The sequence below is a fragment of the Streptopelia decaocto genome (genome assembly GCF_964273445.1).
Source record: "Streptopelia decaocto genome assembly, chromosome: 10".
Classification (NCBI taxonomy): domain Eukaryota; kingdom Metazoa; phylum Chordata; class Aves; order Columbiformes; family Columbidae; genus Streptopelia; species Streptopelia decaocto.
Genome location: NC_138665.1, coordinates 1653884 through 1714067, shown reverse-complemented (window position 1 = coordinate 1714067; position 60184 = coordinate 1653884). Strand labels below are relative to the sequence as shown.

Genomic DNA, 60184 nt, shown 5'->3' with positions numbered 1-60184 from the left:
TAACTATACACTGAAACATCCGAGGAGTGAGATGAGGTTTATCACCTCCTTTAGTCTAGTGGCATCTCTCTCTGATTGCGCTGGGTGTCCAAGGCAGCAGGACTCACCCACAGGACACACCTGCGTCCCCACCAAGGGCAGATGCTTTATCCACCAGGCCATGTACGCAGCCTCTGCTGTCAGAGCCAGATGTGCTGTCCCCTGTGAATCCTCCGGATGTGAAGTTCACTGCTGACAAAGCTCTGACATCAGCTTCCCTCCTCTGTGGAGCTGAACCATGGGGAGCTGTGCTTGCCCTCCTGCACAGGCAGGGAGCAAAGGGGGGTGTGAGTGTCACAGCTTTGTCCCAAAGGTGGTTCCTACCTTTAAACCTCATAGCGTGCTTCAGTGGATGAATCTTAGTGCCTGGTTTTCCATAGTGCAGATCCTCTCTGCAAGCCTGGGTACAGGAGATGGTAAAGAATGTAGAGCCTCTCCGAGCCCAAGCCCAATCTCTGCTTAAATTCACTCTTTTCCCATCCAAATATTAGCTTACCTCCCATAGCAAAATGCCACTTAAGAGCCGTTTCACAAGTGCATTTAACTAGACCTGAAAAAACCCCAAAGCAATCCACTGAAAGCATGAAAGCATTTGTTCCCTGACATCTCCTGACTACTTGCTGTCGTGTTTCCATAGAGAACACAGTGACAGTGATGGTCATGCTACCACTAGAATAGGTGACTCAGACTTTGCCCTCTCATTACCTGCTTGAAATGCTCAGCTGTCAGCCCTGCCATGTGTTTAGCTTAAATTATTGCCAGAAGCGATGCCATGGCAATGCTAGGCAACCTGCACACTAGCGGTGCTGGAAATTAAGCTACAAATAATGATGATGCTTAACGTTTTCCATCAAAAAAGTGCTAAAGTGTTTTCAAAACAGGTCAGTGACCCCTTTTGCCCTTGCAAACAAGAAAATGGGGTCACTATTTACAGACCAAGCAACTTCTCAAAGACCCCATAGGCAGTCTACAGGATGGGTGAGAGGACTCAGGACATGGACACCAAGGTACCAGTGTCTCTCTTGCATCTGCAACATGCCCATTCCACAGCTCTGGCTGGAAATAATATTTGGTCTTTCTCTTATTACTTCCCTCCTTCTGAGCAACAAAAATGTCATTCAGGCAGAAGCAAGTTGATGCTCTCAATATTTAAGGGAGTTTGAAGAGAAACATGCTTGATTGCACCCCCCCCCCAGAGGAATGCATCAGGCACTGAGCCAAAAGCACAACAGCTGTTAAGGCCACAAAAGTGTGGCTAAGGAAGCATGAAAAAATGCTGAATGGACATAAATTGGAGGCAGGAATTTAAAGAAGATCGCTGTAATTACCCTGCAACACATCTGGGTGTAACATACAGCTTTACCCTCCATCAGCATTTTGCTGGTGTTCTCACTCCTGACTTACCCTTGCTGTCCCCATTCTGTGAAGTCTTGTCTCCTCTCTCCCATCTCAAAGCGATGCTCGCCTCCCTCACAAACATTAATCTCTGATAGGGAGTGACTACAACCTAAATGGACAATCGGGATCATGGTCCTCATCCTAAAAATGAGGACCCAGGTCACAAACAGGTGAGCGGTTTCCCCGCGGTCACACAAGGAGTGGCAGTGATGAGGAAGGAAATCATAGAATGTCCTGAGCTGGAAGGACCCACAAGGATCATGGGTTCCAGCTCCTGTCCCTGCACAGGACACCCCACAGGTCACCCCGTGTGTCTGAGCACGGTGTCCAGTCTCTTCTTGAACACTGTCAGGTTGGGGCTGTGACACCTCCCTGGGGAGCCTGTTCAGTGTCCAGCCCCTCTGGGTGAAGAACCTTTTCCTCATGTCCCACTGACCCCCCCAGCACATCTTCTGCCATTCCCTGGGCTCTGTCACTGTCACAGAGCAGAGCTCAGCCTGCCCCTCCTGCTCCTGCTGAACCTGCAGCCCATGAGCTCTGCCCTCAGTCTGCTCTGCTCCAGCTGAACAAACATAGTGAATTTAGCAGCTCCTCATACGACTTCCCCTCCAAACCCTTCACTGACTTCGTAGCCTCTTCTGGACACTCTCTAATAGCTTTATATCCTTTTTATATTGTGGTGCCCAGACCTGCACACAGTGCTCCAGGTGAGGCCGCACCAGCACAGACCAGAGCAAAGGCCGTAAATGAGGACTCAGAAATGTTGCAGTTCAGCGCTGAGCCGAAGTCAAGATGTTTTAGTGTTTTTCCATGCACAAAAGCCTGCGTGTTTCCATCCTTGATGTGAATCAGTCCAGGTAAGAACCAGGGCCTGGCTTTTCTGCAGGTACGTGAGTCTTTGCCACATCCAAGCTGCCAAGGCACCAGCTATGGAAGGGTGGCAGGTGCTGCTTTTAAGCAGTTCTTCCACTTGGGGCTCAAGACAGCTTCACCGGGGAGATGTCCCTCAAAACTCAAACTTCTGGTGTCTGCAATTCGGTATTTCCATTTTCTTGGAAAACTCCCAGCAACCTCAGAAAATGGACCAGAGCCACCACCTGAGCCAGAGGACTCTCCTCCTCCCCTCTCACCCTTTACCTTTCATTACCTCTTCTCTCGCAAAGGTCGTCCCTTGCTGCTAATAACGGCTTGGCATCGCATCCGACCCACGGCAATGCCGATGGCAGCAACTGGATTTAGAAAGCAAGGACAGAGGGGCCATCCCGCTGCAGAGTGACACTGCTTATTGCCCTCTGGCATCGCACAGACCTACTGTCAGCACATGGCAAAACAGCTCCTGTCAAAGCTTAACGCTGGCTTAATGAGCAGAATCAAAACTCCATGGATGAAGCGTTGAATATTTAGTGTAAATGGCAAGCAATGAAACTCATTTTCCCATTAAGTAGTTTTAAGGTAGAAGTTATCTTTTAGTGCAGCTGCTGTGCTAAAGAAGTGATTGCTTAGCTGGGAAACACATTGGGTCATGGCTGGAGTATTTGTATCAGCCCCTGCACATCCTTGCTCTCATTTTGCTATTGAAGAAGACAAACAGCCATCTCTAAAATGCAGCAGGAATATGAAGTGGGGGGTTGCAAAAAGGAACCAGCAGTGAAGGCCATGGGCTAGGGGATGTATGTCTGCAGGTCCAGAGCACGCCCTGGATCCCAATGACTGTTGTCATTAATGTGACATCAGGTTGGCGCAGGCAGCCCTCAGCGTGGCATCGCTCCTGGGTTCCTCGGCAGCTGAGTGCACAGGACATACCTCATACACTCCACAAGCACCTGATTAAAACCTGCCACTGGCCAACAGCTGGACTAGGTGTTTATTCCAGTGACAGCTACTGGGAAGAGAACAGCAATGTGCCGTCTCTGAAAGGTCTGGAGAAGCCTGAGTGTGTGGTCCCCACCATGTCTGACACTTCAGAGCAAGGGCAAGGATAAAAGCTCATTTTCTAGAGAAAACATGGCAGGTGGCAGCTTCAAGCCAAACAAAAGCTAAATACTGAGAGTGTGTCTTCAAACTGCAGGACCCTTGCTAGAGGGTGGGGTGGAGGCTGAAAGTATATCTGGTTTCAGAGAGTGACATGAGGGTCTCATGGGAGAAGGATCCATCGCAGCTATGACACAAGAGGCTGTCACCTGCTTAGGAAATCCTTAAAGCAGAGCCTACCAGTGATTTTCTTTGGGTGGACAGTGAAGCCACTGCATACTTACCTTGTTCTTTCGCCTTTTTTAAGTAGCCTGGCCAGTGCTGGAGACACTGGGTTTGATATTTTGAGATTCCTTCAGAGCTGAGGTCTCTGACTTTTGAGATAAACAGGGTCCCCTGGGCTGGGATGATGAGACTGACATCCCTGAGCTGTTCTGGCTTCAGTTTAAACACCGGTGGTGCAGTGTATCAGCTCTGGTTCCAGCAGCAGCCTGATATACGTGTCCTCACTGCTCTTCCAATTTGGTTCAGGGCTGAATAAAATACTCTGGGTCTGTACAGGCTCTGAACACCCAGGCAGCCAATGTCTTAGCTGTAAGGGGCACCACCTTCCAGAAAAGTTGGGGAAGGGAGCAGTTACACACCCACGTTGCTTGCACTGGCTCTCGGGAGTGTATCTGGCTCCATTAGTGTTGCTTTAGTGACAGGTTAAGGACTGGCTGTTTTTTCCTGTGGCAGACAGCTGCCGCTGTGTGGGTAAGATGACGTGTACTCGCGGATGACTGACGAAAGCATCCTCAAGGCAGAAGCTGCCTGGAAGAAAAGAAAGTTCAGCTTTAAATCCATCTTGTTTGTAGCAGCACTTTGAAAGGGCACTCCTGTCAGAGGACTGGTATATTTGTTTCACTCTCTGTTGCTGCAGGTTTTGCAGATGAGAATTCAGCGCTGATGCGCAGTTTATCTTCCAAAGAGATATTGCGCAAGTAGGATGTCAGCATCCCAGTCTGTGTGCAGCCCTGGTCTCTGGCCGGCCGAGCATCAGGAACCCGTTCAGGGCATCATCTGCCACCAAGGGTGCCCGGTGCTGCCTCAGGGAAGAGCTGCGGGTTGGGAGGAAGGCCAACACAAGACAGATTTCCCTCAGCTCCCCTGAGGACATCCATGTAGGTCTTGCAGGTCATGGGAGACATTTGGGATCTATGAATCTGTCTTCTAAGATGGTCCAGAGATGGGTAAATACCTCCCTGTTGCTGTTTGGTACTTTTATAGGTCACTGAGGTGGGGAAGAAGCCTCCCACTGCCAGCTGTGTGACAGGCTCTCATTTTGCTGAATGCAAAGTGAGTTGAGCATGGGGCTGCCTTGTAATCTCCATTCCTTGCTTGGACTCACTTGTTTTATTGTTTGTGTTTACTGAAGGGAAAAGAAAAAATGTGGGTTCATAAACTCAAGATGGGCTTACTTGTCCTGCTGCCAGTGACAGTCCATAGCAATGAAGCAGTGCTTACTGTGCTGGAGATAAATCAGGATGGAAGGGAAGACAGCGAGGGCTTGCAAGGGAAATAAGGCACCAAGAGTTAACAGGGGTGTTTGGAGGCCCAGGAGCAGGTTGAGCCTTTGGTGTTTCCCAGCAGAGTTGGGCAGCACCCTCTAGTGGGATCTCTGCTGTGGACGGCTCTCCACAAGCATCCCCTAAAAACACACGCCGAGGGAAGATGAGGGTGTGCAGCCCTTTCCCCCACTAGTGATTTGAGGGTCCACTCAAGAACTCACCAAGGTTCTGCTCACCCAGAAAGGTCCCTTTAGCATCAGCACCTTGTCTGGAGCGATGAGGAATAAGGGTGGAGATGTCAGGTGGGCTGGTCTGTGAATCACACAGCAAAAGTAAGTTCCCCATACTGCCCCAGCCGAGTCCCTTAGCCCTCCTCTGCCTCTGTGCTCCCTGAGATGGCAAATGGAGCCAGAGACCAGAGCAGAGCACCCTGGGACTGCTCCGGGGTTGCAAGAGCCCTCCAACCATCTGGGATGGGGCCAGGGCTAAACCTCTGGGCAGAGCAGGGGATTAGCTACATTGCCTCCAGGATGGGAGTCCCAAATTCTGCAGCTTCCCCACATCTGCACACGTGTTTCCTTTCTGGTTGCAATTCAAGAAACCCAGAGGAACTGAAAATCATCCCACAGGAATTTACCATTAAAGAACATGGGGCAAAACACACTCCCACTCCTCCCCATAACAAACCAGTGCCCTCTTGGACTGATTTATTTTCTCCATTGGCAGCGAATGCTGGGTGCTGTACTACCACCACGGCGTTTTCCTGCACTAGACCAGTTTGTACAACGATGTGATCTTCCAGAGAAGAGGCTGCCCACGCCTGGACCATGGCCACTGATTCCAGCCCTCCTGGGTGATCTTCAGGTACACTCAGATCGGATTTTGTAAATTGTGGAACCAATTGTCTGACTTGGATCCTGAGTCAGTGAGCTCCCCAGAGCGATTATATGTGGCCTTAAAAGATGTTGCTTTGTGTCTTTTAATGCTTTGCCTCTTTGTTTGCAGAGTGGCCTATTGTTCCCAAGCTGCACTGCTGAGTGGCCGACAAATAACTTCTGTCGATTTTATGGGATATAGAACAGAACAAATGGCCTCTCCTAAAATATTTTCTTTCTCTCATAAATCCTGATTATGCTGCTATATCCTTTCCAGACATATGAAACTGCTCTGAACCCAGATAAAAATGCTGTGGGGTATTTTTGTTGTTTGTTTGTTTGTTTTTCCTTTAACCCCACCTGTAATTCCTCTGTGAGAAAGATGACAGGGCAAAGCTTCACCAGACATCCAGCATGTTCGCAGTGGCAGCCCTGGCTGCACAGGGACATGCTTTTCTGGGTCTGGACACCCATATCCCACTCGAACACCGCTACCTGTAGCCAAGTCCAGTGTCTCAAGGAGCAGAGACAGAATAAGAAGGAGGCACAGCCATGCCTCATTCCTCATCTCTTCTGATGCTGGACTGAGAAGGGAGCTGGTTCATGACCCGGTTTCCTATTTCTAGCAGGCTGCAGGCTATTACTCCACTGCATGTTGCAGCCTGCAAGGGAATCATCAGGAGTGTGGGCTTCTATGCAATCCTGGTGCCAGTCCAGTTGCTGGAGAGATCAGCAGAAAGGTGTGGAAAAGTTACAGAGTTTGTAAAACTGAGAACAGCAGATGAAGTTAATGGGAGCCTTTCCACCGACCCCAGTTTGGGAGTTATATCTCAGAGCTTTCTGCAGTGTGGTTTCACTCAGAAGAGCCTGGCAGAGGTGATTTCTCAGTATTTCTATTTTTTATACCAGTTTCACAACAGGAAATGGAGAGGAAGTATTCTTAGAGCCCAAATGCAGCTTATTGACAGCTGTGCACCACTGTGAATGGGGTGGCAAGAGGGAAGAAATCAGCTTGCTTGTTGGTCTAGTTCCAGCACAGAGCCTGGATTTACCTTTGTGTTCAGGAAAGCAAATAGCGAGCTAAAGACAAACAGCCACCTTGATTTACCAGTGAGATTAAGCGCATGTTAGCAGAGCAAGAAAGAGTCTTCATAAAAAATGGAAGAAGAGCAGGCGGGTGGAAAGAGCAGTGAAGATGAAGCTCAATGAGTTATCTAGGGCATGTAAGAAAACCATCAGCCCAGCAAAAATGTGAGAAGAGAGCATAGGAGGTGAAAACAGTGGGGGAAAACAGGGCATTATGTTTTATTAATCGTACTATTTTATGTTTAAATAACATTGACTTGCTAAGAAAATGGATAGACACATGCATGCTGGTCTGTTTGGTGTAGTCACTGAAGTGGCTGCCATCGGGCAGGTCAGGAGTGAAGGTCAGCAGGCAGGTAACAAACACTTTGTCTCAGGCCATGGAGATCACCATGTGCTGGGTCTCGTCCATATACCCCAAAACTGCACGCACACACATGTGCATGCACCAGCTTGCAGCTTCAGGGCACAAGGAAAAAATGAAAAATCTTGTCCAAATACACTTGGGAGGTCCAGGACACATTAAGATTCAAAGTTCACCCTCCTGTGTGGCAGGGCAGGTCCCTCCTGGCTCAGTGACAGGGATCCTGAGGCATCGTGCTCTTGCAGGGGACCCTTAAGCTCGTTTGTTCCTCCCATTTTCTCCCTCCCACTTCTAAATCTATAGAGTGGCAAGACAGCTACTGAATTAACAAAGCAGAGCACTGCAAAGCTAAGAAAGTCCAGCTCTGCAGCTGCCTCTACAATTTTAATTCCTCCTACCCCCTGTATGTCTTTTGACAGAGGCTTTGAGAATATCTTTGTTCAGTGCTTTACCATTGACATCTGGTACCTGGCCAAGCCTCAGCCAGACATGGCCTGAGGCACATTCGCCATGCTCTGGAGCACTGATCAGAGGCAGGAGCAGCATTACACTGCTGATCATCTGCAGCTGCAAAAGGCTTACTGAAGAAATTGAGGATGTGAATCTCTTGAAATGTATATGGCTTGGTCCTGGGGAGACAAAAGGAAAAAAAGGGGAAATCATCAAATAAATTGGTTTTTCAGCTCTCATCTTCCCTCTATATCATAAGTCAGCTCTCATCCTTCATCATAACATCAAAGATCATGTTGTAGCACATTGTGCTTCCAATTGCTTTCCCAGGGAAGGAGAAAGATGGGCCAAACCAGCTGAGATTGAACCCTAGGGCGGGTGAAACTCTTGAGATTCCTACTGGGTTCCCAAACTGCTGAGCAACACTGGTGCAGGGCAAAGTGCACGAGAGGGAGAAGTCCTGTTGCTGAAGAACTTTGGAAAACTGAGGCAGAAGGGCTGATGGGGAAATGAGACTAGTTGGGAAGCTACATAAAGACTCAGGAACGTCCCCTCAGGAGGTCAAGGAAAGAATCTGCCTGTGCTGGCAACATCACAAGGCAACAGATGATATCCCCACCCAGACCTCAGCAGAAAGGTGAGCTTCAGTAGGGTTGTTGCTTGGCACAGGTAATCCACCCTGTTAGTGACCGACCACCAGGTGTATGCTGCATGGCTTATTCTAGTATTATACCATTCATATAATCCTAAAAATGGGACCGTTCTCTGGAGGACTGGGCACAACTGGCTTGCAAAGCTGCAGCAGTAACTCTGGAAAATGAAAATATGCCCATAATATTAAGAGAACTGAGAAGGAGCAGATATACATTTTTGTACCAGATCACTGCACCATATTTCCTCATCTGTCACTGAGTTTAAGAGGTGGCAACAAAAGCAGATCAAGAGATGTGAGACATAGGTAGGAGGGAGATGAGCTTGGCCTCATGCCCATCTTGTTCATCTTCAGGAAGCGGTTGCCACTCTTGACGGCATCCACATCCGAGCACGTGGCAGCATGGGGCCACCTTTCTTATCATCAAAGGTGCTTTCAGCAGGTTGCTGAGCCCACTGCTGTCTGACTTGATATGAAGAAGGCATGAAGCAGATATTCTGCTGCAACAGGGATAATTTTGGTCCCAGGGAGCAGGGACTTTACATGCACCAGCATGGACAGGACAAAGAGAAATGCTTGAGAAGAGGAAGCCAGGAGACTTTAACCATAAGTAAACCATACCTGTCCAGTCCATCCTAATCTCCTTGAAGAGGTCAGAGAAAGAATTGAAAAGGAAAATCCGTACCAAAAAGTCTAGACACATTTTGCAAAGCTTTTGACAAATCATTCCGTAAGCATCAGGCTCCATCTGCTTTGCTGCGCATCCTCATTCCAAAGCTGCTGGGCAGTGTGAAAGGGGAGAGCAGCTGAGGTTCTCATCTGACAAAGAAAGTGGAATGAGCCCAGGTGGAGGTCTCCTCCTGCCCAGTGTCTCTGTTTAAAAAGCAGAAAAAGGATCAGCCAGAAGTTAAGACGGGAAAACTGGGGGCGAGGGGAGGGTGGTTAAAGATTCCCCCTTCGGCGTGCACAGAGCTGTGGGATTTCTACTGCTCACATACTTTGCAGCGGCCTTTGGGATGCTCTAAGCCATGGTATCTTTTCCCATCTCTCCCTCTTTGGCTCGCACACAGCCTGGCCCTAATCCATTGCTGTTAACTCAGTCTGGACTTACTGGGAAAATTCCCAGTTGTCCCATACGCCATTCCCTGTTCTTCTGTGGCACAGGGCAGCAGCTATGTGCTGAGTGGACATATCCCACGCTGTTGCTGGTGCAAGGCATGTACAGCAAGGAGGCTGAAGAAAATCCACACTAGGAGCAAGGAAAAGGCCTGGGACCCTCTGTTCATTTTTGGAGCAGCACTGCCCATGCATATCTTACAATTAGGGCAACAAAGATGCTGAAGGGAGTGGAGCATCTCCCATGTGAGGAAAGGCTGAGGGAGCTGGGGCTCTGGAGCTGGACAAGAGGACACTGAGGGGGGACTCATTAATGTTTACAGATATCTAAAGGGTGAGTGTCAGGAGGATGGAGCCAGGCTCTTCTCAGTGACAACCAATGATAGGACAAGGGGCAATGGGTTCAAACTGGAATACAAAAGGGTCCACTTAAATATGAGAAGAAACTTCTTGATGGTGAGGGTGTCAGAGCCTGGCCCAGGCTGCCCAGGGAGGTTGTGGAGTCTCCTTCTGTGCAGACATTCCAACCCGCCTGGACACCTTCCTGTGTAACCTCATCTGGGTGTTCCTGCTCCATGGGGGGATTGCACTGGATGAGCTTTCCAGGTCCCTCCCAACCCCTGACATTCTGGGATTCTGGGATTCTGTGATCTCATGGCCCAGAGCAAGTCCTTCCTGAGAAGTCCTGGTTGCCACCTCTGTTTTAGAGGCAATGGCAGAAGCAGTCCCTTAAACGCTGGAATGGTTGGGTGTTCTGGGAATGCGGGCTGTTTAAGCACCAAAAGTAAGGTTTGACATCAAATGACAACTAAAAGTCCCCACAGCAAAAAATTAAATAGCTTAAATTCTCTGCTGTGCCCTGTGGTAGAAACAGCTTTCTGTTCCCTGTTTTGGGAAGGAAGAGAAAAGCAAACTACTGCAGATTGCGAGTCGCAGTGAGGGAATGGCAATCAGACAGTCCAAATTGCATACGGTTTTGATTCCTTCAGCCTGAATGCTAAAATAATCAAGTTATTACTGCATTTGGAATTGGATGGAAAAAATAATGCAAGGGACACTGTACTTCCACACTTTTATTATTTCCCTTTTCTTTATTAGCTCATTTGTATATGTGATTTCCTAATTTCTCTTTGCAGGAAAACTGTCAGAAACACCCCTGTATTTTTAACAGTAATTCATTGGGTTTATGAGCTTGCAGAAATTGAGATTAATTGGTTGTTTGCATCAGTCTTTCAGATGCTTCATCCTGTTTGCAGATGCAGGCAGAGAAATGCCTGCCAGCAGTGACTGTCTTTTCCAAGGTTTGTTTGGGCTTTTTCTTTCTCTAGCCTTTAGAAGGTGAGACACATCCCCTGCTTAAAGCAAAAGCTTTGATTCCTCAGTGTCTACACTGGCCATGACACTCAAGGGAAATAATCCAAGGGAATGATCCGTCTGGGCGCTGGTGCCTGAGACTGCAGTGCTACAGAGCAGCTTTCTGCCGGAGTAAAGCCAGAAATCCTGTAGTAACTCCTTCTTCCCTGTTTTGTTCCTGAGTTTTTATTTTAGCCGATCAGGATGGTCTTAAAAAGACGCTCCTTGCTCCTGGTGGGATGGGGCTTGTGTGCCAGGCTGGTTCTGGATGAGTTACTCTCCTCAACTGCGTTTGTGCAAGGGAGCATTTCCCCCCTTGCACTCCCTGTGATGCCCAGGAGTGACAATGACGGTGTGCACAGCTGGCTGGAAGAAAATCCACTCGGCCAGCAAGAAGAGTTGAAGACCACCCAGTTTATGGAAATAATATGAAATAATGAATGGAAGCCCTGGCATAGCATCTTTACTATCTTGCAGTAAATGATACTGTGATAATGCAGTCCTGCTGTGAGCTGCGATCATATTTTTCTCTCTTACACAATGTTTGCCCCATCTAATTTACCCTCCAGTGTGCACATAATGTCCCAGAAGCTCGCAAATTAAACAAGTTGTTTTTCCAAGGCTCCCAAACACAGCAGGCATGTAGACATAGCGTTACTTGGCCATGTTTGGCCAAGGGCATTAACAAGGAGCCTACACAACCTCACATAGCCCCGCTGCAACATGCAGGAGAAGGAGAAATGACCGTATATCACTGGGGGCTGTGACTTGCAGTGTCCCCTGTACCCATCAGCATCTGGTAAATGAATAGTTCAGATAAACCATTGCCACCTCGCAGTGACTGTTGTTTTTTAAGCCCTTGTTCTGCCAGTTTAGGTTCATACTGGGGCACAGAAGTATGGCCTCAATGTATGTCAACCACATCAAAACACGTAAGCTGGTGCAGAGGTTTGGGATAGAGCTTCTCAGTGAATGATTTGGGTTGCTCAATGGGAAAAGGGCACATTTAGGGCTGCAAAACCTGATTCCGAAGCTAAATATGAAGGAAATATGCAGGCTGCACCAGTGGTGGGTCTGTCTGCCTTCTTACTGGCTATGGCCACCCTGTGCAATTCGGCTCCAGGTACATGGCTCTCAGGCAGTCCTTGGCACCAGCTGAAAGCCAGGTTACCTTTGTTGCCCTTCAAAGGTGTGAATGGTTCAAGACCCAGATACATTCAAGGCTGAGACTTCTCACTGGCACAGTTCCTGAAGCCAAGGCTGAAGCCCAAGTGAGCTGGGATCAGAGCATTCCCTCCTTGGGTTATGGCCATGAAACTTGCAGAGATCAGGCGAACACAGACCTCTCATTTCCCCTAAAATACTTCCCCCAAAAGAATATATCGGGCTACCTCCCCAGGTGAGGACCACAAAGGATGGATGGAAGAACCAACTGTTCCACCTGGGCCATCAAAGTGATCCTAAAAGCATCATTCACAACTACTGACCTGCTGCCCCACAGCTGAACCTTGAGACTGCTTCTCCATGCTGCTCTTCAAATCCTCTTTCCCAGTTCCTGACTCTGGCTCCTCTCTGGGTTATTGTTTTTGGCTCCAGCACAGACCTCAGTTATTTATGGGACAGCACTGGCACCAATGCCTCTCCCCTATGGTCCTTTGGCTTCAACCGGCCCCAGCTTTTGGTTAATACTAAGTTGTATCCCAAGGTGTTACAAGGAAACAGCACAAGGCATCCTTTACGCTAAATTGCTTATCACAATTATATATCTTGCTTAGTGAGGGCAGGTAGTGTGCCATTAGCATCCTGTCCAACTGCTAAATCTCTGATTTAGTGTAGTAGGTTTCTGAGACCCTTTTTATAAAGGAGGATGACCAAGGAGACAGCACTTGACTGGAGGTCGAACCACAGTTGCTCTCCATTCAGCACTTTGACTCTCCTTAACGAGACAAAGAGGAAATGGTGGGCAATTGTACTTTGTTTTAAGTCAAAACCCGCTTCATCCCCAGCTGCCCTGACATGGTGTTTGCTCTCGGCTGCACCTGTCTCTGCAGCATTTGCACTGGGGATTTCCTGCCCTGACCTCAAGCTGATGGCTCACAGGCTTCTCTCAGGTTCTTCAGGCTTCCTGTTTTTCTCTTAAAGCTTTCATTTCACCAGCAAACTGTTTCCTGTTCTAAGGCTTCTTGCGACTGAAATCCCGCAACTCATCCTCAGCGAGACGTGGCTGGTAAAGTCTTTGACCGCTCTTCCTTTCACTAACGCGCTCTTCCTTGCTGCCAGCTGTCTGCATGGGTGATGTCCACCTCTGTGAAAATTTCAGGAAGGTTTCACTGAGATCTTTAAGTCTTACAGAAAACGGGGGGGTTAACTCACTCTGCCAGAGACAGCTTTTCAATTACATTTGTGGAAAGAACTGTGCTTTCTGCATTAACTTATCAGGGAGCAGTGAGCCCTCTATTACTTGGGCTTTCAATCATTTTGCTGTAGCTGTTGCTCAAGTGCTATTATAAATGTATTAGCGAGTTGGAAATCAATAGAGGGAATAAACGGTTGGGTCTCCGGGCTGCCATCCTGCCCGCCTCTGGAGGTGGATGCCATTAGAGACTGACAAGCTGACAGGGATGGAGAAACCAAGATAACCTGGTGAGAGATGTTATGATGAAAGAATCGTTTTAGCAGTAATTCTTTTTATTTTTTTTATTTTTCTTTTGTCACAGCCAGGGTAGAAAAAGTTTAAATAATTGTGGATGTGATTTCAAGCTTGTTAACTACCTGACTGGGCTGAAAACCCCATCACTATGGGGAAGGAGATGTTGAAGGTTTCGTTTGTTTCAGTTCATTGCAGAGCAACCAGTAAATTTCAATAACAATGAGTTTCTCTTACAAAACATTTGGAGTGTTCTAAATATTATTATTCTACAGTCTATATTTTTATTTATACCTGATTCTTACTCAAACATTTGCATTAAATGCCACCTTTTAGCTGTAGCCACTTTGCTTATCCCCTCACCACTTAGATCAAAGGCTGTAATATAACTGCAGGTTGTTTCTGAGTGTTTATACAGGACATGAACTGCCATAATTTGGTTTGACTTACAGAGGAAATCTATCTCCATGAGTCTTAGATCTGACCAGGAAGATGTGTGAGAACTTTCCATTAGGAATAGTGTGGATTAAAAAATTAAACAAACAAAAAACCAACCCCAAAACCAGTTTGTGAACAAGCAACACATTCTTGCTAAAAACACTACTTCTGTTAAGATAATTTAAGCAAACCCTTTCCTTCTTGCACTGGGTTGACCTGAACCAGTGTGTTTCAATACCTCAAACTGAATCCAGTGATCTGGTTTGAGCCTGGCACTGAGCTGAGCTTGCCTGAGTTTTCAAGTGGCTGTGGTTGGTGGTCTCGGAGGCAGGACTCTCCTGGGGCACCTGTGTCTGAGCACTGCTTTTTAAGGAGGCAGCCAGGAGATATCCTCTTGATTGGGTTGCTTTCTTACTGCACCTTCCTCGTCTGTAAAGTAGTGGTCATGTTACTCTTGCAAAACATCATGAGATGCTGCCATGGTTTAAAGCTGGATGCTGCGATTACCTTAGATGACTTTTGTTCATGCACAAGGCAGCCATTCTCGGGCTGTGGAGAAGCACGTTCAGTTACAGAAGCAAAACGAGGGGGAGAAAAAGTTGGGGTTTGCTTCCCGTTAGACTATGAAACCAAAAAATTTGCACTTGTTCAGCCGGCTGGAGATCTCAGACATGGGTTGCACAGACTTTTCCACAGAGTGCTCACTCGCAGCACGTAGCCAGCAAATACAAACTGATAGTTTAGCAGGAAGCTCAGCCCCCATGACTGACACTGCACCTGGACTTCCCATCCCCTCTGTGTTACCCCTTCTCCTTTCAGGTTAATTAGCTGATTAGCTTGGAGCCAGGGAAGATCAAAAGAGTGGGAGGGTGAGGGTCTTCTTGAGAGTTTAGCATCTGCTGGCTCTTAATATCAATTTGCTAATGAGTCAGCAAACATATGAATCCTGTGAGCGTTTTCACACTCTGCAAAGGGTATTTTCCTTCTGCTGCTCATGGGTCTGAACCCTGGGGACCTGTGGCAGCTGTTTTGGGGAAGCATCTACCCTGGTCCGCACAGCTGCAGGGGACCAGAGTGGGACCCATGGGAGGGGAACTGGGGAGAGAAGAGGAGGGGGAAGCAGTGGTGACCTGAGGCCCCTCTCCCTCTGATATTTCTCCAGAAATGAGTATTTGGGAGACCGAGGAGGGAGTGGGGAATCCCAGAGCTGTTAGCTGAGGAAGAACAGGTAGAAGTGTGTGACCCAGGAGAGTGATTTCTTGAGCTGTAAGTGTTGAAAAAACATGGGCCAACAAAAATCATCATGCAATGGTTTACTTGTAGCTGCTAACCTGTTTTGCCTGCCCATCAACATGGTCTTGTTGCTCAAGACACTATGCTGAGTTGGAACCAAAAGGATGGGGTTTTTTTAAAACAATTAGAAAAGTTTTACTGTGGCCTTATTAGGCTGGATTCACTAGTATGTCCTGCTTGCACTAGGCAGGAATTTAGACCAGCGTATTGTAAAGGGCCCTTCTGACCTTGAGTCTACAACAATTTCTTAACAGTCATGCTGTCTGCAAGACAACAGAGATGAAATCAATGTGGGGAGAAGGTATTTTACTGGTGTGCCAGGAGCTTGCGTGTGTATTGTCTCTCCAGCCTGTTTGTGTTTTGCAGGAGGTGCCATGCCGCCCATGGGACTGTGACCATCAGCAGAGGCACAGGCAGGACCGTTTGGTGTTTGGGTACCACCATGGCTTCTCTTTGGAGCTCGCTGGAAAAAGATGTGTTCAACCCACAGAAAAAGAGGCTGTTGGAAACCATTCGTGTCTGGAAGACGGGGAAGAAGAAGAAAATGTCCATTCTCTGTGTTGTAGGTGAGAAGCGTGGGGGTGTGGGAAACAGGTGGAGTTGCAAACCCTCTAGTCAGAGATTTTGGCCTCTGATGGGTCTTTTTCTAACCTGGGAGAAGAGACAGGACTGCTACTTGGAATGCTGTATTTTAAGATTAGATGAAGGAAATGTTAATCTAAAGACAGGAGATGTGCCATGTCCCTATAGTTATGTCAAGAACTGGCAACAAGAGCACAAGTTCCCTCTTGAACGTCGCATGATCTTCAGCTGGCTAGAGAGAGCTGGGGTCTGCAGGATTGCCCCCTTCACCAATGCAAGATGGTTTTGGTTTTGTTTTTGTTTTTTTTTTTATCGTTTGCATCAAAACTGTCATTAGAGGTCAGCAACAAACCATTCTTACGTGACACAGCATTACAGCCTCATTCTGTCTCTCCATAGTTTTGGTGAGAGTTTTAACAGTACCCAGACATTTCAGGATTATGTAGCTATTTGATGAGGATCTAAAGGTGCAAGTGCTTTGGGAATTTTCCGTCTCATAAAAAGTTGTTAACACAGATTTTTTTTTTTTTTGACAAACTTATAGAGGAGAGGCTTTCCTGTCAATGAGTTTCTAGACAGCATAGTCACCTGCTACAAGATTATTCTCTGATAGCCCAGGCTACAGTGTTTCACCTAAATGTTGTGCTTCAATTCCTTCTGTAGTCAATGGAGGCAAGAGGAATATCTCCAAGGATCCACCCTATCAGTAGAATTTAAAATATATGAGTTACCACCCCCTGGTCCACGCCTCCTTTTTGGAGATATCTAGCTCATCAAAATTAGAACAGCCAGAATGACGTACAGCAAGCACCTCCCAGATGAACCAAGAGCTGACTGTAAGATAATTGGCATTGGAACTGATTTTTTATGGAATCTGTTAGTATGAATATTAGTCAAATGATGCAGTACTTTTGGACCTTCTTGTAGGGCCAGCAATATGGGATGTAACTATCATAAATCTTATTGCACTAGGGCGCCCTGTTGCATTTGGATATTGCTGAAATGTTTCTTGTAGCTTGTGTAGAACACAATGGCTTGGTTTAAAACTCATTGCAATTATTGGGAATCTCTCCATAGACTTCAAAGCACTCTGGATTAGACCCCAGAGATCACTTTCCATATGATCCACTTTCCACATCTCCTCAACAAAGAGAAAAGTCAGTAGAAACCCTGTGGCATCTCTCCATACAGCCACAATGCAAAATCACTGTCTGTGTGTCTGTCTGTAGCTGCCCACTCACACTGAACTATTGTGTACTGGGCTAACAATAATACGGTGGGTTGTTTTGTTGTTGTTTGTTTTTTTGTTTGTTTGTTTGTCTGTTTTTTGTGTGTGTGTGTTTAACCCTCCCCTGTCTCTCCTCCTCAGTGGATGCCTTTAGGCCAATGCAGCCATTTCTGGTGAAGGTCAAGGTAGACCGAGGAGAGCAATACAAGATAGCCTACAAGTGGCCTTTAGCAGAGCTGAAGCTGGTAGATGGCAAGACTCTCAATCAGGTAGGACTGATTTTTTTCCTTCTGTGGCTGTGCTGGTTTGACTCCAAATGGGTTAATTTTCTTCATGCAGTTAGAAAACTTTATTTTCCATAGCTAGCATGCTCATTATTTGGCCTTAGTTTGATAACAAGCAGATAACACCCCAGCACAAAGTTAATGTTTTTAATTGCTCTGATCTGAGAGCCAAGAACACACTGAGGGCTCTGCCTTCTGCATTGAGGAAGGGGGACAGAAATGGGGCAGAGCTTGACTGACATCCAGACTGATCAATGAAAGTATTCCATCCCATTGGGGTCATGCTTTGGATTTAAGAGTGGGACTTTCCAGTTTCTCACCCTTGTTTGCGCTGCTCTTCCGCTCTCTCTCTCTCTGGGGGTAGCCGGGAAGCTTGGTTGGGACGTTTAGACCAGCCTTTTGCCATCCTACGGAGGCCTCTGGGCTTTTCTGCCTTTTCCCTCTCTTCTCTCTCTTTGGGATCAGCTGCTGGGACCAGGCTGTTTCCTAGGACAGGCTGTTCAGCATGTTCGTGAGGAATTGCCTTAAGTATCTTTTATTTCTATTTTATATATATATTTACTAGTAATGTATTAGTATTTTGTTATTTTATTAAACTGTGTTTATCTCAATCCAAGTTTCTCCCCTTTTGATTTTCTTCCCTGTTAAGGGGTGGAGTGAACGAGCGGCTGTGTGGTTGTATTGCCAGCTCGGGTTAAACCAGGACAGTGGCAAAGGGCAGAACTGATCATGGTGGAAAGATATGTATGGAGTTAGAGACACACAAGCAAAGATCCACAGGGGAATTTGGGTGCTCTGGAACTCAGCCCATATGTTTAGATGGTGGGAAGAGCAGTGGGTGGAGGGTGTGTGTGATTTCTAATGCAGGACTGAACCAGCCTGAATGATGCTAACCTGGAGAAAATGATGACCATGACCCATGAGGGAAGTCCTCTGCCTTCCCTCAGAGCTGTTTCCTAGGGTGTGGTGAACTGAGGTCCCTCCCTGGATGGTTCCTCCATCCTACATCAGTGCTTTTGGACTTCTCGTTTCCCTCATCTCTTCCAGGGAGATGCCTGTGCCCAGGATGCTGAGGATGGGGTGATTTCCTCCCTCCCGAGTCATCCCTCCCTAAGTTAGGAAATGTCAGGCTGGCCAAATCCCTGAGCAGGGTGAGCAGTGAGTGGGCAACCACTGCACAGACACCACTTCCATCAGAATCAGTGGTCAAAGTCTCCGTATTCCTCAGGTAGAGGACCCTTCAAAGCTCTTTGCAGCAACCCGCAGAGGCTGGAGAGATGGGCTGCAAAGCACCACTCTTGTCAGGTCTCCAGCATTGGCAGAACACATTGACAGGCCCATCTGTTGATCCATGTTGACAAAGCTTCTTGACAGACATTTGCATAGGGTATTTAAAGATTAAATGGAGGCATTTGCTGAAAGAAGGATTACAGGGAGCTGGAGTCAGCGTGAGTCTGTGCTTTTAGGGTGACATTAAGGTTTTTGGTAAAGCAAGCATGGACAAGATATTCTCTTTCTGCTGCTGGGGCTTGCAGAGCGTCGTTAAAGTTGTTATAATTAGGTTTTTTTATTAATGTGAATGTTCCAGGGGCTTTGGCAAAGTGCCTGGGTTTTCACTAGCATAGAAATAAAAGAGAAAAAGAACAGCTTTCCAGTTCTGCATCCAGGACAAATAAAGTATGTCCGCACAGCATGTCTGAAAGGAAAATCACAATTGCAGCTTTGTAGGGCATCTCAATCCTATGGGTAGAACTGAACTGATATCTCATTGTCTTACATTTTCCTGTAGACAAGGAAATACATGCTTTCATCCTGCCTGAGCTTTCCTTCAGAAGATGAGGCTGGCACCACCAAGTGTTCTAAACTGCTTTGTTTCCTGAGGATTTAGGATTAGAAGATAGCTCCAGGATTTTCAGTCCTTTCCCCTTCATTTGCCATCCCAATGAGATAAACCGATCATACTCCCTCTTGGAGTATTAGTGTATTTTTCAACCCCCTCCTACGGGGAGGCAAATGGAGAACTTGGTTGTCCTAATGGCTAAAGCCTTCTTACAACTCCCAGCCTGTCCCCATAATTGTCCTTTAGGTTAGACAGCTCTTCTCCTTTGCAGATATATTTTTAGGTTGCAGTCAACTCCCCTATTAACTTTCCTTCTGGCAGGCTAAGCAGACTTAGTCTTACAACCTCTCTCTTTGTCAGGCCTGGAGCCCCCTTCCTTGCCTCTTCCAGGCTGAACTCATCTTTCTTGAATGCATGAGTAGCCATAATTGTCCATATCATTCCTAAAATGGGATCTACTTACCAGCTGAAGCTGCTGCACAAGGTCCCCAGGCAGAGGAGAGGCTGAAGCAGCAGGCTGCTGCCAGGACATGGTGACATCTCTCAGGGTCCCACCATGGAGACCCCAGCACAAGGCAAGCTCTGCAGTTCAGCCCAGTGCTCAAGTCAGCACAGTCCCTCCCTGTTGCATGGCTTTACAGGTCCATGGCAATCAAAACAAGAGGTGCTGGAGTGAGTTGAGAGAAGGGAACGGAGCTGGTGAGGAGCTGGAGCACAAGTGTGATGGAGCGGCTGAGGGACCTGGGGGGTTCAGCTGGAGAACAGGAGCTGAGGGGAGACCTTCTGATCTCTGAACTGCCTGAAAGGAGCTTGGAGCCAGGGGGGTTGGGCTCTGCTCCCCAGGAACAAGCGCCAGGAGCAGAGGAAACGGCCTCAAGTTGCGCCAGCGGAGGTTGAGGTTGGATCTGGGAACAATTTCTTCCCCAAAGGGCTGTCGGGCATTGGAACAGGCTGCCCAGGGCAGTGCTGGAGTCACCATCCCTGGAGGGGTTTAAAAGGCACATAGATGAAGTTCTTACGGACATGGTTTAGTTTTAGATTTAGGTTATGGTTGGACTTGATGATCTTGGGGGTCTCTTCTAACCAAAATGATTCTGTTATTCTGTGATTCTATGATAGCGTCACCTACAGCCAAACCCCAGCTATTGAGTCAACATTCAGCACACACAGCAAGGGCTTGCTCGGGCACTGGGAAGCCCTCTCTTCCCCAGCACCAGCAAAGTACTGATGCTGCAAGTCCAGCAGTGCTTAAAGCTACAGCTCCCTTGACCAAAACAAAGTTAATATTTATGAAGCGATTAACACACGCCTCCCTGCTTTAATAGCTCCTCATAAGGCACGTTATAAACCACGCGTGCTGTAAATTCCTCCCTCAAACATCGCTGCTCTGCGCCGTTGCAGAGGCTGCTACCGAGCCTGCAAAGCACTGCGGGGGTGTGATGTATTGCTTCAAGGTGTTCAGAAAGCAACCTTTAAAGTGTTGCAGGGCTGCATCAATCTTCATAAACTCTATGTCTGTGATGATGATTAGTATCAATAATTATAAGTGCAGCTTCTAAGTTCTTCAAAAGATGAGATCAGGCTGTGCCGCAGAGCTAATGAGATGTGCGGGAAGGAGTTTGTTTCTGTGGGATGTTTCTAGTTCAGCAACCTCCCTTACTCTCTCCACCTATATACCACTTAGTCACAAAAACTAAGTCTTCTGTGGCTGGAGTTCCCCCTCCATGAGAATACATCCTTTCAGTGTAGATAGATGTAGAGATCTTGACACTTATATGGATGAAAACCACATGGGGAAGTGTGGGGGCACTTTTTTCTGGGTGTTCCCAGTTTTAAGTGAAGAGAGGTTTGAGGTTTCAGGTTGGATGAGGACTGCAGAGGGGAATATCTGCAGTGGGAGGCAGGGTCGGAGCTGGTCTTAGCCCAAATACTTAACTCCAGCTGATTCGAGCTTTCTCATTCAGCACGTCATGACACTGCAGAGATTATTACCACAGGATGCTGTAGATGCCAACGCTATGAATAAGTTCAAAAAACCATTAGAGGAAATCAGGGACTGTAGGTCCTTCAAGGGCTGTTAAACTCAGTGCTGTGGATACAACGCCTGGCTCAGCAAGCTGCTGGAGGCTGGCAGGGAAACCTGAAGGCAATATAACTCTGGACTTGCCTTTGAATGATTTTTCTCCCAAGCATCTGCCACTGGTCACTGTCAAAATTCATCAGCGTTCATCCCCCAAAATTTGCAGTAAAAGGTGAGGGATTTATATAATCTGACAAGAAATCAGCTTGCTTTATCGGGACACTGGGACTGGTTGATTGCTTGGTCTGACCCACTATGGATGTCCTGATGTCCATTTCTAGTGTCAGAATTGCTGTACATCCTTTATTTCCAGTGTTTTTATCATGCCTACAATTATTTGCCAAGTCCTGTGGACGTACCTCTCAAATCCTACCCAGTTGCTTTGGGATAGCAGCATAAGTTCAGGGAGAGATGTCCGTATCTGCAGGAAGGAAACATGAAGAAGTATTTGCTGTTAACCAGAGGAGTTGCCTGCTGTCAGTGTGGAAATACAGAGCTTGTCAGGGAATTAATTGATTGAAAGTCTCCACATCAAACTTGTTACAACAGTTACCTTGGGCATGGTAGAGTCTGTGTCCATCACATCAGGTGTTGTGGGAAGGTTGGGAGCAATAGCCCCTTTTAGCCCTTGATCAGAGCTGAGTCTAACTATACCTGTGTAGCTCCACCAAAACCAGTCTAGTCGCTGGCATGATGTGGCCAGTAGCACTGGGGTCACCTTCCCAGTATGTGCCAGTTGGTATTTTTGCTAGGTGGTCTCAGGGAGCTTCAGCATCACCCCCCTGGTTGAAGGGACCGAGCTGCTGGTGCAAGCAGAGCTCTCTCCTCTAACATCTAAGCCCCGTGCAATGTGGATTCCTGGGGCCCCTGAAAACCCCAAAGCTTGAAACTGCAGCATAGACATGCAACAAGAAGGTGTTTTTCTTCCCAGTGCACAAGCTGTTTTCACAATGTTCAGTGTCCACGATTAAAATGTGCTGCAAACCTGTGCTGAGTGTATGTGGAGTGCCGAGTGATGTCTAATTGATGTGGTAATTAACTGTTGGCATCTAGGCAAGCCTGGATTTTGATCTGCAGTTCGATAAGGTTTACAAGTGGACCACTAGCAGCTTTGATGAGAAGAAAACCTTTATCAGGTGCTTGTGGAAGCTGAACCACCGATTCCTTGCCAACTCTATCACATTTGTGAATGTCCCCTCCTGTGCAGCAGAAGGTAATCAGTTTCCTTGTCACGCTTACAGTGGTTTGGGTTTTTTGCATCATCACTATAATCACTTTAGGAACAGAAGGTGAATAAATTTAAGTGAATGTGGATGATAGGAGTGGTGGAGGTGGGTATCAGTGAGAGGGAAGCAGGAGGATCCATGTGTTGTGTATCTGGGGGCACAGTTACCTGATTTATCCACGAACCCTTGTCACGAAGACACAGTGCTAGGCTGGGAAGAAAAATATTTGGACAGTTTATCCTGTCTTCAGAGATGTTATCTGCACTCTGAGCTGGGCAAGATGAGCAGTAAAGTGTTGGTAACGTCAGCCAGGGGGAGACTGGCCACTTGCCTGGTAAGGTTTCCCAGTAGTTTATCAATAAATACAGAGATATATCTATATAGATGGATAGATATAAAAATCTAAAATGACATATCTAGAAAGCCTTAGTCATCTCTGTCTCCTCCTGTCCATGCAGGGAGACAAAGGTCCCAAGAAGACAGGAAGGACACTGTAGAAATGGAGAGCCAGGAGGAGCTCAGTGTGTACCAGGAAATGACACCAAAGGAAGCTGCCGATGTGTTAAAGCTGATGGAGGAGTACGAGCCCCTTGTGAACAACTCTGTGGCCTTTGCAGAACAGTTGAGCAATGATCTCCAAGTGCTGGATGAGGTAAGGGGGCCAAGGGCTGTGACTCACCTGAAAAGAAGGTGCTAGGCAGGTAGGGGCACTGGACTGAATGTCTGAGCATCGGCAACTCTTTAATTTACTGGGAGCACATGATCTGAGAGCAAGTAATCTTGGTGTTGTGCTACTAAAGGCATTTAACGTGCTTAACCACCCTTAGATATTGGCTTGATGTGGTGTCCCTCTGAACATGGTGACTGACCAACTCAGGACACATGAAGCCCATTGTCAGTTCTGGAAAGGAATAAAACAAAACAGTGGCACAGCCTCAGCCACAGAGGAGGACAGGGAGCCCAGCTGCATGTGGACATGCAGCTGTGAGAGATTATAACTTCTGGAGGCAGTACAGGGATGGGTAAGGGTTTAACTGTGGGGAAAAATTAAGTGGGGTGTTGTGTGGCTGGCTGAGGAGGTGAATGAGCCTGGGGAGCTCCAGGAGCTCCTTCGCGTTGTGCAGAAGGTCTCTGTGTCCCATGCAGTGTGCATTAGGACCATAATTTCTGCAGTCAACAGCACAGAAGAAATTTGTCTTACTGCTGAGTCTACAAGCTGTGTCCCCAGCCAGGTCAGTGGTCAGCAGCAATGTTGAGCAACCCCACAGCCTTAACCACATCTGGAAAAGATTTACAGGAACTGTCCCGAGGGGAAAACGCGGTGACGACGTCCACGTGTTTTCCCCTCCCTGTCTGCATGGGGCCAGATGTCCCATGGGGAGGTTTAGCCTGACAGACACCTCAGGGCACCGAGAGCTCCCCAGGCTCCTGACAAATCCACAGCCAGGTCTGGAGCCCATGGAGAACCTCGTCCAACATGGCCATCTGCACCCAGGACATGCAGAAGGGATGGGGATGTGTCCTGTCACGTTGCCATGAGGTCTGTCACAGATACCTCAAAAATTCCTGTTATTTCTCTCTTTTTTAAAACAAACAAAAAAACCAAACAAAAAACACCAAACATGCATGAGCACATTGGTTACCTCTAGAAGGGAAGAACAGAGAAAAGCTGGGTAGGAAGCATAAAAGACTGTTGAGTCAGGGACAGAAGGGATGAGTGTGCATGCAAAAAGTGGAGGGTGATGAAGAGCAGAAAGGGTGGTCTGACAGGCAGGATGACTGGAAGACAAGGAAAAGGCCAACAATGATCCCTGCAGAAGGAAAAGCAGCAGCTAGGAAGAAAGAGAAAAGGAAAAAAATGAAACTGAGCTGGAAGGAAATAAAAAGCAAAATATAAACAGTAGTAGAAAGGGCCAATGAAGAAGGCACACATTATTTTCAGACTAGTGAGCTTTATTTACTTTATCCGTTTCCGTATTTTATTGCATTTCTGCAGAGGATTTGTTTCTTTGAGTGCTGAAGCAAAATAATAAGATACCTGCTTTGAGCATTTATCTTATGCTAATATATCTGGTGCTAGGATTTTATGTGTAGGTAACCAAAGAACAAAGGGAGGGAAAAAAAAGCCAAAGGAAATATCCTAAAACATATGAGAAACCACAAACTCTAAATCCAACCTCCTTTAGCTCCAGTATTTGCTGTAGTCCGAATTTGTATTTATATATGACTTATTACACTAGGAAATTTAATAGTTAATCTGGAAGACCAGACTCCCGAGGTCTGCTCCTCCTTGCTCTTGTTGTGCAGGCACTTTGCGACTGTTTCCCAGCTGTAAACTACCCTATGAGAGCAACTAATAAATCTCTATTAAGTTCTTTGAGACTAAAGGTGCTGTTGAATACATAATTTTAATGCCCTCTAATGAATAAATGCCACTTATTGCTAATACAAATTAATTAATGAGATGTTTCTAATTCTAAGGTTTAATCTATGCTATTAAGTGTTATTAACATCAACAAGTTAGACTAGCACATGCATATATTTAAACGTTTTTTTCCCCACATCCCGGTGACAACACCTTGTCCTCTGCCTACAATACGAACCACCCTCTGCTAACCCATCTCTTCTGGGGATTGCGAAACACTGCACCAGCAGCAAGGAAGTGCTTATCTGCTCGGGAGGGAAGGAAAGCACGGCCAGGACAGCTGGGAGGCCGCCAGCTCTGATTTTTACATTGGTATTCCGATGTCCTTGCAGGATCCCAGCGCCTGCTGAAATGCAGGCAGCTCCCGGCAGCTTTGTGCCATCTCCAGCGGGAGAGTCATTACCCTGATGCGAGCGGTGATTCTCTGGAGAGCCCTTTGAGCCCGTGGTTGTCCCGCCAATGTCACCGGTGATGCTTTGCTCCAGGCAAACCCCCGTGGGTCTGTTAAGCCCTAATAAGACAATCTGAAGGCATGACAGTGACAGGCTTGTGGGAAGTTTATGGCTGTAATTTAGGAACATTTAATAACAAGCGAAGCTGCAGGCAGAGCCCGTGGCTGTGCCGGGGTCCCTGGTGTGCGGTTGGGAAGCAGCAGTCTGGGGAGGGGGCTGTTTGCTCCTGCCCAGGTCCCATGTGCTGGCCCGCGTAGGCTCGTTGGGCTCTGGGCAATAAAGAGCATTCGCTCGGTGTTGTTGGTGCTTTTGGAGGATCTGTGTGCATCAGCGATCCCTGCTTCAAACTCGGCTGGCAAGTGGAACCTCTGCTTGCCCCGCTGCCACCAGGGTCCCCTGGGACAGCTGCATCACTCTGCAGCGGGGTAGTTGCATCCTAGACTTTGAGAGAGATGCTTTGCTGTGTTTGCTATAATATCGAGTTTTTCTTCTCTACAGAATTCCTCCAACCTTTCTAAATCCTTTGTAAAACTGCCAACATATGAAGCCACCCCCCTATAGTCCTTTCTCCCATGCTTTCCTGGAAGGGCACTACATTTGTCACAGGAGAGCGCAACCCGTGCTTTGCCGGTGAGACCGAAGCCGTGCAGTCCAGGTGTGTGTTGCAGAGTGGCTCTTACATGTTTCAGGAGCATCTCCGTGCTGGTCCAGCATCTTGTCCTGCGTGTAGCACCTTTAGAGCTGGAGATGCCAGCTCATCTTTATCCCAACAGCAATGCAGGTGGAACTCAAAGAAGAGAAAGTCCTTAACATGGAAATGGTAGATGTCCAGCGTCTATTGGGCTTTCAGACACATTCATAATTTGGGGCACAGGGCAGGGCCAAGCCCCAGTAACCTGACTTGGGTTTACAAGAGTTTGCTTCCCTGCCTCCTGTCATTTCCCACCGGAGAGTCGGGCACGGGACGTACTGGGGATGCAGATGCTTCCGTTGTTCTTCTTCACTCAATGAAAAATATGTCAGGTAAATGAAAATCAGAAAAGAAAAACTTCTTCAAAAGCTTTATTAATGGAGAGAAAAATAGCAGTCTGGAAGCCTCATGCCTCCTAGGCCTGTGTCTATTGATTGTTTTCTTTGGTATCCTGCATGGTACATAGGCCCTGAAAATGATACAATTAACATTTGGAAGCACTTAATCTCTAGCAGAGCTTGTCAGCAGCAATTAACACGCTGTTACATCTCTACCACCCATCAAAACAAACGCCTGAGAAATCCTGAGGCAAATTGTGCCTTCAGTTGCCATATTAGAGACATATATATGTGCACGTCTCATGCATGATTTAACTGTTTATTAATTCCACTACCAGAGCAGCTCAGCTGGGTAACACCCTGGCAGCAGTGGCAATGCCCGGAGCTGTGTTAAATGTGGTGTGACAGGCACTTGGCAGGACCATGGTCTGTATAAATGCATTAAAACCAATCAGAAGTGGCCAGTGCCTCAAAGCTGGTGTGTTTCCTTACAAGTATTGTGGTATGGACACCTAGGTCCTCAGGGAAGTTGTGGGGATTGAGGTTTGGAGACTCTGTGCAGTGTCCAGTTGAGACTTCCCCAGTGCACAGAGGGAAAAGTGGGGTGCAGAAACCAGCAGGGCTTGGTACCCTCTCCAGACCTACAAAGACTGTGTTCTGCTTGTGGTTGGATTTGTCCAGAGACTCTGCAGCAACCTTTTTGCTGTGGCAGATGAAAGTCCTCTGAGCATACACCTTGCTCAGGGGAGGGTTTTATTTTGCCCTGGTACTTGGCACTTGCAGATGGTTGCTGATGGAGAGTTTAGCCAAGTGCAAAGATAAGACATTGACCTTCTGCAGGTAGTGATGCAGGACAGCTGCAATTATAACAGCATGTTGTAATGACAGGGTTTCTGCTTCGAGGGTGAAAGTCAGGATATTTGACTCTGAGATGGTGGTGACCAGTCCCTGCTACACTGCTGAAGCCTTCTGTTTCTCCATTTCACAGGCCAACCTTAGAGCCATCATCTCTTCTGAGAAGCAGGTGACACAGCTGATGGACTCTATTGATGAAGCCCTGGTAGAGGTGGACAGAGTGGAAGAGACCTTGCAGATCTACGATGAGTTACTGGGAAGCGTGAAGCAGCAGATGGACCACATCCACCGTGAAAACTCCTTGCTACATCACGTAGTTTCGAACAAGACGAGGCTGATGGATGAGATTCTCTTCCTCACAGTATGTGGATTTGCAAAGACAAATCTTCAGCCTCTTGAATTTATTAGGAAAAACTTGCAGTGAGCCTCAAACACTCTGAGAACTATTATCTGTCTGCAAAGGCTACAGAGCTGTACTGGCTTAGACATCTGGGACTTTGTTGAAATTATAATATAGGGATGGCTACACAGCTGGGATGGACTACAGGCAGCCCAGCAGCAGACATGGTGTGCAGTACCCTCATTGTGGTCCAGGGTTGTAAGAGAGGTCCCTTAAAGTCCTTCTCATGGGAAAGATTAACCTCAAGTGATTAGCCAAGGACCTTCCAAACACAGCTCTGCAGCCTTTCACTTGGGATGCTGCACTCTGCCTTTCACTATCAGCTTTGGAACTTCTTCCATGATCAGAGGCTGCTGGGGCAGTCCAAAGCACTGAGATCCTCCCAAACTCATGCCTTCAAATTCCAGGCATCCTTATGCCTGCGTCGTGGGGTTCCTTGAGGGAAGCAATTGTCACTGAGAGTAGTTGCTTTCTTCCTCCCTTCACTTGGTGGCACTCAGTGTATACATTTGCACTAGGGAAAACTGCTCTCACTAGTAGAAAATGGTAATTTCAATAGCCAATAATCATTATCCAGGAATACACAAGCATCCATTGTGGAGTAAGAAGCTTTTCTCTGCAGTACCTCAAGCCACAGAGACACCAGCACAGGGGACAGCACAGCCAGAGGAAGGACTCTTGATCACCTCTGGGAGTATGGGAAAGCAAATGATTTACATACATAACATACCACAAATGCAAGAACTGTGCCCCTAATCCTCACTTCCATTGCTTATGGTGACCTGCCACTGACCTTTTCATTTTTGAGTAACTGAAGCTTCAGTTTCCTTTGCTTTTTCTTTCTCCTCCCTATCACTTTGCTGCCAGTAGTGATCCCAGAGGTGCCGACCCTTTGTAAACTTGTGCTGAGGTTTCCCAGGGCTTCCTCTGGGACTGCTGCAGTTAATGTGCAGACCTTTGGTTTTAGTGGGGATAGGGCAGCACGGTCTTCTTGAGAGACACATGCAGCCTGGCAGCTGAAGGTGGCACTTGGCTATTTCAAGCCAGCAGACTTCTGGGTGGATCGAGAAGAGATGAGAAGCTGGATGTGCTTGTACTTGTTCTTTTGTGGCTTTCCTTTTATAGACTCACCTCGACCTCAGCAAGGACCACTGTGACGCCTTGAGTCGGGCAGATCTTTCCAGCCCCAGCAGAGTGAAAGCCTGCATTGCTGCAGCAGAGGCTTTGTCTGCCTGCATGAACATCCTGATACAGCCTGGTGAGTTGCAAGCAGATTTATGTCTGCAGACAGCAAAGCCCCCGGCTCATCTACCACCCAGCACCATCCTGTGCTACCCAGCCTCTGCAGGTGCCCCTGAACTTGTGAAGCAAGAGCTTGTTCCCAGGAACTAGCTCACATGCTCGCTGGGCAGCCTGTCTGAGGCACAGTAAAAAAGAAATTGAAGGCAGGCATGTATTTGGGAAGCTAAGCAGCAGCACTGACTTTGGGGTACCCAGGGTGTACGGTGCAAAGCTACAGACACTGTTTTCCTGCAGTGCACCCAGAGCTGCAAGCTGGGGAAACAGGCTGGCAGGGTCAGCTTTCTTCTGGAGATATCACTGAAGCTTTCATAGTCTTCAGCAGCTTCACCTAGAAGTACAAACAAGCAGGGTTGGAAAAGCCAACATAACGTTGCTGGTGAACATCCTTGGAGAAAAGTAGCTGGGGGAGGATTGTCTCCATTCCTAGAGAAATCCAATCCATGCTGCAAATGGTGAGCTGGGGCATCCACACACCACAGCAGGTCTGCAGGCACCTCCCTCTGGGCTCAGCCATCGACTGGTCCAGTTTACATTAAAGTTGAGGCAAACTCATGGCAAGCATCTATACAATTCCTCTAAATACCTGGACATAAAGCATTGGTGTCTGCCATCTGTGTACAACACCTCTTACAGTTTGGAAAGGAACTGGTGGTACCACAGAACACCTTTTTTCCCTTGGTTGGCTTTTGGGTGGTAGTATTTAGCCTGGAACTTACTGCTTGAAGACCTGTTTTATTGGCCAGTGTGCTGAGTGGCGTTGGTCTGCAGACATGACAGCTTGTGCTGCTCCATACCATGATACCATTTCTTGTTTCCCTCGAGGTTACCGGAAACTGCAGGCTGTGGCTGAGCAGCTGATCATGTTTGAAACGCTCAAGCAGAACTTTGAAAACTCATTCATCGGTCACATTACGAACATCTTTGAGCTGCAGGTGGGTTTTGCTCTTCATGTGGCAGCTCAAAATCCTGGGAGATTTGAATATTCTGGTACCAGCAGCACAGGGGCTGCCACTGTAAGAAGATTCTCCCAAAGTGTCTCCCCAAAGAGGTCTTTTCACATGCCTTCCCCCTGCCCTTCGCCCGCAGCCCTCTGGTTAGTTTTATTGGTATTAGGAAGAAATCCAGCACATTTCTGTGTCAGGTTACCACATTCCCTCCCGTGACAGTCATTAATCCTCTGGTCATGTTAAAAATTGCTTAGTTCTGAAGATTCTTGCTTTAGATTTTCTTGTTTTACTTTGGGGGTGGCTGTGGTGGTCTGTTTGTAGCATAAAAACCCAGGATAAAAGTCAATCCCTTGATCCTTTGATCAACGTTTTCAAGTGCTTGTCTGGCGATGTGAAAGACAGGGTGGACAATATCTCTGTGGGCAGAAATCTGAAAGGAAAATGCTGTTCTTCTAGATTTCACTTCACGAAGGGAAAAGGAGTGACTCCCAAATCTTGATTGTTGTTTCCTTAAAATTTCAGCATTTACTTTCAAGCGTTGACTCTGGGAAGGGATGTGACTGGCAGGGAGCTGGGAGAGAACTGTGGGATCTCCATCGTTGGAGCTTTTCAGGCTCAGACTGGACACATCCCTGAGCAAGCTGCTCCACCTGGACCAGCTCTGAACCTGCCAGGCTCCCATCCCACCTACACGACTCCGAGTCTGCGGTGGCCCTGGCAGATGTGCTGCACCAGCTGTGCAGCATCCTTCCTCTCCACTGCATCCCCTCCAGGCATCCCCACCTCGCAGTGCTTGGAGGGACAGTTTCCAACACGCTCCTAAAAAATGAGCTTTTCTCCTGTGTTTTCTCCTGACCACTGTGCTTAGTGGGAGTATGCCATGTATTACTACCTCATTCCTCTAGGCTTGGAATTGTTCTCACAATATGGGATTAAAACTAGAGTTGGAAGTGATCATACATGCCCCATTTTACCCTTTAAATTCACTTCTCAAGCAAAGTCAGAAGTGGACATTCAAGGGTGACTATGCAATTATTTTCCAGAGCTTTTCAAAGGTTATGTTTTATTTGACTCTTTCTGCCATTTCTCGTGCTTTAGGGTAATGCTCAGGTCCCTCCTCTTGGTCAGCCCATTGACAAGCTGTCTGCGCCAAGCCACAGTCTCCACCATGAGGAACTGGTGCCCTACACCCCGCTCATGTCCTGGCTGAAGAGCACCAACCCAGTTCTGTTCTGTGATCTCCCCAAGGTACGGCTGAAATCCTGAACAAATATTGCAAACCATCCACCAGGAACAGATTAGTCAAACTGGTTAATTTGTGATGAGAGCCTGGTTTCACCAAACCCACACCACTCACAAGCTTCCAGCATCTGGCCCTTCTAGGACAGTGTCTGGCCAACTTGACCACATGTTGTTGGAGCTCTGTGCTTGACAGAAAGCAGTCTGGAACTCGGTGGCAGACATTGTATTGAAGGAAAAGGTCTGAAATGCTAAAGTTTGGTCTTTTTGCTTTCATCTGGCCATTTCGCTACTGCATGAGAGTAATAAGCGTTAAAAGAATGTGGTTAATCTTGTATTTTATTCAACACCGCTTTATTTAAAGGGTTCTGGGGAAGGGACATCTTAAAGTCCTTGGCCTCTTCTATTAATAAGAACATTGTTAAGTAACTGAGTGGTTCATTTTATATCACTGTGGCTTGGTTTCTATCTTTTTTGCTGGTTTTTGCTTTTCTGAAGGTCTCACACACCAAAACTTAAAGGTCTCTTTCAGTTGCCATCTACTGACTTTCATTTTTAAGAAAGAAAAAGCTATGAAGTCATCACTGTTCATGTAGAGATGAGATACACCAGGAATTTTTGTGTCTATCTTGTTTTTCCAGATCTATGCCCAGAACCTCAGCAGACTCTATGACCGGGAAATCAAAGCGTTTTTTGAACAAGCCAAAATCTTCTTGTTAGGAAGAAGAAAAGGAAGTGAGTGCTTTACATATATGACTTTTGTGCTGCTGAGCAGTGATTTATTTACACTTAGGGAACATGGCAATCACGCTCTACCACGGGTGTCTTCCCCAAATTTTGTGCCGTGAATTTACTTTCTCTCCATCCACCAGATCTGCAGCTGGCAACACATGACAAAGCTGCCTCTTCTTTACACCAGGCACTGTCTGTGTGAGCTGTGGCACTGCGTGTTACCCAGTTTTGTTTAGCTGCTTTGCAGAGCTTTGTGCACCTTCCCTTTGCAGGACTCACAAGTGATGCACAGGTGGCCGAGCTGGTGTCCTGAGGGGTACATGAGACCACCTGGCAAATTCTTGGTCCGTATTTCATGCAAGAAGAGCTGGTCACAGACTCCTCAGACACTCTTTTCCCTGTAAGGAAATGGCACCAAGCCTGTCCCTGAAGACACGAGTGTGTTCATAGCAATATTTGTGAGAGCAGAATGATTGCACAGTGAGCTGACTGTGGGGCTGTGTTGTCCCAAGGTGATCATTTCAACAGAAATCGCTGCATCTGACTCAAAATATTCCAGTCAGGTGTTTCTGAAGATAAAAAGAGAAACTGATCTGTCTCCTCTGGAAGTTTTTGATTGCACAGAAGTCACATTTTCCTTCAGCAAAACCAAGCTCTGTAATGGAAAGTTCCATGCCAGCTTGGCCACACTTGAATGTCAAAAACCACTTCTCATGGTGTGTTTAGTCTATCAGAGTGCTAGCACAGCTTCTTCCAGCCTCGCACCTACTTCATCAATTCATGTCCAGACCCCAGAGCCAGAGAATGAAGCCTTGGGAAGGAAATGGGGCTGGTGGCTGAAGGATCCCAGCCAAGGGCTCAGCCTCGCTGCACTTGCTGAACTGGACCCACAGCAGCGATCATACCAACAGCCCCTGGCCATCTGAGACCACAGCCCTGATATCTGCCCACCTCTCATCTTCTGGGGGGAAGCCCATGTCATTCTTGTGGGGTACAAGGGATGGTGAGAGAGTCTGAGCCACGGGCAGCTGGAGGGAGCTACCCTGGAGCTCACCAGGGTGCAGGATCAGACCATTGCATGTGGTTCCCACTCCTGTGGCTCTCCAGGGCCCTTTTGTTCTGTTTCAGAATTGCCCATTAAGGACAGAATGAATAGCTGGGCGTTTTGCTGTAATCTCCCTGCCATGTGGATGCAGAACCTGGTGAGTCCCAAGGGGGAACAGAGGGAACCTGTTCTAGCAGCAGCCTGCACATGAGCAGGGACAGGACAGTTCTTCTGTCAGCTTTTCCCATGCTGGGGTGACAGAAGAAGCTTCCTCCGCATCCAAATTTTGCAGCTGTTGACTGGCCTGCATCCCTGCCCGGGGGAGCACTGCGCATTGCTTTGTCCTACATCAGGGCAGCCGCAGCAGCTCCCACCTCACAGAGGTGAAGTGGCACAGCACCAAGAAGTGGACCTGAGTGCTGGGTCTGCTCACCCTCTTGCTGATCCCAGTACTGCCCCAGTCAGCCAACAGCAACAGTTTGCAACCCTGAGATGCTGGAGGCTGTGACTGAAGAGAGGGACACCGGAGCACCTCTCAGCTCCTGTTTTCAGGTGTGCATCACAGCCATATCCCAACATACCCAGCACTTCTTCCAGCTCCTCCCTGCTCAGCGCCAGGTCCCCCAGGAAAGACACTCAGCCACATGTAGCAGGAAAACAGAGGACCTCAGGACCACGGGACCAAACCAGGATGGGCAGTGCTGGGAGTGTACATGTACCTGCAATGGAGCACACAAATCCTGAAAAGGAAGGAAGGAAGAAAGAGGAAGGAAGAAGGAAAGATATAAGGAAAGAAGGAAAGAGGAAGGAAATAAGGAAGGACAAAAGCAGAAGGAAAGAAAGAAGGAATGAAGAAAATAAGAAGAAAGAAGGAAAGAAAGAAAGGAAGGAAATAAGGAAGGAAAGAAGGAAAGCAAGCAAGCTAGCAAGCTTCACCTAAATAGTCTTTTGTCACTAGAAAAAAGAGAACAGGGAAAACACTTGGGCTTTTTCTCCCCAGTACATTTTCAAAAATTTGTCCACTTCAAAGGAAGAAAGAGAAAGCAGAAGCTCAGATACTAATCCTTAATTAAAATGTTCCTTTTTGAAATTTTGCTAGAAATGGAGAAAACAAGCACCTCGTAGAAATATTTTTACAATCAGCAGAAACCTATTTTTCCGTACCAGAATGATTTGCAAACTATGGAACCAAGAGAGGGAAAAACAGGCATCAAAATCTCTCTCCTAGTTCCGGCAGAAAAGCAGTGACACGATAAAAAGGGTCAAAAAGTAAGTCGTGTAGGGAAAGTCAACAGGACATTATTACTCTCCTTGTAATTTAAAAACAAGGTAACAGGCAATTAAATGAAAGGGACATGATGAAGAGTGGTAATAAGAAATTCTTTGTGTGTAATGCCATTAACCTGCTGTACTTGTTGCTACAAGCTGTTACTGATGCTGGAGGACTCAGGAAAGCCTATAGCAAGCAGATAACAGGAAAATAAAATGTGGCGGTAATCATAATCTCAGGATAATACTGAGAAATGGACTTTCTGAAAAAGGATAGTATTTCATAAGAACTGTAAAGGAAGACACTTTTCCCACGGGGCTGTTACAATACACGTTGTTGCCCTGAATGTCCTCCTCCCTTCTTGGAGGTGCCAGGGACACAGCAGTTCTGGAGCACTTGGTGCATTGCTGGTTGGATCTGGGATACCCACCCTTCCAATGCTTCGGCAGTTCCCGCTGCCACAACCTGGACACCAGGGGGGACACCTGTGTTCAAGCAGACAGTGGTGGGCTGGTGATGATCCATCATGAGGGTGTATTGACCCAGGTCAAGAACAGAGCACCATTCCTGTGCTTACTTTCTGGCTCATCAGAGATGCCTTGTCTGTGGAAATCTCCAGCTGGGTGAGGGAGGTGGTTGTCCCACTCTACTCAGCACTGTGAGCATGTGAGGGACCTGGGGGGTTCAGCCTGGAGAACAGGAGCTGAGGGGAGACCTTATCACTGTCTACAACTGCCTGAAAGGAGCTTGTAGCATGGAGGGTGTTGGTCTCTTTTCCCAAGTAACAAGTGATAGGACAAGAGGAAACGGCCTCAAGTTGCACCAGGGGAGGTTTAGATTGGATATTAAGAAAAAAGTCTTTCTGGAAAGGGCTGTCAGGTATTGGAACAGGCTGCCTGGGGCAGTGGTGGAGTCACCATCCCTGGAGGGGTTTGAAAGGTGTTTAGATGAGGTTCTTAGTCACATGGTTTAATGGTAGAGTTGGGTTAGGTTATGGTTGTACTCAAGGATCCTGAGGGTCTCTTCCAACTGAAATGATTCTATGATTCTGTGGTGCAGCCTCACCTGGAGCACTGTGTACAGTTCTGGGCATCACAGTATGAAAAGGATATAAAGTCGTCCAGAAGAGGCTATGAAGTCAGTGAAGGGTTTGGAGGGGAAGCTGTATGAGGAGCAGCTGAAGTCACTGTGTTTGTTCAGCTGGAGCAGAGCAGACTGAGGGCAGAGCTCATGGGCTGCAGGTTCAGCAGGAGCAGGAGGGGCAGGCTGAGCTCTGCTCTGTGACAGTGACAGAGCCCAGGGAACGGCAGAAGATGTGCTGGGGGGGTCAGTGGGACATGAGGAAAAGGTTCTTCACCCAGAGGTGCTGGACACTGAACAGGCTCCCCAGGGAGGTGTCACGGCCCCAACCTGACAGTGTTCAAGAGGAGACTGGACACCGTGCTCAGACACACGGGGTGACCTGTGGGGTGTCCTGTGCAGGGACAGGAGTTGGACTCCATGATCCTTGTTGTCCCTTCCAACCCAGGACATTCTGTGATTCTCTCCCTGGGGTGGCTGTCAGAGCTGGCAATATCGTATTGGGACAGGACATGTCCATTTCACATGGATCTCTAGTGCTCACATGCTTTTGCAAGCCAGTGCTGGGTCTTGCCCTTACAGATGTCCAGCACTGCCCACCCTGCTTGGAAGAAGGGGTGTGTGCACCACAAAGCAGTTGTTCTAATCAGGGCAAGTTTGCTTCCAGCTGTTTTCTGCCTCACTCATACCAGGACCAGCTCACCATGCAGCTCCTGCACCCAGCCCAGCAGAGAGGGGTGTATGGTTTGTCTCAACCACCACACTGGGCAAAACAAATAGTTACAAAAATATAATGTTCCTTTCCTCCATGCCAGGACACAGCATTTCATGAGGAAACATGCTCTTTCTCTCTTGAAAACAGGAGTTCCTGATAAGAGGTGATGAACACACTGGCGGCAGGCAGGCCTGGGGAATTAGCAGTGGGGAAGCAAACTCCAGTCCATGGTTTATAAGATAATGTGATCAAGCACCATTTCGTGAAGAGGGGTGATTGCTTTTGTTTAAACAGAAGGAAATAAGAAAGATTGTATGTAGGATAAAGAGGCCCTGGTTCCTATTTGAAAAGTGATTGACGGGCTCTGAGTGAGGGACTTGAATTTTGCTGGGTGATAGAAAACAAAAAAAACCAAGTTTGTCTCCTCCCAAAGCACAGACCTGGGTCTGCTCAGAAAGCCATTAAAATAGGGGACATTGCAGGGACAGAGATTGCTATTAAAGAGGCCCTTTATGAAAACAGACACATTAAATTAGAAAAAAAAAGAAACAAACAGGGTACGGCACATGTTGCAGACAGTCTGCCTCATTCCCTGTTGGTAAATGTTAAACCAGTGATTTCCTCTCAGTACTTTGTCTATCTTTAATGCCTATGCGAGTCCCATAAAATGTGAGTAATTAAAATCCCAGGAGAAAATATAGTGTCTGCGAAACCCTTTGCAGCACTAGCGGGACACCTTGATTGCTACAAGCCTGTTACTGCACCGTGATTAATCACCCAAAGGTGTTGCCCCCGCGGCCAGGATGAGATGCGATGAGCTTTGCCAGTGCTTGGGTGTGCTGGCATCATGGAGTGAGGCCTGGGACAGGTGAGGACGCGTCAGGCTTGGTTGGGGATGCTCAGCCCACCATTAATGTGAGCAGCACACTGACACTCCAGCCACATCACTGCAGGGTCAGCAGCACCTGGCAATGCATGGACATGTCCTTCTGCTGCAGGAGCTTGGCAGCAATGGGCACTGACAGCGAGCACAGTCTGTCCCAGCTCCCAGGGACCTTCAGAAACTCCTGCTGAAATATTTTCTGCAAAACTGGTTGATCTCAGGCTGTTTTGCAGGGGAGGTTTGTCTTTGATGAAGTTCTGCGGGAACCTCATCCAAGGTCTTTCCTGATGTTTCAGCTGCTCTTTGGGGTGAGCGGCTGCATGGATGAAAGCCCAGGCTGCAAGGACACTTGCCTGATAATGTCCCTCATCCCTGCTTTAAAATATCCCAGGCTTGCTTGAGCTCTCTATGCCTCTTTCTTTCTACTGATTACTGTGGCACTGAATTTTTAGGATTGATTCCCTGCCCTCATAAAGGATTATTTATGTTGGTCACTTCTAAATATACCACCTGATGATTTATTGCCTTGTTTCAGTATTATGGGAGAGTTTAGAAGGCAAATCCCAAGCTGTTTATAATTAATTGTGAGCCAATAATTAAATCTTTTCTCCTCATTTTCACATTCCCTTTTCCACGCTCAAATTTACAGTCTCATAAAACTCTTCCCCGATTGCTGTGGGGAGATATTTTTTTCCTGGTTTTGCGCTTTTCGCAGCAGGTGAAATTATCATTACCCATCGCATAAGTGTGGGAAAAACATGATGAAGCAGCTCGTTAATTTTTTCCATGGTTTTAGCAAGGCCAAGCAGAGCTGGCTGCCGTCTCTCATCCCTGCTCAGTCTGTCAGGCATCTGACAAATCCTTTCCAAAGGTAAAAGCCCTACAGGTAGTAGCTCGAATAAGGATATTTTGGATGTTATGAGAAATGGAGAGCTGGCCTGACTCACCTGGGACCTCTGGGGTTAGTGGAATGAGACCAGTTTTTACAATTAATTAGAAAATAATAGGGATGTTTCCCCACTGATTTCTTTCAGTGAGTATAATAGTATTTTTTTAATGCCCATTTCAAATAAATTTTTCCACTTAAGCCAGGCACCCAGTGAAAATGGTACGGTAAAAACTGGTCATGTTTGAAAAGTATATTAACTTCCAGGTGAATGTTTATAATTTTTAAAGGCTAGCTTTTGGAAAAAAGCCGATTCTCCACCCTGCCTGGATATTGTTTTATGGCAATTTACCATCAAAACAGCAACAAACATTTTTCCTGAAACTCTTGCAGGCATTTCTGCCCATTTATGCTCCTATCATTTATGATTTTCCACTACTCAGTCCTCAAGAGTTAGTATTAAGCCCTAAACAGCAAAGGGGTAAGCATCACAGACAGTGAAATAAAAAGTTATGAAAAAGAGAGAGAAACAGATGGGAAGGCAAATACAAAAACGAGACCAAAAACTGCATCCCCCATATATCTGAATCCAACAGAAAAAGGCAATTTCATGCATAGTATCAGACATAAAATGAGACATTTAAGTCTGTTAACATGACCAAAGGAGCTGGAGAGGCCAGGAGGGATGGAGATGTCTAACCACCTACCAACACACCGTGCAGGTCTCCAGGAAAACGCAGAGAAGCCGATGGGGAGCAGGCAGCGGTGTCGATGGAGCCTCCCTGGGAGCCGGGAAGGCCTGCAGGACACACCGGACAAAGGCAACGTCGTCAGGGTAAGGAGCTGAGGTTTTCCAAAGAGTTTCCATGTCCCGTGGGGGCTGTGCCGGTGCTGCAACCCACCCCAAGGTCCTTTCTCTGTGCCACCAGTGTCAAACTCATTTTCACCAGAGGCCACATCAGCCTTGAGGTCGCCTTCAAAGAGCCGAATGTGATTCCAGGACTATTTATACAGTCCTAAAATTACATTTATCCAGTTCTGTTTTAAAAGGTCAATATAACCGAAATCAAATAGATTTAAGTCTTGCATTTTTGAATGCTAGATTTGGTTTTAATTAACAAAAGCAAATACATGTAATTATCTACTAAATGTGAAACTGGTTTTGAGAGCAATGGGAAAGTAAAAGGCTTTCAGAACAGAAACAGAAATGGTGCGTGGCTTCTTTCCACTGCGTGGCAACTCAGTAGCACTAGTTTCACCATTTTCAACAACACTAGTGGAAACTCAACAGATTCCACTCAATAACTGCAATTATATATTAACTAAAAAGGAATAAAACATTCAGGTGCTCTTTTGCAACCTTTAGCTTTTTTGATACTTCTTTCCTCATCCTCCAAACTGTTACACATGAACACAACTTCTAATCAGAAACACTGTAGAAATTACAGCATACTACTCCTCCACACTTCACTTGAGCAACTGGAAATATTCCTGTTAGCACGAGCAGAAGAGGGAGACCCTGGCATCACGTAATAATGCAATATACAGCTGGTAAAATTATACATATCTCAGAGAAAAACAAATAAAGAGAACAACGTTATTTTAAAAACTGTGCTGTGGCCTCTTCTGCAAAGCCCATTTGTTCTGTGCACAGAGAAATCCCAAAAGGTGTTTTCTCTAACCATAACGTTATTGTAATGACAATCCTGCAATGCAGGGGTGTCAAACTCATTCGAACACCGTCCTCCTGCAGCACCACGCGTGTCACACGCTGCACAGTGACCAGCGCTGGCAGGAGCCTGGGGACAAGGAATTTGGCACTGCCGCCGGGTGGAAACAAAGTGCCAGGACAGATAAAACAAAGAGGGGGCTGGATCCAGCCCATGGGCCCTGCGTTTGACACCTGTGATCTATGCTGTGTACCTGGGGCAGGAGCAGAGATGCTCTGTACTGCTGACCTGGCTTAGATGTCACTTCAGGCGGACATGGACATCTACTCTGCTGTCCTCAATGTGTGCTAGAAGAGGTCTCTAACATGCCTGATGGTCTTTAAGCAGATGTTAGAACAGGTGCTGAGAGAGCTGCAACCCCTTTGCACCGCAGAGCAGCAGTTCATTGAGGAATTCTTCCAGCTAAGCCAGGATGCTGCAGACCTGCAGGTGCTGGAGGTAAGCGTGAGGACTATGTCCACTCCAGTCCCATTAACACGTCCCCCCTCCAGCTTGATAAAAGACTCAGCAGACACAGTGAGGTGTCTACTCACCTCTATCAGATACCTGAGGTATCCTGGGCTCCTGTCCTCTAGCAACTGTCAGTGGTGTTGGTAGTGGGGGAGCTTAAGACATGATGATAGAGAATTGAATTGAACTTAACTGATAGCTCCAACAGGAGCATTAAACACAGGACTCCAATATGAGGCAGCAGAAATGAAACCCAGGCCTCAAGTTTTCCTCTCTGAGAGAGGGCAGACAAATAATTTCCATCCCATTCTTTCTTTCAGGCATCTGCCTCTAAGGAAGCAGAGAGCACAGCATCTCCAGAGGACCCTCCTTGCGCCAAGCCTCGGAGCCAGTACGTGGGTGGTGAGGTAGAGCTGGCTGCTCTGAGGGGGCATGGTCTGGAGTGTCCTACAGGAACTGCCTGAGGAACTGGTAGATGGAATTTTTTTCCAGTCTTGGCCACCCTGGTGTCAGCTCAGTGATCTCAGGTTTGCATCCTGGATCACAAAAATCAGGAGGCATTGCAGCTGGGTGTGCAGAGGCTGAGCAGAGCCTGCTGGTTCTGTCTCTCCCCAGCACAGTGGTTCTGCTTCAGGGTGGGCCAGAAGGTGAGGTTTACGTTTCACAGAAAAGCCTATGCTTTGATCAGTTTTATTTCCTTGTTAGCAATGTAATAAAGATATACTATGAAACAATAATCTTATAAAAAATGTCAGCATAAAAACACTGAAATTTTTCATTTGGCTGGCAAAACAGGACATTTCAATATCTTTCCACAAGCTGAGACGGTAAAGAGTTGAAGGATGAAGCAAGTGTAAACAGACTCCACTGCAATACAGAAGGCTTTGGTTGTTTCTTTAGCTTTGCCCTGGCCTCTGCAGCCACAGGGCCAGTGCCCTTCTCCATTTAATTACTTCCTTTTTTTTTTCCCCAAGACTAGAAGAGCCTACAATCCATCTACTTAGTGAGATCTTTAGTTGCCTGGAACCAGAGCTGAGAGGATTCGTAGATGTCTGCAATAAGATCCACCCATTCGGCTGCTTGCAGGTCCTGGTTGCCTTGAATGATTCCATCTTTGAGATGTGGGGCTCTTCCTCAGCTCTGCCCTCATCCTTCCTCAACACTGTCCTGGGCAACATGCTGCTCCTGGCCAAGAGCAGCTTCAACAAATACATTGTGAGTGTCAGCAAGAGTAAGCACAAGTAGACCTGAGTGATCTCTGACCCCCTCCAGAATCTTCTAGGCTTCTAACATGATCTTCATTGAAGGCAGTAGAAGTTTATATCAGGCAGGGATCTGGCTTTTTGGTTTTGGGAGGACTAGATCCTCACTACATCAATGACTGTCTATGTGAGGGAGGTGGGGTAAGTGCCACCTGTGTCTCCTCTTACCAGGATGGTCAAACCAAAGGTTTTTGCCCCATATAGAGTACTGGGAGGTTGTGCGTGTCATGGCATCACGTCAGATGGCTGGAGCCAAGCTCTCCTGTTCTCCTGCTGTCACAGCAGGACATGCTCCAGGACCAAGCAGCAGGGAGGGGAGTGTGGGGCGGTTGAGAGCCCATCAGAATTGGTCAAAAAACCTGGTCCCACGCCCACTGAGGTCAAGGGAAGCCGCATGTTGACAATAACCATGTTTGTACCAAGACCTGAAGCAGCAAATCTGCTCATAAACCAGCATGAGAAGTGCAAGAAGTGGCAGTGGTGAACACCCCTGCTCCAGGAGCTGCAAGTGTCTGTGTGGGGAAATTGCAGCAAAGAACCACACAGCCTGAGAGACCAGGTACATCCGCTCCAGGAGAGCATCGAGCACAGCTTCATATCCAGCCTCAAACAAAGAAACTCACATATCTTCCCATGGAAGATATTGTAAATAGAGAAAGGGGTACACACAACTGATTACTTTGCTTGTTTTATGGCCTGTGCCTTAGTCCACTGTAAAATGAGACTGGAGTCATGTCAGATCTGAGAGCGCCATCTCTTTTGTGTTGTTGCCAGGGGAGCTTGTGCAAAGAGATTGAGGAGGCAAAGGTGCCCAGCAAGATGAAAGGCGGGATCCTGCCCGCCGTGATCCACTTTGAGGAGTTTGTGAACTTCTCGGAGGAGGTGTTCAGGACAGTTCGGCGGAGAGGGGAGCTGGACAAAGCACATCTCAGGCTGGCCAGCAGCGTCTTCAGCAGCAGTGAGTACAAAGGCTGGCAACTGGATGCATCACTCAGATAAAGGCATAGCTGCAGCTTCAGGAGTTACTGTCAATCAGACAACCCACCAGAGAGGGGATGTGTAGGTTACCTGCCCCCTGGGCACTGCCTGGGGCTGAAACTGCCTTCACTGTGCCCGGGACTCCCAGACAAATTCAGAGAGCCTGGCATGCCAGGTGCATGGTGTCTGCCACACCAGCATGGTCCTGGTTGTGACATGGCTGAGACATGTGCTTAGCTTTGATCTAATGTCAATCTGTCCTTTTCCACTATGGAGGGAGTAGCTCCTCACTACAGATCAGACTCCCAAGCTCAGAGGTCTTGGGAGCAGTAGCAGCCAAAGAGCAACTTTCCCCCAAAGCACCAAGGTACACTGGTAGGGAGAGGGGGGTTGGGAGAGCAAGGCAGGTATTATAGCCTTCAGTAGATCCTTGCGTTGTCCCAGCTGGTGCCTACAGCTGTCAGTGGAGATACCCTGATTCCCAGCCTGGAGAGGACATGAGGGGCTGCAGAAGGAACAACTCCAAGCCCGCCAACCACAGATCATGAGGTGGTGTAGAGAGGCAGCTCCCACCTGTGGATGGGCCTGGAGTGACCCACTGAATAGCAGCTCTTAAATCCATTAACACAGCCCCTTCCAGGCTCCAGCAATGTTTACAGAAAAGCAGGTGAGATAGCAAATCAATCTAATGAACAGGGATCAGTATTTGTGTTGCAGATAGTTACTCCCTCTGGTAATGGAAGAAGTCAGACGGTTCAAATGAGACAGCCTAATGACATGTTCACCACCATGAGCAAGAAGGGGCCTCTCTGTTGTGCAAGCACAATGAGCTACTCAAGCTCTCGCCCTCTCCAGACCAGCTGGCAAGCGGCTGGCAGCGTGGTGACCCATGGCTCTGCTTGGCAGGCCGAGTGTGTGTCATGCGGACGTGCTGCTCCGGCACCCAGCTCAGAAACAGGTCTGGACATGGATGTTTGGTTAAACAGTTATTAAGTGTCATGACTCCAAAGCTCTGCAAGGAAAAGTGGTTGAAAAGCACAACAAACGGTGATGATGCTCATCTGAGCTCTTGGTTAAACTCTCAACTGGTGACCAAACTGTATCTCATATCCCTTCTGACTCACCATGCAGGGTCTTCTCCCCACACCTGATTTGTTCCTTTCTTTAAAGTCAATAGTCTGTCCTCAGCAAACCTGAAGGTGAACACAGATATGGTCATGATGGAAAATTTCTACCATATTCACTGCTTCCTATGCCAAAAGAAGATCCACTGCTTGGAGGCTAAGAAGATAGAAGCCAAGCAAAGGTATAGTGAGCACATGGAGAAATATGTCATCAAGTACCTGGGCCAGCCACTGGAGAAGCTCAACGTGAGTATGGGTTAAACTGACCCTCACCTGGGTCTCAAAGGGCAACAACACTTCCCAAAATTATGAATTAGCTGGTGTTCAAATCAAAACCACCCCCACCCCAATCCAGTCTGGGATTATGTTAGTGTGTTGTCACACCCGCAATGTTCTCACACCTTCTCTGACCACACGGAGCACAGCCCCAACAAGACCTGGGCTCAGTAGCATCAGATGCTGGTACCAGTTCTGCAACTCCCTGCAGTGTCGTGAGGGCCTGTTCAGACCCTGCTCTGGATTGCGTGCCTGAGTCTGGCAGATGCTGGTTTCTTTTTGCACGGCTGCCTGGACTAATAAGTCTAACACAGCTTCACTTTTCCCAAGCGGCTGCTTTGTTAACTGAGCTAAGAGCATCCGGCTTTGCTACCTCAAACTGGCATCCCCCATCTCCCAGAGACGGTGGCTGCTCCCGAGACCTCTCCTCGCTCTGCTCCTTCTCTCTTCTCACTGGCCTAAAATGCCTCACAGATTGAGATCAGATTAAATTATTTATAGGGCCTGTTACTTTCAATTTGTTTCCAGTCTTTGCTGTCAAACATCTTGTAGGTTTGACTGGAAGACCAGCTGTGTTAATGGCTTCAAATCCTTCCTCTGTGAGGGAAAGTATAATTTCTTTGCTCACAACAAAGCAAAGCAAAGCAAGTAACCTATGAGGGTACTTGGATTGCATTCTGCTCAGGGATTTTGAGAATCCTGACATGGCCTCCTCTAGCAGACCACATAGCCCTTCAGATCCGAGCAAATTTCATTAACATCAAGAGAGGTTGCCAAGGGGCCTAAGTAATGTAGGAGCCCATTTCTGTTTCTGAAAACAACTTATACATTTAGGAACCTCTTTCCTCCTGAAAATACTCAGGATTTAGGGTATTTCTCCACAGCAAAATTGCAGTGGAAATACACAAGACAGCACACAGATTACCGGACTGTATGAGCAGGATGGTAGACTATAGGCTGAAGGAAGTGATCATTCCCTTTTTTCAGCCTTCATTAGACCAGATGTGGAATACCATGTCCAGCTGTGGAAGAGATAGGGAGAGATGTATGTCACATCCACCTGTGACAGGAGGTCTTGCTAAACTGGAGCAAGGCCAGTGGAGGGCCAGCAAGGTGGTGAGGAGAGGCTGAAGAAGCAGGACTCAGTCAACCTGGAAATGAAACTATTTCAGGGGTACCTAGTAGCCACCTTCCCTAGAAGGTTATTGAGATTCACAGGAGGATGATAAAAGATAACAGTCTGAAAAGTAAAAAGGAATGTTCCAGCTGGATAGAAGGAAAAAAATTACTGTAAGGATAATAAAGCATTTAAACAGTCTGTCCAGAGAGGCTGCACAGTCTCTGTCCTTGAAGGTTTTCAAGACCTACCTTGAGAATGCCCCAAGTACCCTTGTTTCAAATCAGTTTGAACCTGCTTTCAACAGGAGGTTGAACTAGAGACCTCCTGAGGTCCCTTCCAGACTGACAAATTCTGCATTTGAAAAACTCATGTTGAAAAAAGTATCTGTCAGCATCGAGCTTTTTGCTGCTTCTGGTACTTTTCTGAAAGGTCCATGAGGTCTGTATTCCTTGGGGTCGACATAACCCTGGGCTCTCAAGCAACAGCCATGCTTGGTGTCAACACGTGCTCCTTTTGAAATGCCTCCCTACAGATCATCCTCTTCTGCTTTCATTCAATATCCTGCAAGAAGCGAGAAAAAATGAGTTTTGCTTTACAGTTCTGCAGATTCTTGGATCCCTCCATCCCACCTCTGGCTCCAAATCCTCTGTAGTGAACAAAGCTGCATGAAGCACCAAGGAATGCAAGACATTTTTTTCCAGTAGTCCCCTTGCTCCATGGTACTGCAATCCTTAGAGATGCTGCTTGTCAAGCAGGGAGGGAAGAAAACTGATGAAAATCCCCATGCCCTACTTTCCTGGAGGATAAACAACCTCCTGTACTTCACTTCCACTTAATTAGACATGAGAAGGGAACTGAGAAAAGTGGTTGGGTTTCAGCCCTGACACAGGAGTCCACCGTAGGGCAGCTCATCAGTGAATGTCTCCTTGCCTTTCCAGCACTTCTTTGAAGGGGTGAAGGCCCGTGTGGCTCAAGGGGTGAAAGAAGAAGAGGTCAGCTTTCAGCTGGCCTACAGCAAGCAAGAGCTGAGGAAGGTCATTGAAAAATACCCAGGCAAGGAAGTAAAAAGAGCCCTTGAAAACCTCTACAGGAAAATCCACAAGTATCTCTCCCCGGAGGAAAATCTTTTACCGGTAATTGAAATGTGATCTGGGTGTAACACTATGAGGCTTTGCAGGGTTCAGGACTGCAAAGTATGTATAGATGTCACGGGCTGATGAAGGGAGCTGACGGTCTGCTTTTCCGCAGGTGGTGTGGCATGCTATGGAGCAGGAGTTCATACGTCAGTACCAGGAGTTTGAGGATCTGATCCAGCGCTGTTACACGGGGTCAGGGATTGCCATGGAATTCACCATGGAGGACTTGCTGAGCTACTTCAACTCTATCACTCTGTCCAATATGTAGAGGCAACCCTCTCTGGAAGATGAGAGCAGCTCGGAACCCTTGTCTGCAGCTACACCTTTAAGGAGCTAAACTCAAAACCCTTCCCAAGGTGAAGTCTGACATATGGGGCTTCCATCCTGAACTTAATGCTGAAGTGCCTCTAACTTGTCAGTCTTGAGCTAGATCTCCCTTGGAGAAGTGGAGTTCTCAGACCCAAACCACGGCTTCCCCGCTCCAATAAACCATTATGCAGCTAGTAAAAAAAAACTTCCCAAACCTCAAATTTCTGTCAAATTGAGTGCTGTTGCTATACCTTTCTAGCAGACCGCTTCCCAGTGCAACTGAACAGTGAAAGCCATCATCTCTCCAGGAATTGACTCCTTTTCATCTGCTCTCAGATTTCACAGTGAACCTGTGCTAAAACAAATGGGTTATAACACCTTGAGGCACCCAGATGTGTGTAGTGTTACTATAACCAGGTATCAGAACATGCACCACCAGCTCATCCACAGAGACAGATGAGAGTTCAGAGTTATTAATATAAAAGGTTTTAGTGGTTTTAGCTCAGAAAGGATTTACTTACATGTAAGCTGGAGTGGAGCAAATGCTACAGTTATAGAAGTCCAAACTGGTCTCTTGGGGATATTCCTGTTCTTATTTCATTTTCTTATGAACACCCTATAGCAACTTCACAATTCACCAATACATTTTTGTTGTTGAAAATGTGGCCTGTGTATTTTTTGATCATAATCATGAGGCTAACATACTGTCCATTATAAACTTCTCTCAAAAAAGCCCCTGAAGATTCTGAACTCTTTGATTCAGTACAAAATAACTGTCGGGCCTATAGTGATGACACAAGGTCCAGGACCAGGTTATCAATCCATAAACTGAAGACCAGACCAGCAGTATTGTTGGCCAGATAGAAGCACATCTGGGGCTAGGCTAGAGACCAGCAACCCTACACCAAAACTCAGGCATGAAGTGAAACCCCTGAGAAGAGCTTAAATATGCTCCATGGAGGTTGGTGGAAGCCCCCAGTTGAGGCTCATCAAGGCTATTAAAGGCCAATTAGTGCTCTCAAAGCCCTGTTAGGCATCAGTGGTAATGGTCCTGTGGACCAGCTTTGTGAGCCTTAGTAAACAAAATACATTAGGATTTTTCCCAAGAAACCAAGGTTTGGGAGGTTCACTTGCTGCTTGTCCCTCTGTCTGCCAGCCCCACTGTGTAGATATTGAGCCTCTTGACCTGGAGAGGACAGCAAGAATCACCATGCCAGTCAGCTCCTACATGTCTTGTGAAAATCGGGGCAGACAGACAGACAAACGCTGACAGTCTCCTTCAAGTGAGGCTGCAGCACGAGCTGAGCACCTCTTTGTCCTTCTTGCCCCACTCTGGACCAGCTGGCGTGAGGCTGCTGCAGAGCCCCCAGGAGCGGGCTGAAAACTGTGTTTCAAGAATAAATGTGGTCTGTTTTCTATAATTGCCCTCAGGGCAGATTTATGAGCTTCTTTCCCCATTCAGAGCCTTGGCGTCCTCTTATTTTCTGTTGTTTTGTGTTGAGACCAGTGGCTGTTGCTCCACTGGATGACTCTTAAGGGACACCCACCATGCTGGGGAGGAACAGCCTTTTGCTGAGCTCCTGCTGTGGGATTTCCAACCCAGCTCTGCCTTCTCCAGTGTGAATGAACCTACAGTGATCGTCAAGACAAGGAAGGCACAAGGGCGGTGTTGGATGTCCCGGGATTAGCCTGTCTAACCTGCTTGTCCTCACTATTACTAGTTAATAGCAGATGGTAATCCATGAAGTAGCTTTGGGGGAACTTCTGTGGGCCAACTTGGACAATCAGGGAAGAAAAATCCAAAAAGTATGTACATAAAGGGTGCAGATGGTTTGACTACTCTCTCCCACAGCAACCCACAGATGTCCTTTCCCTACATTTGAGGCAAAAAAAACCACAAACATTTTCAGCTCTTGCCACATACCAGAAATTCTGGTTTTGTTTGGTGTTTTGCTGTACACAGTGAAATGTGGGCAGTTTGGGTGGAAAAGGTCTACGGAGAACGATTTTAACACAGAATGTCCTGTGCCTTTAACCACTTGCCTGGCAGCTTTTCCACAGCCTGAAATACTTAATGCTTTATAACTAACTGTGCAGAGAGATTTAGACCTTTCAAAACTCCATTTTGTTTTCAACGGATTTGGTTTTTGTAGAGGAAGAAAAAGCAAATCTCAAACTCTGCCTCGGGCCATAGACAATTCCCTTGGACACATCTGCAGGAAGGGGTGTCCAAAAATGTGCCCAAAACTGTGCACATCACCCTGAGGCTCCTTTGCTATTGCTCCTTGCTACACGTTGCCTGTTAGCTTGTCACCTACAGCTCATCCATCTCTTACCAGTTAGCGGGAGGCTGCAGTGCTCCCAGAGACAGCGAGTGCCTCACAGGGCAATAAGACATCAACAAGTTGCATAATAGAAAATAAACTTGGAGGCAAAGAGGTGAACGAGCACATTGCCCACTGCCAGGGAGTCTGTTGCAGCTGCTTCTCCAGCTCCTCTGCTCCAGGGGTACACTTCTTAACTGTAAGTCACCCCAGTCTGAGCACCAAGCACAACTGTGTACTATAATAAAACACATTAACACAGCTGCCCCTTGCAAAGGGAGACATATGTGGCTAAAATATCCAGACTTTTTTTCCAGGTTTTTTCAAGCAACACTATGTATTTGCACTTTCAGGTCCTTTGAGTCAAGGTACAACCTCTGCAGGGAGCAGTGCCCAGAGCTCCTGTTTCTAATCTTGTTGATCCTTCCCCCAATGCTCCCATAAAGCTGCTGCTCGCACAGCTCGGCTCCAGGCAGCAGGAGAAGGACAGTCATCGGGGAACTGTCAGGCACCAGCTTGCACAGCTGTTAGTCCTATCCTGCAGATACTCAAACAATTTTTGCCGTCTGATTCCCTTGCGGTTGTTTTCTCACGTGAGATGGAAGGGCTCTATTGGCAGGGTTTGCTAGGCTGGAGCTGCAGCTGCAGGCTGTGACATGAGGACTCTGCAACTCGGGAAGGTGGAAATCTTCCCAGGTGGAAAGGACTTTGCAAAGGGATGGAGCCCGGCTTGCTCGGAGGTGAGGTTGTTAAACACAAACGCCACCTGCAGCAAGGAGGAGCAGTGACTTTCTGCTGCCCCTGTTCACAGCTTCCCCCGTAACTGGTGCAGTCACCGGGCACGCTGCAGTCCCAGCTTGGGCTCGGGGACATTGGGGTCCTGCTCCAAGCAAGCTCCTCTGGCTGCATTGAGCAATGAGCCAACTGTGTCTGGTTTCATGCTGACCTCGCTCCTGTGTCAGCAGGGCTTTGAAACCTCTCCTTGCCAGCCGTTCCCATGCTGCAGAAGGGCAATGCCAGAGGATATGAACCCAACATGAGAGAAAACACAAAGGCTCGCTGTAAACCCAGGCTACTGAGTCCCCCGTACCCTCATGCTGCATCTCCTTGAACCTCTGGCATCAGCCTCACCCTCTGGCCTGTGACGACTTCCAGCACTTTGAAGGCAAATTACAAGGCCAAAGGGGGCTGGTGTTGTGAGCTATTTTTCTGATTTGTGCCATTTTCTGCTGCATTATTGTTGAGGCAGTTTATTTTCCACTTCTTCTTTTCCCAAGAGTCAGCAGGAGTGTTAGGCTTCCCTTGCATGTCACCTGTCGAGGGTCTCAGAAGAGTGAATTGTCATTTGCATCAGGATTTGGGGCTTTTTATGAGCAAGAAGTAAATGTATCTAAGTAGTAAGCTGTTACTGATTTGAAGGAAACTTGAATCCATTTATCATTGAGGCACTTGTCACAACTCTCCTAGTTTCATCATCCAGGTTTTCTGAACGTAAAATCAACCAAACCCCAAATGAAACAAAAACTTTGCAGCCTCACAAAAATATCCTTAAGGCCACCAGGGCCAGATCCATTTTCTTTTCACAGGTCAGTGCAAAGGTGCTCCCAGGCTCTGAGGAACAGCAGAAGATCTGCTGCCATGGAGTTCAGCCTGAGCCTGATTTACATGTGTGTGATGATCAGGGGTCTGGGGATCATCAGAGGGTCACCTGGGCAGGACCGTCAGGGATCCTGCTCTGGTGTGGATGGGGCTGAAGTGAAGTGGAGACATGACAAGTAGGTCACCAAAATATCTGCAGCACTTTTAATTTGCCTAAAACTGATCTTCCCCTGCCAAGCCACCATGTCACATTGGCCATTTGCCCCTCAGCTCAGTCCCATGTTGGTGGCAAGTTCTCATCTTCTTGGTGCTGGTCAGGGCCATAGTCTCTTTCTTATGGTCCATGATCCTTGTTTTATATCTACATTATATAGGCACCAGAAAGGATTTTTGTCCCCTTCCTGCAAGATAATGACACAGTGCCTTTCCATGGGTGTACCGGTGCCTTCTTCTCCCAGGAACATTCTTTCCCCAGAGACATTTCCTACTGCACTGCCAGGGCCCAGCTCATCTTCACACTCTGTCTTTGCTCCACCTGCATGAGTGTCCACACCTGGACACAAAGATAGTTGGGAGGACACCAGAGGGAGTTGGAGGGAAGGATCACACATATGGTCCATCCTTGGTGCACACAGGTTTTTGTGCACTGGGAGCTCAGCATCTTGGTGACATCAGCCCTCAGCAAGGTCACCTAGCTGGACCTCCAGATCGGGCCCAATCCAGGGGTTCTGTCATGCTCAAGTCCCACCAGAGCAAAGCAGGGGACTCTTCCAGGGAGGAGAATTTATTGCTTCTGTACTTGTGCCACCTGCAGGCCAAAAGAAAACTTGTATAATCTCCATTCACGGTTCAGTTCACAGCTGCCTGGACCATTTCTCTGGGCAGCTGGACACTCCTAAACTTCACGTTCTGTGGTTTTCCACACTAGTTCCCAGCCATAAGATGTCCTGGAATGAGGAGTGTATGAATCCGCCCCCATGTTTCATCCAGCATCTGGACCACCTTGTGTTGACTGTGAAGAGCATTGAGGACACTGTGGCCTTTTATTCCAAAGTCCTGGGCACAGAGGTGGAGACTTTCAAGGTAATATTGGAGGACAGGATAAACTCGGGTCTAGGGGAGCTGGAACTGCAGTTCTGGGCTAGTGACTGGTCCTTGTGGTTCTCTGCTAGGATATCTGGGGCACCTCCTTGGGGTAGGGATGGTAGGACCAGCACAAGCTGCAGGCCATCGGGCTTTGACTTTCAACAGAATCAAGCTGAGCCAGAGGAAAATCCAAACCATGTTTCAGAAGAAGTAAAAGTAACCAAAGAAAAGGGAAAAGTTCTGTGAAAAACAATTTCTAGGACTGAAGGAGGAGAACCCTCAAACCTACACATCCCCTAAAGATGTCTGTCAGGCTCTTGTTTTGATATTTCTGTTGGCAAATAGAGGAAGAGGTGGTTAATATTTTCAGAACAGTCCAAACTCATTTCCAGCCTAAGCTTCAGGCCACTTGTCCTGTTCTGGATGTACACATCTGGAAGATGTGTACATTATCTTCCAAGCTTATGTCCTTCTCTCCTGCCCCATCAAGTCTCTTAAAAGCAGTTGCACTCACATCCCAAGGCTACAGTGAGCCCCAGTCTGTTCTTCAGACAGGCACGGATGGCAGATGAGTGTCCTGCATATCCATGGGGTCTCAGCTGCCATACGAACCTGTAGAAATCTCCTTGAGAGTCTGCAAAGAAAAGAGATGCCAAAACCTCCTTCCTCACCCTCTTCCCATCGCCTCATATTTGTTCCCACTGCAGTGTCACCCTCTGCATTATTTGTGTGGCTGCCCCACGGGCAGGATGGAGAATGCCCAAAACAAAAAACTTATACCCATTATGGTTTGAAAATAGATGCATGTGGCTGTAGGACTTTCTTGGGTCATTCCACATTTCCAGGGATGTCATGGGACACTTGGAGTGGCCAGTTCTTGTCTTTGGGCAAGAGCCCAGAGTTTGCAGGACTACAGGAAGGTCTCCAGGACTTTTGGGACTACACAGGTGAGTGGGTGCTGAAGACTTTCAACCCTTTAAGTCTCATTGCACTTTGATTCTTTTCTTTGGGGACAGGGAAATTGCAAAGCTTTACATTTTGGCAACCAGAAGTTTAACCTATGTGAGACTGGGAAGGAGTTTGAAACCAAGGCTTGGTGCTCAGTCCCTGGCTCTGCAGACATCTGCCCTATCACACAGATGCCCCTGGACAAGCTGTTGAATCATCTGAAGGTGCGGAAGGTGTAGAGTGTGCACAGGGCAGTGTGACCCAAGAAGGCATGAAGCCAGAGCCTCCCAAGTGACACTTTTAGAGTCTGTGTCTTGGGGAATGTCAGAATTTTCTCATCCAACGGCTCATGTTTTCAAGCCTGGTGGGAAAGAGTGCACAACGCTCTGATAAGTCTACCACAAGCATTAAAACCCTGCCCTTATGTGTCTTCCCAGGCCTGTGGGGTGATCATTGAAGAAGGTCCCATGGCCAGAACTGGTGCCATGGGTCCAATAATGTCAATCTGCTTCTGAGACCCCAATGAGAATCTGATCGAGGTTTCTAGGTACAGCACAGACGTGACTGCAGTCGACAGAGGGGAACCCTAACCACAACCATACCCTGTGTTCCCACAGGATAAAGGATGCAGGGGTCAGGCTTTCAACAGCCCATTTCAGGTTCAAGCTTTTATTTTGCAAACCTAGGACAAGTCTTAAATCCCAGCCATAAAAGTAGGGCTGCATGAACCCTGAGAGCTTTCCCAAGGCAGCCTGCTCAGCTCTCATCCCTGGGTGTGAATCCTACTTTTATAAATCACCATCAATGGAGACTTCATGACCTTCTTGGAAAATCTGTCCAGCTGCTGCTGCACTACTCTTTTTGGAGGACATTTTTCCTAATGTCTGCCACCCCTTTTGCTGCAGTTGAAGCCTCTCATTTCTACATTGGCCTCCATGAACACAAAGAACCTGTCATTCCTCTCTTCTTAAAAGTCACTTTTACACACCTGAAGATTTCTGTCTCCATTCTCTGTCTGGCTGCTTGGCCTGACTCAGGCTGGCCGGCACTGGTGGCTCTCACACCAAGCCAGTGGTTTAAATCCAGCTGCAACTGTTGAAATCCAGTTCCCTCCTGGAAACTGGGAACTTGGCCTCAGTGTCTGACACACAAAGTTCTCCTGAGGCTGGAGCTCTGTGCCTCATGCTTAGCTCTGCATAAATAGTTATAGGGTTCCTGTCAACCGGGATGGGAAAAAGCAGAGATGTCCTGCATGGCATGGAGGGAGGCAGGACTCATCCCCACCAGGAGGAGTGGGCATCTACAGCAGCAGAGTCCACTCTGACTCCAACCGATTGCACCCAGTTACTTGTGAGATGCTCCTAAGTTTTCTTCTTGCTTTAATAGCTTAAAAAGCAACCCTTCAGTTATTTAAAAAGCATAAAACAATAAAGAAGGACTTGGGTATTTTAAGGAGAGCAGTTCCCCAGCTGGCCACACTGAGGTAGCAACGTCATCATGACGGAAATAACGCTGGACGCCAGAGAGGACTTTTCTGACCTCTACAGTAAAAATCCTCTCTGAAATTGAAATAATCTGTAAATTGTGCTATCTTTTTTTTTTCTGCTGCTGTTTCGTGGAAGATCCAAAATTTTCTGTGTTGTGGAAAAATGCAAAGCCCTAAAAAATTCACTACTTCAGACTATAATAAAAGCTTGTGCCTGGGGTGGCTGAGGAGTGAAAGCTCTTTTCAGCTTGAGTTGAACCAGTTGTTGGAACTTAAAGACAAGAGCTGCCATGGGAGACAGTCACAGAACCTCATAGCCTTTGTCTTGTGAACAGACCCCAGGGAGGGGATGCCCAGGGAGGGAACCCAAGGGAAGGACATCCAGGTCCTTCCTCAGAGAAGGACCTCTAGGAAAGGAACCCCAAGAGGGGACCTCCAGGGAGGGACCCCAGGGAAGTAACCCCGGACAGGACACCCCAGGAGGGACCCCAGGGAAGGAACCCCAGACAGGACCCCCAGGGAGGGACCCCAGGAAAGTAACCCCAGGGAAGGAACCCCCGGGAGGGACCCCAGGGAAGGAACCCCAGGAAAGGATCCCCCGCGAGAGCCCCCTCAGGGGGGACCCCGAGGAAAGGAACCCTCGAGAGGGACTCCATGGAAGGAGCTCCAGGGAGGGAACCCCAGGAAGAGAACTCCAGGGAAGGAACCACCTGTGAAGGAACCCCAGGGAGGGACCCCCCAGGAGGGACCCTAGGGAAGGAACCCCCTGAAGGGACCTTCAGGGAGGGATGCCCAAGAAAGGAACCCCAGTCAAGGAACCCCCAGTGAAGGAACCCCAGGGAGGGACCCCCGGGAGGGACCCCAGGGAAGGACCCCCAGGGAGGGAACTCCAAAGAAGGACCCCCGGGAAGGGCCCCCAGGGAAGGAAAACCAGGAAAAGACTCCCTGGGAGAACCCCCTCGCGAGGGACCCCCAGGAAAGGAACCCCCGGCAGGGACCCCCGGGAAGGACCCCCACGGAAGGACTCCCCGGGGTTGATCCCCGGCAGGGACCCCCGGCCCGGCCGCGGCTGCTCTCCATGGTGCTGAGGGCCCGCGGCTCCATCCAGACCCACTACGGAGCCCCACGGGTGGGTCCTGCCCACGGGAGAGGGTCGGTGCCCAGGGGTTGAGAAGGCTGATGGCAGCCTCCTGCTCCTGCCAGCCCTGCCTCAGCTTTCCCCGCTCTCTGCTGCCCACGGCTTCTCCCTGGCCAGGAGCTGGTTCCAGCGGAGCCCTATTAATTTCTGGCGTGGGTTGCAGTTGTTGATGGATTGCTGACATAGATCCTGCCTGCCTCTTCACTGCAAGTGTGCGTTCAGTCACTGGGCTTGCTACTGTAAATATGTTTGTGGAGAAAGCTTTCCTTTTCTTAATTTTAAGTGTCATTTATCTTGGAACAGCTGTAGAAAGAAGGACAATGGCTCTTTTCTTACTCAGCCTGAGAGCAGAAATTAGGGACTTCGGTGGCACCATATTCGTCGCTGAATACCCTCAGTGTCACACAAGCTGATCGACAGTTTTCACAGGCCATTTTTTTCCTTGGGTCTTGTAAGGCCTTGTTTCCCTTGCCAGCGGTTTGGGCCTCCTAATTACTTAAGGATATGAAACATTTGCTGTTTGAAACTGGAAATAACTGTTAAGACATTTTCCTGGGCTGGGATACTGGAGGTATTTTCAGGGTCCTAGGCTTTTAGAGGAAATGCCATGAATGAAAAAAATCTCAGGTATGCCTTCAGCTCTTAGATGTTCTGGAAAAGCCACTTACTGCTTCAACTGATAAGGGGCCAAATAAAAGGAAAGTTGGACCCTACCAGCCTTCCTGTGTTTTTCCTTCTTAATTTTACATGTCATCTGCTGAAAGGTGTCAGGATTGAAAATGATGGGACAACCAAGACATGAATGAGGGTTTCCAGATCTCAGGGACAAAATGTTCTCACCAGGACAAACAAACTGCAGGGCTCAATGTAAATATATTATCCCAGAGAAATCACTGGCCACAGGCCAACCTCCTAGCTGGCCCTGTACTAGCCACTGCAGGGTTCCCCATCTATTGGAAGAGCCTCTGTATTGCATATGTTCAGATTAAAACTCAAACCCTGAAGGTCTACATAATGTAGCATTAAATCTTTATGCAGAAAATGAATTTATTTCAGTTCTTTATTGAGAAAGATTCAGTGTGAATACACTAGACAGTAGGAGCAAGTGGATTAACAGGTGGGCAAACAGCTTTGCTCTGGCTGGGAAGTTCTCTGCATAGACCACTACCAGCAAGCTAAAAAGGAACCAGCCCACATTCCTTCTTGCCTGTCTAGTCCCACCTTGGTCCCCCTTGCAGAAGCCACCCCTGACTTCTGCAATAGATTCTATACCTATATCATGATCCTATTGGAAACAATCATTTGGATCAGCAATCACAGCATTTGTATAATGTGCAAAGGAATATTGCATAGTTCTCCATCTCATTTTTCAGAACAGACTCAAGGTAAGAAAGCCTTTCAGTGAATGGCTACTCAGGAGCAAAAGTACTGATTTCATGCCGGTTGGAAAGATGAGTTAAGGACTGAGTCTCGGTAAGCTTTCCCTCCTCTCAGGGGAGAGAAATAGGGATTGATGTGAGTCACAGCATGTAAGTGCCCAAGTCACCATCCAGAGGTGCCTGTCTCCACATGGACTATAGAGAACACCTCCGGTGAGCCAGCTCTGAAGAGGTGCCTGGGCGACCTGCGCAAAGCCAGGAGGGATGATGTGGCACAGCCCTGGGATGGGCAGGGTTCACCTCGAAGGATGCACAGGGTGTAGGTGTAGGACTCCTGTGGGGTTCCTCACCTATCAATTGCCTTTCATCAGAAAAGCTATACAGGTTTTAAGAGTGCTTGAACCATCCCTTGTACACAGAGAAGTGACCAACACTTCCCAAGTGAAATGGGAGGCTTTTACTGGAAAAAAAAACCCAGCCCAACCCAAAACAAAACAAAACAAACACCTCTGCCTCAGAGTCTTGCAGGCAGGGTTGTTTACAGTAACTGATAGATTTTTCATCTGGCCAGCATGACTAACTAACCATGATCTGAAAAGTGCCCAGAAGAGCAGTAAGAAAAGCACACATTTTGCAGCTGAACTTCCTCTTCATCCCAGACTCAGCAGTCAGGCATTCTGTACAGAAATAACTTCAAATGCAGCTTTGAAAAATATCCAAACCCAGTACCTTCTGGGGAACCGGCTTCCAGATGGTACCCCAGGATTCTCACAGATTTCCATGCCTTTTTTTTTGTATTTGTGGTGGCCTTTCAGCTATTCAGGTGGCATGAACTGTGAGTTGAAATTTAATCTGTGTGCTAATTACTGACACAGACGCACCTCCTGCCTCGTGGGCTCTTTTGATATTAAGGTGTCTACTTTGACTTCAAGGGGTAAAAAGTTTCTTGGCACTGGAAATCAATAGTAAAAGCACCAATGAAGAAAGAAATCAGAGTTTCACTGGGACAAGTCCCTTATCAAAAAACAACTTGCTGTTCCCTCACAGGCTGCTGGCCAGCTGGGAACTGTCTGACAGTTTCTCCAGGTTGTCCACCATAGTGATGATGGTTTCTATTTTTTCTTCTGGAAGCACATGAGAGGCATTGGATCGAAACTTCTTCAGGAGCGATTCTTTACTCAGAGGCTTCCTCCAGTGCCCATAGAAAGTGTCACATTTGCCTGTCAGGACATCCCCACTGTGCAGGAGCAGTGCCACCTCCCCATACATCTTGTCAAAGTTGGCCACATTATCTTCAGGGTGCTCCACCACCACTTTGTCCAGCAGCTCCCTCAGCTCCTGCCGCTGAATGCTTCTCTCTGAGAAGGAGCTGAGACCCACTTCACCATCCAACAGGGCTGTACAGGCATTGAACTGGAAGGAGTGTCTGGCCTGGTGTTCAGAGCTGGGGAAAGGCCGGTTGATGTACTTTGACACTGGGATCTTCAGCACAATGGTGCGGATCAAAGAAGGAGAGAAGGACCCTGCATAGTTGATGAAGAGGTTCCGGACAGACAAGGCGGCATCCACCACCCAGTGCATTCCCAGGTGGGCTGGGAAGCGCTTGAAGGCAATATCCTGCTTCTCCAAGAGGAACTCATGGTGGTCATTTGGTGTGGACAGTGGTGTGGGCTGATAGACACCATAGAAAGCACTGAATCCAGAGCAACCAGGGATGTCATCCAGAATTAAGGGGTTAGCCTCCATCCCTCGGGCAGCCAGCAGTGCGGCTTCGAGGCCCAGGCGGGTGGCATTTCCAATATGCAACGGCTTGGCTTGGGTGGCAGCGTTTGCCATGGGTGCCCCTGCAAGCGATGCAGCAATGCCCAGAGCATGTGTGCACTGGGCCATGCTGAGAGAGAGCAGTTTTGCAGTGGCCGCAGCACTGCCCATGGTGCCGACCACCGAGGGAGGGTGGAACCTGAAGGGAAAATTGCAGATATGAGCATCCCTGTCTGCTTGGGAAAGGGAGCACCCATGCACCTCACCTACCAGACCTGCCAGTGAGCCTGGAAATGAACTGTCAAGTCAGCCAGGGGAAGTCCCTCACGGCTCTGGTGCGGGTGGGATTCATCTAACTCAAAATTTAGCCATCTAAAAACAAAGTGTCTCTTTGAAACTTAATTTGAGAAAGCAGAGTGAGCTCAACAAGTCCAGAAATCAATTCTATTTTTTCTCTAAGAGTAGGCGGCAAGGCTTGTGTCAATAAAGCCAAACTTTCTACCCCCAAACAAATAAGGTGGCCTCACACAACACATCCAAGGGTAACGGTTTCTGGTTGATGCCATCTCCTGGACCAGACCAGGGCACTGCCTGGTGAACAGCAGTTGGCGCAGGCAGAAGTTGTGCTGTCTACTATGCCCACACTTTAGCTGTCTGTATGGCTGTGGATCACTGCCCATTCTATGCCCCTGCCCTGTTTATTTTAGATGGCAAAACTTCAGACTCAGTGGTAGTCCTCTTGATGGTTATTTTTGAGGCAAGATCACTGAAGGTCACCAAATGCAAACCAGTTAAGTGGTACCTCATCAGCCCTGGCAGAACTGGCCTTTGTCTCTCAGAAGGGTTTTACCCTGATCCTGAGTTCAGCCAAAGTTAAACCAACATTTTGAAACCCTGTTAACAGACTGCCCCTCTTCCTACTCAGTGAAGAAAAGGAGGTTTACCTTTTGGGAATGTTGTGGGTCTCGGTGGAGAAATGCATGAGCCTTCCTTGTACTTCCAGGCCCACATTAAATGCCAGCAGAAAATCCATGCCATTGGGTTTGGTACTTGGAGGTAGCATCTGGGAAGCTGCCAGAAGAGCTGGCAGAACAGCCCCTGATGGGTGAGTAGCAGGGTGCCAGGTATCATCAAAGTCCATGGAGTGAGTCTGACAGGGAAATGGAGATAAAGACATGCGGATGTGGGGGGATGGGAGCTGAGAGGGCTAGGGGTCCTTGCTGATATTGCTGAGGCTGCCTCTGTAATAACATCCACCCAGTCACCCAGTGGTCCCCATGGTGGCTGTTTGGTCCCCCTAAAAGCAATGTGCAAGGCTGCAGAGGAGTCCATGACTTCTTGTCCCTCATTACCCCTCCCAGGCACGAGTCTGCTTCCTGTAATAATAACTAGTATCTTGGAAGGCACTACAAAGCAGAGCTTCTCCTGGAAGAGCTTGCCTTACCGCAACTCCGTTGGCGAATGCAGCCAGCGTTGGGGAGAGCTTTACACCCGGCTTGCCATAGACAGAGCTCACGGCAACTGAAGAATACAGCTCCTGCGAAAGGGAGGGAAATCCAGATGAGGATGCTGAGTGAAGGAGGGACTGTGTGGTGCCACAACACCCCTGTACTGCGAGGCTGAAGTCCTGCGTCGGCCATAAAATAAGACCTTGGTGGTGGTGTCAGGGTGGAGACCACATAACTACATGAAATACGGGGCTGTTCCTACCCGGCAGTACTGCAGAGCAATATCAAACACATGCGTCGTGCTGCCCACGAGGCCAACCCCAATGCTGTCGAGGATCATCCTCTTGCTCCTGTGACGGACAGTCTTGGACAAGTGCTCGGGCCGAACTGCATGGATGAAGGAGGCGAAGCTGCTGGTCACGGTCTCCTCTGGAGCGCTCCTGGCCACCACTGCAGCACCAAGAGAGAGGGAAGGGGGTAAAGACACACGTGGGCCGTGTGATGACAGCTCACAAGTCTTCATTTTCTGGTTTCACTGAATTTATTGAAGGACAAAGGCAGCTGGAGAGTGCAAGATACGCCCAGCATGTCCCTTGTGGCTGCATCCAGCCCTACAGATTTGGGAGGTGATATACAGCCTCCCTGTGCTGTCCCAGGCTGTAAGCCCCTCCCTGAGAATGACATTTGGGCCCAGAGTCACCTGCTGTGGCTTCAGGCACTTGGCCGAGTCTAGGAGAGGAGCACCATTGCTCCAGGCTCCCTCTATAGACAGTGGAGAGATGCTCCTAGAGAGGGGACTGGCATCTTCTCTGAGGGAAGGTGTCATTTCACCTTCATCACCAGCACAAGCAGCACAAGTTGAGCTGGCTGGTGTGAATCCTGTCCCCTTCCATGGGTT

The 60184-nt window shown here is 47.8% G+C and overlaps 2 protein-coding genes and 1 pseudogene across 3 annotated transcripts in view; 2 read left to right on the top strand and 1 right to left on the bottom strand.

Annotated features, from left to right (window-relative positions):
- Positions 1-13051: 13051 nt before the first annotated feature.
- Positions 13052-46737, top strand: LOC309444108 (exocyst complex component 1-like). The gene is made up of 18 exons (XM_082061686.1): positions 13052-13081; positions 15599-15798; positions 17184-17311; positions 22300-22459; positions 22931-23124; positions 27367-27594; positions 28759-28891; positions 29758-29867; positions 30981-31130; positions 31763-31856; positions 38455-38567; positions 39790-39900; positions 40233-40303; positions 40887-41127; positions 41949-42132; positions 43323-43522; positions 45611-45805; positions 45921-46737. Exons 2-18 carry the CDS (start codon positions 15675-15677, stop codon positions 46074-46076), a joined length of 2592 nt encoding a protein of 863 aa, XP_081917812.1. The 5' UTR covers positions 13052-13081; positions 15599-15674; the 3' UTR covers positions 46077-46737.
- A 4245-nt stretch (positions 46738-50982) lies between these two features.
- On the top strand, positions 50983-52589 carry GLOD5 (glyoxalase domain containing 5; the record flags this gene model as incomplete). Its single annotated transcript, XM_082061707.1, has 3 exons — positions 50983-51123; positions 52143-52298; positions 52512-52589. 3 exons carry the CDS (start codon positions 50983-50985, stop codon positions 52587-52589), a joined length of 375 nt encoding a protein of 124 aa, XP_081917833.1.
- Positions 52590-57118: 4529 nt separating this feature from the next.
- Positions 57119-60184, bottom strand: part of LOC309444406 (cis-aconitate decarboxylase-like) — a 4458-nt pseudogene continuing 1392 nt past the window's right edge. The window contains exons 2-5 of the transcript in view: positions 59549-59736; positions 59283-59375; positions 58783-58988; positions 57119-58037 (exon numbers count right to left, since the gene is read on the bottom strand). The product of the transcript in view is annotated as a cis-aconitate decarboxylase-like (transcript). The remainder of the gene's footprint in view (positions 58038-58782; positions 58989-59282; positions 59376-59548; positions 59737-60184) is intronic.

What these genes read in the sequence shown, in the direction of transcription:
- LOC309444108 (XM_082061686.1), top strand. Translation starts at nt 15,675, where the DNA reads ATGGCTTCTCTTTGGAGCTCGCTGGAAAAAGATGTGTTCAACCCACAG. An exon ending in GAACATCCTGATACAGCCTG is followed by an intron (nt 28,892 to 29,757) that starts GTGAGTTGCAAG and finishes GTTTCCCTCGAG; the next exon opens with GTTACCGGAAACTGCAGGCT. An exon ending in ACAAAGGCAACGTCGTCAGG is followed by an intron (nt 38,568 to 39,789) that starts GTAAGGAGCTGA and finishes GTCTTTAAGCAG; the next exon opens with ATGTTAGAACAGGTGCTGAG.